We start from the raw sequence: 72,089 nt of genomic DNA, 5'->3' as shown, positions 1-72,089 counted from the left end.
TTCCAAAATGATTACCTCACAGAAACTCCACAACTAACAGCAACAGCAGATCTACAGACCAGTAAGAACACACCTTACCAGAAGCTAGTAAGTGTACTGCATTTTACTCATATATTTGTAAACTTTCTGTATTAGATGCAAAAAAAGTGATATTATGTTTTTTTTTTTTCTCGCAGAAATGTCTAGTACTCTGGAGTGGCTAGAGGAGCATTTCCCACGTGAGGAAATGTCTGAAGATAGTGAACCTAATGGTAGACACTTTACTATATAAATCAATTAATAAATATTATTTTATATACATTTTCTTTTTGTACAGACCATACAAAAATTGAAAATACTAAAGAAAAAGAAGTATTGGATTAGACTCTTCAGCACATAGAAGAAAAAATGGACCTAGTCATGGCAAACTTTAACAATTTAAAAAACTTTGTGGAGGATCACTTGAAACAAATAACTACATACCATTGTCCCACATGTACCTGTCCCCCCTCACCATATCCCAGTCAATTATCCCCAAACCCTCTCCAGGAACCAAAAGGTTTTGATGAGACTTCCATCCCTTCTTCACCTCATATAAATCCTATTAAAACCCCCAATTCTCCTGTTTTTGTTTCAGTTTCGCCTCACCTTCTCTGCCATAAATGTAACATCCATATAAAATAAAGTAAAATGATTATATTGTGTCCTAATTCATTTCTTGTCTTTTTTTAAAAAGCAGTTCAGGTGTCCACGGACAGCGCTGGTGTCCGGAATGTCCGTAAAGAAATGAAAATGGGAGCGTCCTAAGGACACTATATCTGTCCGTAATGTTCGCATGCAAGTTGAAACTGTTCTAAGAACAGAGCTGGTGTTCAGAATGTCCGCAGATCAAACTACCACATGCGATGTCCTGAAATGTTCGTCAATAAACAAAATGGAGGTGTCCTGAGGACACTAGACCTGTCCGTATTGATCACAGGCATGTTGAAACTGTTCTAAGAACACAGGCAATATCCTGAAATGTTCGTAAATAAACTAAATAGGGGTGTCCTAAGGACAGTATACTTGTCCGTATTGTTCGGAGGCAAGCTGAAACTGTCCTAAGAACACACACAGTGTCCTGAAATGTTCGTCAATAAACAAAATGGGGGTGTCCTAAGGACGCTAGACCTGTCTGTATTGTTCGCAGGCGAGTTGAAAGTGTTCTAGGAACACAAGCGGTGTCCTGAAATGTTCGTAAATAACCAAAATGGGTGTGTCCTGAGGACGCTATGCCTGTCCGTATTGTTCAGAGGCAAACTGAAACTGTCCTAAGAACAAACGCTGTGACCTGAAATGTTAGTAAATAAACAAAATGGGGGTTTCCTGAGGACGCTAGATCTATCCGTATTCTTTGCAGGCAAGTTGAACCTGTTCTAAGAACACAGGCAGTATCCTGAAATGTTTGTAAATAAACAAAATGGGGGTGTCCTAAGGACGCTATACCTATCCGTATTTTTCGGAGGCAAGCTGAAACTGTCCTAATAACACACAAGGTGTCCTAAAATATTCGTAAATAAACAAAATCGGGGTGTCCTGAGGACGCTAGACCTGTTTGTGCTGTTCGTAAGCATGTTCAAACTGTTCTCAGAACACATCAAGTCTCCCGGGATGTTCACAAATAAACAAAATGGGGTGTACTGAGGATTCTATGCCTGTCCGTATTGTTCACAAGCAAGTTAAAACTATTCTAAGAACAAACGCCTGTCCGTAATTGTTCGTTTCACTTGTGACGCACTTTTAATTAGTTTCAGGGCCCGAACAGTGCCCGTAGAACACCAACGCGCATGCGCAAAACAGTTTCAGTGCATTTGATGACCTGCGGACACCCGCTCCCATTCGCGGACATGTTCGCGAAGCTATCATATGACCGCACCCACGCTGAGCGTGTGTTCTGACTGCAAACACTGTTTGTGTCCCCGAACAATTTAAAACTACCTTTTCAAGCAATCCACAATATTTGTCAATAATAACTCACCATAGCACAAGTACCACATAGTAACCCTGAGTTTCTACATACTTTTTGGGACTTTTTAAACTTTTTTTTGGTGTTCGATCTGTCCGCAGACAGCGCGCATGTCCGCAAACCGCGCACAAGCACCCCTAGAAAAGGCCACACCCTAGAGCTCATTCTCATTGTGTTTCTGGCTATCTTACAGAACACAGTGCATTTTCCAGCCAACTTTCCAGATTGTAATCGGAAACCTGATGTCATCCATGGCTGCAGTACTGCCACCTGGTGCTACATCTGCCTCAGCGACACCCCCACCCCCTCCACCACCACCACCTCCCCAAGGGCCTGAAGCAGGGAACAGGAGTGAGGATGCAGAGCAGGATGAAGAGGATGACGAGAATGAGGTAGAGGAACTCCCTACTACCAGCACTCGGCGTGAGTCTTGGGTGTGGCAGTTATATACCAGTTATATATCATTCATGGTAATGTTCCTAAGGCGCGTGCGAACCGAGTCACCTGCAAAGAGTGCAAAATGGTACTCAGTCGCGGGAGGCCTGGTTCATACAGCTTTGGGACAACTACCATGAAGCAACACCTAAAGTCATTCTACACTGGGGCCATTCGCAAGGTTGTACCTTGCGAGGAGCTTAGTAGGTTGACTTCCTCTACTTCATCCTCCGTTTCCGATCCTGTCACCACAAGGAACACCCCTGGGGGACAGCGTATTCCTCAAACTGCCTCACAGGCCATACGCAATACTGATGACCCTTACCTTTCGAGGGTCACAGTTGTGTGTATGTACTGCGACGCAGTACTCTGCAGGGGGGAGAGACTTCGAAGTGCTTTTGAGGCTCTGGTCTCAGAGCACGAGAAGATCTGCTCACTACCCAAGTAAAACCCACTCTACATCTTCCTCTCTCCACCCGCCCTTTCTTATCCCTGTTGTTGGTGCCCCCCTTTACCCTCCTTTTCCCCCCTGTGTCGTGTATAAAAAACAAAAAAATATATAAAACAACAAAATTTTAAAAAAGGCTCTTTTCAGAGCCGCCTTTCACAGTTTAAAAATAGAAGTGAAAATAAATGAAGCAGGGCCCTGTGTATTTTTTAGAAGTCCACGGACAGTCCACGAACATCTACAATTTTGGGGTGCTGCCCTATCATAACCATTGTAGTTTTGTCTGAGAGGAAGTGGTGGCTCTGAAAAGAGCCTTTTGGTGGTGTTTGTTACTGTTTGAAAAATTTGAAATGCTCAACACCTACTACAAAATGGATGCTGTAATTCCAAAAAAGGTTGCAATGCATTTTGTACATTTCTCAGAAAAATCTGATTGCCAGCATAAGTAAGATGGACTCCATCTCTGCGAAAAAGGTATGTGCTACAAAACATCATATTTTCATTGTGAAAAGAGGAAATGCCAAAATCTCTTAGAAAGGTACAAACAGCCTTATTGACATTGCGCCTTGCTTTCTCCATTTGTGGACCAAAAGAAGAAGAGCGAAGCCACATTTGTCTCTGCGCAATCCGTGAAAAAATTCCTTGAGAATTTGGAAACATGTCCATGACCTTCCCAAGACCTTCTTTCATTGCAAATTGCAAAGAAATTCCAGACACATGTCCTAAACTGTTCCCTCCACAATGAATTACAATTATGTCTGGATTTTGCTCTGTCTTGAAAGTAGCACAGAGAGGTAGCAAGTCCAACTACTTCATTCCACGTACTCCATGCCAGTGCACTTCCACATGTGGGAATCCAAGATCTACAGCTACTCCACAGCTTTTGGCATGCACCTTCAACCAATGTATCCACGAGTCTCCCAAAATCCAAACAATCTGTTTTCTGAAACACGCAGCCATAGCTATCTGTTCTTCTCTCAGCAAAAAGAGCATCTGAGAAACTCTCTCCTGGCACAACACACCCACTAAACTTTACTGACCAATACCTTGGTCTGCTCATTCTCATTTGCATGCCTCCCCACCCCAAAATCCCCAGATGTAACACGCGATGTCCACGGACTACCGCCATGTCCGCGGACATAATGTAACATGGACAGTCCTTCTACCATTTTCATTTCACTTTCTGTGCTATTCCCTCATTGGATATAGCTAAGAAGTCACACGACCATCCACCAATCACATCCAAGACCTCTAAATCTAACTGCATCATCATAGATCAGCACTTCAAATGTACTGTTAATCTCTCTGAGTACATAAGTGTCATATCATTGGAAAGCACCTTCTACAGGAAATACTGTACAAGTCTCCAAGATTTCTACTTGCAGCTGCATGCATATCCATATGCATGAACACAAACTACAGGTATGCATATATTCTGTATAATACATGTACAATTCTTATAGATTCATATAAACAGATTAACTGACTTTTAGCTTGTATAATCTATAAAATGAACTTACTGTCATTTTTCCATCTCCTATAATCAACTGTCACTTCCAAACCTATCTGCTATTTAATTTCTTTTTACACACACATTTGCAAAACATGTTGAACTAACATATTTAAAGTACAATATAAAGAGTTAACAGGTTGGCGGGGCGGTAATTCCCCCTTTCTCCATGGCCCTTCCTCATTCCCATTTTTGCCCCATAGGGCATAATGGGTATGGGGAAGGAGCTAATTACGGTAGCGCAAATTGCGGTACCGTAATTAGCACCAAGGTCCCTTTGCGGGTCCCAACTTTAACGGCTAGTCTACACCAGCCGTTAAGGTCGGGACCTGCAATGGGACCTCGTAGTAAGGCGGTAAGGGTTAACGGTCACCGGTACCCTTAACGGTGACCGTTAACCCTTACCGCCTTCCGTGTAATGAGGTCCAGTATGTTCAAATATCAAACAACGATACTTGTACAAAAACATGAAAATGTCTTTATTTATTTATTTATTTATTTATTTATATTTATATAGCGCGGAAGCAGCCCATGGCCATTGAGGCGCTGTTACTTGCAAGAGCTTAGTTACAGGAATAGCGGCATTCAGTGGTACATTATGAATTCCACAAGGCATACACATGATATTTTGGTTGGTACAGTTAGTCATTACAATACAGCTTATGCATTAAGAACATATGATATGTATTCAACAGGTGCGACTCATCTTATGTGAATAAGATAGTTTTCATGGTTTTGCTGAAGGCGCTGATGGTCAATGTCAATTAGAAAAATCAATGTCTAAATTAAAAACAGTGCTATATACAAACAAAATTACTAATTTGTTTCCTTTACAATTGCAGTGAAGACCATTCTCCTGAAAAGAAGCAGCCGAATTTGAAGTACAAAGAACAACTAAGAAGAAACCTGCTCATTCCAGAAAAAAAGTAAGTTGAATACCACCATAATATTTGCACTATTACTCAAACACACTGTAAGGTTAATTCATGCTATTTCTGCCCCTAAAAATAGAGATTGTGCACCATTCTGTCCACAAATCCCCATTTCTTAAACAGAGATTTACAAGCAGAATGGCACACAAATTCCTATTTTTCGGCACACAAATAACCCAACTCAGCCCCTAGAATTTTGATATTATAGAACAAACAACTGTTTTAATTGTATATCATTAGATTTACTATTTGTACTTCTCCACACCACTGGCTTACTTTCTACTGTCATCTAAACCCCAGTTTAGTAGCACATAAATTCAATAATACACATCCCAATGAGTTGTAGTTGCCCAATGCATAATCACACACCATCACATGCATCTTCATCATCTTACTCAGACACTCATGCACACAGCACACATACATTGCAGAACACCCCAACCCATACCTTCTTTATTTTTTCAACAGACCCTAAAGAATGTCTGCCAAAAATCAAGTCCGTAGAAAGCAACGCAGAAGCAGAGCAAATGAAAATAGAAGTGTCCAAAATAAGCATCTCTAGCAGAATTTGTAAAAAAAGTTCAAACAAAACAGCTAATACAGTCATTTAGCGAAACAAAACAAGCTTCAAGTACAGAAACTTTGCCTCCTCTATCAAAATGTAAAACGAACCAGAAAACAATTAACAAAAATTCAGATACCATTACAGATAAAACTGCTCCTATAAATCTTGATATAGTGCAAAGTAAGCATACCAAAAAAAGTATTTTAGCAAAAATGTTCCATCACAGAGTCCTTCAAAATCTTATAAAAACAGGAGAGAAATCAGGCACAACCCTTAAAACCTATCGTAGGAAATTAATCTTAGAAGCGTTGATAGACAGTGCAATCCTTCTCAAAAGAAAATTATTTATTTTAGTGTTAAACAAAATGAAACGACTAACAAAATTAAGGACTAAACTACAAAAAAGACTTCTCAATAAACGAAATGTCAACAGAAATAACTTCTTAAGTATCTGTGGAGGTGAGTGGAGTCACACTACAAGCACAGAACCATATTTTAATGAATAAGCATACAAACAAAAGCAAACAAATACAATTGCCAGACATAGCAGTGGGCGAGGTTATGAAAAAGTTAATAATACCATAATGGATCAAGAAATACTGCTTCCAAAAATATCCCCAGAAAACTTAGAATTACCTCTCCATTCAACTGAATCAGAACGTCTAGTATACAAATGGCCATGCACGTCAATGTGTAACATTCCCAAAAACTCTTTCAAGTCTTTACTCCAATTCCTCAATCAATATGTGAAAGGCAAAGACAAAATCAAAATTAAACTTCTGCAAAATATGGATACCTGTCCAGTGCGCAAGTACACAGGACTACAAGGACATTCATTGGCCTGCATTTCAGGACCTACTTGCAAAACCACCTTCCATTATATCAAAATGTTATCAACACATCATTCAACTATAAGAAATCTAGTCTATAAACTGTATTATGCTAAAAGTCCTGCTTTAGCACTAGCCAATTTAAATAACATTCTTCTACATGGTACAGCAAAAGACCTACTTGAAGAAATCGACTATATCCAGAAAAAATATTTTGGAAGTGAAAGCCACTTACAGAATGAAATAGCTTTGAAGCAAATTAGCAACAATTCTATGCATGGCAACCTTCTACTACACACATATAAAAAAGAAATACTGAAATTTAAATGTACATCTGCTGAAGTTTAGTTTAGTTTAGTTTAGTTTATTATTTGTAAGGCGCGCCAAGCCCTGGAGCATCAGGGCGCACAAGACAAGAAAATGCTCAGCTTTGTTACAGGTACATCTACATAATCATAGTACATTCTAAAATAAATAAAATATGTATAGGTACATGTGCAAGGTCATAATACAGTATACAATAAACAGGAATGAGCAGGGCTGGAGCTAGGTCCAGACAAGAAGTGATAAGGGTACAGGAATACTTAACAATCTGGAGGTAATATACAGTAATAAACAATGGTATAAAATAGTTGAATACGTAAATTAATATACAATAGTGTAAAATACAGACTGAGGTATCAGAGCTGAGGCATGCAGGTGGATCGCCAGTAGGGACAGTCAGGTCAAGCAGGTCAGATTGGTTAGATGTCCTTGGCTCTCAGCCACTTGGTCAAATTCTGCCTGAATTTCGCGAAGGGCTGGGGTTCTCTTAAATCATGTGGTAGGGAGTTCCAAAGCTGTGCTGCTTTGACTGCAAAGCGATGTCCTCCAATAGTGGCACGTTTAAAGCGAGGGACATAGAGGCAATTCGCATTGACCGTTCTTGTAGGTCTAGGTGAGGTTCTTAAGTGTAGCCTGTCCATGAGGTAGGGTGGTGCCATGTTGTTAAGGCACTTGTGAGTAGGGGAGGCAATTTTAAGTTGGATTTTGTCCTGAGTGGATAGCCATTTATATTCTCTTCTTATAGAGGAGATATGCTCTTTCCTGTTGATATTGAGCGCGGCTCTCAGGGCATTGTTCTGTAGGACCTGGATTTTTTGGATAGTCTGTTTGTTAGCCCCAATGTAGAGACCGTTACAGTAGTCCAGTTTGGACAGTATAAGGGCTCTGGCAAGCATGATGCAGCTATCTGTAGAGAGGAATGGCTTGCTGGCTCTAATGAGTTTGCAAGTATATGCTGTGGAAGAGGCTAGGGAATTGACTTGTTTGCCGAAATTTAAGGTGGCGTCAAGGTAGAAGCCTAGGGTCTTGACTTCCTTTGCTACTTTGATATTATTCCCATCAATAATGAAGCTGGCATAATCAGTGTTAAGTTTAGTTATGTATGTCGGAGTGCCTAGGATTATGAGCTCAGTTTTGTCATCGTTCAGGCATAAGCCATGTGTGGCCATCCAGGCCTGAACGATGCTGTAGATTTTATTCACTAAAGCCAGATCCACGACGTAATCTCCAGAAAGCGGAAGGAGGATCTGGGTATCGTCTGCATAGTTAGTGTAGGCGATACCCAGATGATCCATTTCGTCAAAGAGCGGCTTTGTGAAAATGTTATAGAGGGTTGGTGATACACAAGATCCCTGGGGTACACCGCACGTTATAGGGATCGGGTCAGCTGCGGCTGATGGAGAGAAGACTCTCATGGTGCGGTTATTCAGGAAGGATTTGATCCATAATATGGCCTCTTTGGAGAAGTGAGCAGCAGAGTCTAGGTGGCTACATAGGACTGTATGGTCGACTAAATCGAACGCTGCTGAGAGGTCTAGCAAGAGGAGTAAGGCTGCTTGGCCATTGTCCCTACATTGATCTATTTGGGCCTTGAGATCGATAAGGGCGGTCTCTGTTCATGCTGGGGACAGAATCCAGATTGGCGGGTTCCGAGCAGGTGGTTGGATTCAAGGAAATTTTGTATTTGCATGTATGCCACTTTGACTAAAATTTTTAAAAGAAAGGGCACAGTCGTAATAGATTGGTGGGAATGGCAGGATCGAGGGTTTGTTTCTTTAGGAGTGGCAGGACCCATGACTCTTTAAGATTTTTCGGTATAATGCCAGAAGTGAAGGATGAGTTGATGAGTTTAGTTATGAATGGCGATAGTTCTCTCGCAGCATCCTTAATTAATTGGGCAGGGCATTGGTCGCCTTTACAGTTGGATGGTTTAAGTCCCAGGATCACTTTTTCAACTTCAATGGTAGATACCTTGGAGAAGCAGAAGCGTGTTATTTGTTTAGATTTAAGTAGGGGTGCTGGGGTTAGAGCATCCTGAGGTGTGAGAGATGCTTTTTATAGTTTGTAGGTTGACTACTTTGTTGGTAAGGGCAAACTGAATGTCTGAACACCATTTATTGTCCTTGGTGCAGTTCGCTTGGGGAATGATGGGTGTTTCCAGCTCTTTCAAGATACTGAACAGTTCTCTGACACTTGATTTAGATTGGGATATTCTGGTATTGTATATTGTATGTAATAGCCTGTTTGGCTAGTAGGATATCTTTTTTGTATTGGGATGATATCTTTGCAAGGTTTAGTTTGTTTTCTACTGTAGGAGTAAGTCTCCATTTGGATGCTAGTTTTCTTTTGGTTAACCTGAGATTTTTTAGGTGGGGGGGGTGAACCATGAGTTAAGATGTTTTTTCGGTTTACTAGTCCGTAGTTTGAGCGGTGCAATGTGATCAAGGGCTGAGTTCATAGTTTCATTGAATTGATCAACTAGCATATCAGGCTCCGTGTTAGCTGGGAGCGAGTTTAGTTGGGGTAGTATGATTGGCAACAATTTTTCCGTGGTTATTAGCTTTTTGTTCCTCGTGGATATAGGAGGGGCAGGTGTGGACTTGGCTGTGGCTAAGTTTGTATCTACTGTAAATAGTAGTAGAAAGTGGTCCGACCAAATCTGGGGAACAGTGTCTGTAATGGTTACTCCACAGTGGTGATCAGCTATCCAGTCAAGGATGCGACCTTTATTATGAGTGGGACAGGTGACTCTTTGGGCAAAGCCTAGCTCTTTTAGGATCAGAGCAATAGCTGTGGACTGGGTGTCTTTAATATCATGGTAGCCTAGGTTGAAGTCTCCTAGCACTATAGTTTGGGAGGTGTTTTTCAAATTGTGGACAGGGTGGTGGAGAGGTCCTCAACAAGGGTTCCAATAGGACCAGGAGGTCTATAGAGCAGGACGATGTTTAATGTTTGGGAACTGGCGGTGGCTAATTTGACCGAGAGGCATTCACAAGATTTCGTGATGGGGGATGAGGAGACTCTTATGTCAAGACTGATCTTGGCTATAATGGCTAGACCCCCGCCTCGGGAGGTGTGTCTGTCAGCTCGTATGATAGTATAATTGTCGGGAACTGCTAAGGAGAGGGCGGGACCCGCTGCATCGTGAAGCCATGATTCTGAAATGGCCATGAAGTCTAGGTGGTGTCCGAGAATAATATCTGAGATTTCTGTAGCATGAACGACTAGTGACCTAGCATTTATGAGTGCACCTTTGATGTGATGTTTAGTGAGCATGGTGCTAGCTATAATGGTGGGTTTGGAGCATTTTTGTGTGGATCTTTTAGGGATATGAACTTTCCTGGTATGTTCTGCAGTGGTTTTTGGCTGTATGTTCATTTTTAGGAAGTTGATTTGTTCAATTTGCTTTGCTGGTGGTTCGTACAACTTTGGTAGGCGAGCACGAAGTTTGAGGTTTCTGTCTGTGGTACTACAGGGCCTGTATGTGGTGGTATCATCTTGATATTGGTTTGCTAAAGGTCAATGGTTTGTTGAGAAATAGGCATGGTAAGGTAGGGGAGTGATAATATCACTAATATGATGGGGGAGGCATCGTAGAGGGGTAACTTAGCTGTCCTATCTAATGCAATGATACTTGGTTTGTTTGGTTTTGGAGAGTACATGCTAGCTGACTAAGTCAGCTAGTTAGCCGCACAGTCAGATTTAGCTTTCGCTATTAACCTGACGAAAGGGAGTTGCGGAATGCGAATCAAGGCACAGCTAGTACCAAACCATGTGTGTGTATGTTGCCGTAGAACTTTTTATAAAAGTAACACAAAAACTGTAGACCTAACATACAAAATAGAAGACAATGAAGATTCTAAATGGTTTGAATAAGCTCTCTAGCTTATAGCAGAAAACAAATACGAAATAACTGACCCCTTAATACTTTGCAGTTACTGCACTACAAAACTTGACAACAACCACACTCCTTCACGTGCTATCACAAATAATGTGAAATTATGTCCACTACCAAAACCCCTACAACAACTCAATTTATATGAGAGCATCATAATTCAAACAGTGCACCCCTTTCAAGCAATAATACGCCTTCAACCAAAAACAGCAAAATTACCTCTCTCTGAATTAGTGAAAGGTATTTGTGGAAAAGTAGTGTATTTACCATTAGATCTAAAACAAAATGTGCACACTCTAGGAGTGCAATGTCCCATGGAGCAATCTTTAATTTTCTTAGTAAATGGTGTACCTACAAAAGACAAAAATAAATTGACAACAACTGGTAGATTTACATAAAGTTAGACAAGCCTTGCAATATCTAAAAGACAATAATGAATACTACAAAGAAATTAATATTGGAGAAAACTTGAAGGATACCACTGAAATAATTCAAGAAACACAAGAAGCTGGTCAATTTGAGCTCCTAGATCCTGCTACAATATCCAATACTTTAGACCATTATACAATTCATCCATTGCACTCTAATGACACCGTAGAAGATGCACTAGAAAAGTACCAAATGCGTCAAACTAAAGGATCACCAATTAGCATATGGGAAAAAAGTATAGAAGCACGTGCTTTTCCTCTACTCTTTCCTACTGGCAAAGGAGGAAGGTACGATGATAGACCTATTCAAATAACAGCATCAGAATACTGCTCGTTATGGATGTATTCTGAAGATCCCAGATTTGGACAAAATGTGGAAAACATATTCCACCTACTCTTTGAAAGTGAACTAGCAACTTTATGTTATGGAGTTGCAGACACATTAAAATCAGGATCCCACTTTCAAAATATGTCAGCTACACAATTATTACAAAAAGTGCAACAAAAGGATGAGGTTTTACAATCAAATATTACAAATCTATTAGCAAACATGCGTGGTACAAAAGAGTACTGGTTTCGACATCATGGAGATGTACGTTGTATGATAGGAAATCTTGGCCCACCCACTTGGTTTGTTACATTAAGTTGTGCAGAATATGCATGGGAAGATTTACATGATTTCCTACGCATATCAAACAAAAACAAAACAAACATAGATATACTAACACCTGGAGAACTTTGTTCTCTAGATCCTGTTAATGTTTTAAGATATTTTCACCATCGCTTCATTGCTATGCTACACTTTATTTGTAATAAAACTGCTCCTCCTCTCGGAGAAGTGCAACACTTCTTTTGGAGAAAAGAATACCAAGCCAGAGGAGCACCACATATTCACATGCTTTCATGGATTAAAAATGCTCCTAAATTTGGTCAAGACAATGACGCCACTGTGTTAGAGTTTATTGAAAAATATATCACTTCAGAAGCAACAAATAGTGATCTTCATGCACAAATTTTACAATTTCAAAGACACAAATGCGGCAAATATTGTCGTCGCAAATACAAAAACAAAGGGAAGTACTACATCAAATGCTGCTTTGGTTTCCCTAGACCGGTTACAAAAACAGGTCAAGTGAACAACTTCATGTCTTTAGTTAGACATAGTGTTAAAGGTAAATCACCTAAAAATACATATTACATAAAAAGAACAGAAGAAGAAAAATATATCAATGATTACAATGCAATCATTGCCCACTTATGGAATGCAAACATAGATTTGCAGTACATTGCAGACAATTCCACTGCAGTTGCATGTTATGTTACTGTCATCCGCAATCGCCACCGCGTTTGGCGGCTCCTTCCACGTTGGTGACTGCGAACCGGCAGGTAGGGTTTGCAGTCCCTTCTTTGTTTCTGGTATAGGCCCATTGGCCGGCCGCAGGACTGCCGGGAGTTAAATTCTCCTTCCTCCTGGCAATCGCTGCATTTCAACCTCGCTGGTTCTCGCTCCAGCTCCCCTGGTTCCTTCGCTCTGTTGCTTTGTGGCTCCTGTTTTCCGCTGCCCGCTGTTGCTCGACTGCGGATCTTGGTGCCGGCTGGTTTATTCGCTCTCCTAGCGAATCGCTTTACCTACCTGTCTTCTCCCTCTCTGCCTTCCCCTCTGGCAGTGGCTTCCTGTTTTCCTCCAGCCGTTCTCTCGGCTTTCCCGGGGATCTTCCTCGCACCTCTCAGTTGCTGCTTCGGCGGCGGGTCCTGTTTTTTCTCTTCTACCGCTACCCTCTCAGTTAGCGGTTCTCCAGTTTTCCCTTTTCTCTTCTTCTTTCTCTCTGGGCTGTGTTCTAGGGGCCTGGTGGATCGGCTGTCCCATTTTCTCCACGGCTGCCGGTACCCTACCTCGTAGGGTTTCCTCTATTCGACTGCAGTTAACTTCCCTGCTACCGGAGTGTGTTTTCCCACCATCTTTCCAGCGGATTTCAGCACTTCTTCAGCCCAGCAAGTTCTGCCTTGGACATTCACCTGCCGACGATCTCCCGGCTAAGTGTTTTTTCCCCTGTGGGGGTTTTTCCCTTATTTTCCGGCCTGCTCCCGGAAGAGGAGTCCCGGGACGGCTGTCCAGCCAGCTGTCACTGTGGCTTCACTCCGAGACAGGCAAGTGCTACCAAAAAAGGGAAGAGACTACCTAACTCGGCGGAATCTACTAAATACAGACAACTCAGGAAGTTCAGGTGAGGAGAGTGTGGAGGGAAGGGAGGACCAGTCGGTTCAGAAGTCTAAACAGTCACAGATTGAAATGCCAAGAGTTATCAAGATGTCAGCTGAAGAACAAGTCCAGGAGCTATGGAAGGCTTTCCAAGCAATGTCGCTGGAATTACAGGGTGTTAAGACCGAGAACGCCCTCCTTAAACAGATGGTGGCAGCCAGGGAACCCTCTCACCCTCCAGAACTACCCCCTATGGCCCTTTCTTCAGGAAAATTTGATGGTTCACCTAAAAGAGTGAAGGAATTCCTGGAGGCCTGTACCATCTACTTCACTTTCAGACCTCATACCTTTTCTACGGACCAGGCCAAAGTGGGGTTTCTTATCTCCAATATGACAGGGAACGCCTTGGCCTGGGACATGCCATTGGTGACAAGTAGCAATGCCATTCTGCAGGACTTCTCTGGGTTTCAGAACTTATTAAAGCAGACCTTTGAACGTCCTGAATTGTCTTTTACCGCAAGTGAAGATTTGCTTGATGTAAGGCAAGGTACTCTAGATGTTTTGACTTACATCTCATCCTTCAAGTCACTGGCGGCAGGGGCTGGGTGGCCCGAACAGGCACAATATGCTATTTTCAGGAGGGGTCTGAGAGAAGATATCAAGGATGAGTTAGCCAGATCTCCCCGCTCTCCTACTTTTTCAGATCTACTCGCTGCTGCTCTACACATCGAGTTTCGTCTCCAAGAGAGAAGGACAGAACGCCGGAAACAAAGAGGATCGGGAACTCCAGTGGACCCTCCTTCACACTCCTCCTCTGGATGCTTCACTTCAAACCCAGCTGACGAACCAATGCAAATCGGCGCCACAAGAGCACCTCTGTCCTCTGCTGAGAGACGACGAAGAAGAGAGAAAGGTCTGTGCACTTATTGCGGTTCCGACCAACATGTCCTCAAAGACTGCTCCGAATTGCCAGAGAAGAAGGCGGGAAACGATTACCCTCGGCGCCAATAGGGACCGGTGTCCGGGGGAATTGAAATCTTCTTCATCGTCCCTACGTGACTCTTTCTGTGTCGGCCTCAGATTCTCAAGAGGACTCCAGACTGATGGTCTTATCAGTCCACTTACTCCTCAAGGGTATACCAGTGGAAACCTTGGCCTTGCTGGATTGCGGAGCAGCAGGCAACTTTGTGGACACTCTGTGGGTAGATAAGATGGGCCTGACACGGATATCCCGGAAGGAAGGTCAGAAGGTGGAAGGAGTCGACGGAACACCTTTATCTTCTGGACTTATCACTCATACCACAGAGCAGCTTTCTTTAGTCATCATCCACCACACGGAGGTCTTGCAATTCGACATCATTAGGGCCGCTCATTTCCCCATTATTTTAGGTATTCCTTGGCTTCGCAGGCACAACCCTCGCATCAATTGGACCGAAAACCAACTGAGCTTTTGTTCCCCTTACTGTACTGCCAATTGTCTTGCGTCAGAAGCCAGAGAAGATCAACAGTCTGTTAGGGTTCTCTCCCATGATCATGTGGGGATTTACACTCTCCCCAACTTTTGTGCTGAATACTCTGAGGTATTCAAAGAGAACCCTCACGCCCGACTACCTCCAAATCGGCCAGAAGACTGCTCGATTGATCTCGAACCTAATGCTCTGGTTCCATTTGGGCGTATGTTCTCGCTTACCCTGTCTGAAAAGAAGGTACTAAGGAGCTATTTGGCCACAAATTTGGAGAATGGGCTCATCCGCCCTTCAAAATCTCCTGCGGGCGCATCTCTATTTTTCATCAAAAAGAAAGACACCACTGATCTCCGACCCTTTATTGACTACCGTGGTCTGAACAAGGTAACCTATCTTGATCGGTATCCCATGCCACTCATAACTGACATCATCGAAGCTGTGCAAGGGGCTCGGATTTTTACCAAGTTAGATCTCCGGAATGCATACCATCTGCTCCGCATAGCCGAAGGGGACGAATGGAAGACGGCCTTTCGCACCCCCTACGGTCTTTATGAGTATAGGGTGATGCCGTTTGGATTGGTGAACGCACCAGCGGCGTTCCAAAGGTTCATGGATAGGATGTTCTCGGATTTACTGTCGGTCTCAGTCATAATCTACCTTGACAATATCCTGGTTTTCTCCCCCAACATGAAGGAGCATGTCAAACACGTCACCCAGGTGTTGTCTCAGCTTCAGGAGAACCAGTTGCTAGTCAAGGCCGAAAAATGCTAATTTGCAGTATCCTCAGTACAGTATCTTGGATTCGTCCTTTCTGAAGAAGGAGTTGCCATGGATCAGACTAAGGTTGAGGCCATTCTCGACTGGCCGGCCCCTACTTCGGTTCGGGAGGTCCAAAGATTCTTGGGGCTAGCAAACTACTACCGACGATTCATTCCAAATTTTTCTGATGTGGTGTACCCCATTACATGACTGCTCAAGAAGGAGGCATTTCCGTTTTCCTGGTCGGAGGAGGCCGGAAAGAGTTTCTGTTTTCTCAAAAGCCTGTTTTGTTCTGCTCCTATTCTCCAGCATCCAGATCAAACTCGACCATTTATACTGGAAACTGATGCTTCGGCGGTAGCGGTAGCAGCGGTTCTTCTCCAGACCATGCAGGGTGTAGAACATCCCATGGCGTATTTATCTAAAACTCTTTCTTCCAGTCAACTCAACTATTCGGTGCTAGAAAAGGAGCTATTGGCCATGAAACTTGCCTGTGAAGAGTGGCGACATCTGCTATTAGGAGCCAGACATCAATTTCTGATCAGAACCGATCACAAGAATCTCAAAGTTCTACAAGAATTGGAGTGTTCTAATTCCAGGCAGGCTAGGTGGGCACACCTTTTTGCTCAGTTCGATTTCCAAGTCACGTATATCCCTGGATCCCAGAACAGTTTGGCAGATGCCTTGTCCCGCAAGGATACCACTAAGGAGCACACTCCCATCAGGAAGGAGTCCATGTTTAACTGCAATCAAATTCTGGCTTTCATCGGTTCTTTCCTTCAAGAGGTTAAGACTGCCCTTGTTCAAGAAATGCCTTGACGATCCTTAAGCCGTACCTCTCCTTTTCAACAGAAAGGGGGCTGGCTTTTCTACAAAAGAAGATTGTACATTCCGGCGGGTCCTCTACGCTCTAAGATCCTGAAGTGGAGTCATGACTCTCGCCCTGCTGGATATAGAGGAGCCGATAACACTCTTGAGCTCCTCTCTCGAAACTTTTCTTTGGCCTAACGCGAAAAAGGAGACCTATGATTATGTCAAAGCCTGTCCGATTTGTGCTCGAGCCAAGTACCGCCCAGGGAAACCTTTGGGTCTGTTGACTCAGGTCGAACTCCCTGTTCGTCCTTGGGGATTGATCTCCACTGATTTCATTGTTGACCTACCAGTCTCTGAAGCTTGTACCTGCATCAAGGTTACGGTGGATGCCTTTTCTAAGCTGGCGCATTTCTCCCCTCTTCCAGGTCTGCCCACCGCTGCCAAAATGGCAGAGGTTTTTTCTCGGGACATTTTCAAGTTGCATGGTCTTCCCGATAAAATAATTTCCGATTGGGGTAGCCAGTACATCTCAGAATTTTGGACTGCCTTGTGCAACCGGTTGGGCATCGAGAGGGCTCTGTCTTCGGGTTTTCACCCGGAATCTAATGGTCAGACGGAACGCCTCAATGCTACTCTGGAGCAATACTTACGATGCTACGTCACCCAACATCAAGACAACTGGGTCTCGTTACTTCCCACTGCTGAATTCTCTTATAACAACACCAGACATTCTGCCACCGGACTCTCTCCTTTCTTCTGTACTTATGGGGTTCACCCCCATTCGGTGTTTCCAGATGTTCCCGAGTACACCAACTCTCCGGCAGCGGAAGAAGTCTTAGGAAACATCAAAGAAGCTCAGTCTTCGGCTATCCGGAGTCTTGAGGCCAGCCGTAAATGTACAAAGTCCTGTGCAGATCGACACCGCAAAGATTATCTGGCCTGGGAGCCCGGTGATCAGGTGTGGCTATCCACCCGGGTTTTGCCCAGATGGACACGGCCTTCTAAATGATCTCCTCAATTTCTGGGGCCTTTTCCCATTCTCTCTAAGGTGAATCCAGTGGCTTATCGACTCCGGCTTCCGTTCACTCTTCGCCGCATTCACCCTGTTTTTCATTCTTCTCTTCTCAAGCCATACTATCCTGATCTTCATCACAGACCCATTCCTAAGTCTGCTCCGACAAGTTCTCCGGAGTCGGATGAGTATGGGGTATCTCGTGTCCGCGATTCCAGGTTTTATCGTGGGCGTCTGGAATACCTTTTGTCCTGGAAGGGCTACCCTGAGTCGGAGGACTCTTGGGAAAGGGCTTCTCAGGTTCACGCACCAAGACTGTTAGCCCAATTTCACCGCCGTTACCCGGGGAAGCCTGGGGCGGCCAGGTGGGGAGGAGGGCATACTGTCATCCACAATCGCCACCGCGGTTGGCGGCTCCTTCCACATTGGTGACTGCGAACCGGCAGATAGGGTTTGCAGTCCCTTCTTTGTTTCTGGTATAGGCCCATTGGCCGGCCGCAGGACTGCCGGGAGTTAAATTCTCCTTCCTCCCGGCAATCTCTGCATTTCAACCTCGCTGGTTCTCGCTCCAGCTCCCCTGGTTCCTTCGCTCTGTTGCTTTGTGGCTCCTGTTTTCCGCTGCCTGCTGTTGCTCGACTGCGGATCTTGGTGCGGGCTGGTTTATTCGCTCTCCTAGCGAATCGCTTTACCTACCTGTCTTCTCCCTCTCTGCCTTCCCCTCTGGCAGTGGCTTCCTGTTTTCCTCCAGCCGTTCTCTCGGCTTTCCCGGGGATCTTCCTCGCCCCTCTCAGTTGCTGCTTCGGCGGTGGGTCCTGTTTTTTCTCTTCTACCGCTACCCTCTCAGTTAGCGGTTCTCCAGTTTTCCCTTTTCTCTTCTTCTTTCTCTCTGGGCTGTGTTCTCGGGGCCTGGTGGGTCGGCTGTCCCATTTTCTCCACGGCTGCCGGTACCCTACCTCGTAGGGTTTCCTCTATTCGACTGCAGTTAACTTCCCTGCTACCGGAGTGTGTTTTCCCACCATCTTTCCAGCGGATTTCAGCACTTCTTTAGCCCAGCAAGTTCTGCCTTGGACATTCACCTGCCGACGATCTCCCGGCTAAGGGTTTTTTCCCCTGTGGGGGTTTTTCCCTTATTTTCCGGCCTGCTCCCGGAAGAAGAGTCCCGGGACGGCTGTCCAGCCAGCTGTCACTGTGGTTTCACTCCGAGACAGGCAAGTGCTACCAAAAAAGGGAAGAGACTACCTAACTTGGCAGAATCTACTAAATACAGACAACTCAGGAAGTTCAGGTGAGGAGAGTGTGGAGGGACGGGAGGACCAGTCGGTTCAGAAGTCTAAACAGTCACAGTTACAGCATACTTAACCAAAGCAGAAAAAACAGAGCTCCAAGACCTCTGGAATGACCTGTCATCAGACAAAACACTGTCTCAGAAATTATACAGCTTGGGCATAAAAATGCTCTCCCATAGAGAATGTGGCTCCTATGAAGCAGCAGATCGTTTAACTGCTACTGCTTTGTATGGAAAATCTGAAAATATAGTATGGCTAAGTCTTGGTCCTGCTAAATCTAGAAAAAGAGTTCTAAAATCATATGAAGAAATAGAAACAATAGCCAAACATGATCCCAACAGCCAAGACATTTTAAAAAACAATTAACTAGACACATACTACCCAAACAGAAGTACCACTTTGGAAACCATGTGTCTATACCACATAGCCCAAAACTTCACTTACAAAAATAATATAAAACCTGATGAAAAAAAAGGTAAATACAGAGTGACAAATTGTGAAGGCAGCTTAGTAAAACTCACCAAACCAAATTTAATTAATCATATCAAATTGTCATTAAAGACTCCTCAACATAAAGAACTATATTATATGTCCCTGCTACAACTCTTTAAACCATGGAGAAAAGAAGAAGAAATACTAGATAACTATGACTCCTATGAAGACGCTTTCAAAGCAAATGAAAGCACTATACCTGATGTAAACTTTACACAGTACAAAACAATGTTGCACAATGAACAGCAACACAAAGAAGAACTCCAGGCCCGACTAGATAAGGACACTCCTGACAGTAGTCAACCTTCTGTAACAGGAAGCCAAGTACCACTGGGAGAGCCACTAATAACAAATGAGGCAGAATTAGCTATGACAGAAGTAGAAAACACCATGTGTCAGTATGAAGATAAAGAAGACTTAACTATACTACAATCAAAACTAAACAATGAGCAACGTAGCATTTCAGAAGTTACAAAAGAAATTGCACATGGTGTACAACATGAAAACAAAGAATGCACCTGCCAAAATTACAAACCTATACTACTGTACGTCAGTGGTGAAGCTGGTTCTGGCAAAACATTCTTAATCAGATCATCAGTAAATTCCTTCAACAATTCACAAACAACAAACTGTCAGCTGTTGTCACTGCCCCCACAGGTTTAGCTGCCTACAACATAGGCGGTGCCACTATACACCGATTACTACTCCTGCCAGTAGAACACCAAAACAAATTAGACTATTGCAAACTTTCTACAGAAGCTGCAATGGAACTACGCAGAGTATTAAAACAAATGAAAATGCTACTAATAGATGAAGTGAGAATGGTCTCCAACCTAATGTTGGCCTTGATTCACCTCAGATTACAAGAAGTACTCAAAACAAACTACGAAGAGCTCTTTGGAGGAAAACACATTAATGTTTTCGGAGATTTTCTTCAATTGACACCAGTGAAAGGTGAGCCTATTTTTAAAACCTTAGGACACAAACTCTGCCGTAAAACTGTTGGCAGCATTGGAAATGTCAACCTTTGGCAACATTTCCAATACTGAGAATTAACAGAAAACATGCAGCAATCTGCAGATCTCACTTATGCCAACATCTTAAAAAGTATTAGAGTCGGTATATTATCTCAAGAAGCACAAGCAATATTGAAAACCCGGCACATTCATGCACGTTATGGCGATAATGCATGTGCTACGGATGTTATGGTACAATAGGCCCACAAAAATGTCAATTTTATGGCCTTAATGCCAACTCTTGCAAGCTGTCTCAAATTCAATGAAACAATGTTAAAAAAAGAAATGCAACCAATAATTGAAATAAGCGCCACAGACAAACTAGAAATACATGGTATGACACTACCCATGTGTGAACAAGCCACAACGAGACTAAATAGTTTAGAAAATTCAATCTCCAACACAGCTCGATTGGAATAAATATTAAAATGATCCTTAAATTGCAGAGTAATGCTTAACCGTGACCTTGACGTGGATTAAGTACTAGTTAATGGAGCACTGGATACAGTTGTTGGCTTTCAAACATACCCACGTGACAACAACATTCAGTTTGTCAATATTCTCTTTGACAAACTTTCAGAAGTGAAAAGGATAGGACGCTCAACAGCTCGATTCCTTCTCTTCAAAGACATGTATGTACGCAGAGAACAATCTTCTCTACAAAGCATTGATAGACATTGGTAACACAGGGCCTCATCACGACCCAGGCGGTAAGGGGTTTACGGCGCCGTAAACAGCGCCGACCCTTACCGCCTGAGTACGAGGTCCCTTAGCGCCATGGCGAATTTAACACCTGCTTTTAGCAGGTGTTAAAATCCATGGCGCTAAGGGACCATGGAGTTAATTACGCCACCGTAATTTACGGTGGCGTAATTAACGCCTTCCCCACTCCCATTATGCCCTATGGGGCAAAAATGGGAATGGGGAAGGGTAAATGGGGATTGGGGACTTACCGCCCCGCCAAGGTCCGAATGGGGCGGTAAGTCCGCCAACCACCATGGCGTAAACATAGTTTACGCCATGGTGGTAAAGTCACGGCCCAGGCGGTAACTTACCGCCTGGGTCGTGATGAGGCCCACAGTCTTTAAAGAAGGCATGAGCTACGTAGCACTATCATGCTTACGAAAACTTGACGGTCTATTTCTAATCAACTTTGATGCAAGTAAAGTAAACACTGATATTCCTTGCATTTCAGAATACAATAAACTTCGTTCACTATACACCCCCCATCTAAAAACATATCCTATTCCACAAAAAGTAAAATGTTCTAAAAGAAAACTAAATCAAACAGACATGCAACAGGATGTCACTACAAATCCTCCAAAGAAATTAAAAGAAACTAATACTTCATCAAGTACCACAATCAAAAAAGAACCTATTAGGGAAAGTAAACCAGGTACTTCTTCAAAGAAGGAAGACAAACCCCAAAAAAAACACTCAGATACAGAACTACCTGGTCCATTTAAACTTTCAAATATAATTGGTGTAAGTTGCTACGCAAATGTAGCAATGAATATTCTATTTCAATTACCACCAATAGTTGACAACATTTACTTACACAGTACAGACCAATTGTGTACTTCATAGAAACGCAACAAACAATCCTGACAACACGTATAGTGTTTATGGAATAAGACAACAATTGGACTACTGTGCTGGAATGGTGAAATTCACTATAAACTCACAGGAAGATCCACAAGAATTTCTAATGTACTTACTACAAGTACTGGAAAACAAAAACATACCTATAAATGAAATCTTCCAGATTTCATACATGTGGAAACATACATGCACTCTGTGCAACAATGTGACACAAGAACACATCCCCAATGAGCGCTTTGTGTATGTATCAATACCTAATTGTGAATCCGTTCCATTTCAGCAACTTGTACAAAATGCAAACCATGGTAGATTATGTACTACCTGCAATTCGGATAATCGCTCCACCTTACTAATACAAACACATAGTAAATACGTAATACTGATGCTTCTATGTTACAATGCAGATGGTACCAAAAACAACTGCAAGCTGACTGGATTCACACATGGTCAAGTATCACTTAGTAAGAAAACCTTCACAACAATAGGTATAATCTACCACACAGGAGCCACAACCAATGCAGGTCACTATACTGCATATATAAAAAGAAATGTGGATGGTTCGAATGTAATGATAGTACCATTACTCTAAAGCAGAGATTACCTGCAAATCTTACAAACGCTTATTTAATGTTCTTAAAACCAAAATTTATTAACTAAACTGTACTTAAACATTAACTAAACTTCTATTAAAAAAACTATAAACTTTTACAATATGCCAACAGCTATATAACTGCCCCAAGATTCTACAACAACTAAACAGATAAATGAATACCACTAAATTATATCAAACAATAAACAGTTAGAATACGCCAACTGGTATCTAACTACCCCAAGATTTTCAATAACCAAACAGATAAATCAATCTACTTCATTATAACAAAAAATAGACTGTTAGAATATGTCAACAGGTATCTAACTGCTCCATAAATCTGCAACAAACCAATATTTAGAGCATTAGCCAGAAGCAACAAGTGAACACTGAAAACAAACAAACAAATAGACTGTAGCATAACAAAAAAAAGGTTTTTTTTAATCCAACATGGATTTTTTTCTCCCACAGACCCAATGATTTAAGCAACAAACACAGAAACTGAGCAAATTGCACAGTACACTGGTTTGTAATCTACTAAATATGAGGATAAAAAAATGTTGTTTATTCAATGTTATAAGTCGTTACAAAATACCAATACTAACATGATCTTTTCTTTTATCACAGAAATAAACAAGAAATGCATGTACTCCAGTTACTAAACCAAACAGTAAGTATATTATATTAAGTACAGCCATCACAGCAAATCACACCTATAGTGACTTATAACTTTGGTGCTTATAAATTTGGTCTTGTCCATGCACCCAAGACTATAGGCCCTGCCCACAACCACCACAGCATATCACACCCATAGTGGCTTATAACTTTGTTGCTTATAAATTTGTTCTTGGATCCCAAAGTTATAAGCCACTATGGGTGTGATATGCTGCAGTGGTTGTGGCCAGGGTATATGGCCATATGGCCATGCTCCCAAGACTCTATGTCCTGGCCACAACCACCGCAGCATATCACACCCATAGAGTCAAACATTTTAACTATGCCATATTGGCACTTTTAATGTCCGCGGACATGATGAGTGTTCTTAGAACAGTTTCAACTTGCCTACAAACAGTACGGACAGGCATAGCGTCCTCAGGACACCCCCATTTTGTTTATTTACGAACATCCCAGGACACATAATGTGTTCTAAGAACACTTTCATCTTGCCAGCAAACAATACGGACAGCATCCTCAGGACACCCCCATTCCGACCATTGACAAACATTTCAGGACACTGCATGTGTTATTAGAACAGTTTCAACTTGCCTGCAAACAAAACGGAAAGGCATACCGTCCTCAGGACACACCCATTTCGTTTATTTTCAAACATTTCAGAACACCGCAAGTGTTCTTAGAACAGTTTCAACTTGCTTGCGAACAATACATACAGGGGTAGTGTCCTCAGAACACCCCCATTTTGTTTATTTACAAACATCCCAGGACACTTCATGTGTTCATAGAACAATTTGAACTTGCTTGTGAACAGTACGGACAGGCATACCGTCCTCAGGACACCCCCATGTTGTTTATTGACGAACATCCCAGGACACATGATGTGTTCTTAGAACAGATTCAACTTGCCTGCCACAAAACGGACAGGCTTACCGTCCTCAGAGCACACCCATTTAATTTATTTTCGAACATTTCAGGACACCGCGAATGTTCTTAGAACACTTTCAGCTTGCTTGTGAACAATACGTACAGGCGTAGTGTCCTCAGAACACACTACCGTGGCTGTGTAATATATATATATATATATGACATATCTGTGACAAAAGCTTATTTTAAAAAATGTCCATTCACAGAGAACAAATGGGAAAAGCATTTTAGTGACAACTTGAGAACCGTTTGTCTGATTTTAAAAACAAAAGATAGATCTAAATTCAACAGAACAACAAGAATAACATATAAATAAAAAGGATATATTGATATATACGAACTATGCATACATTTGCTTGTTTTAGTAACTCTGTTATGTGTATAGTGACAAATACATGATGGATGTCTCTTGCAAATCTAAATATAGAATTATTATGTATCTTTGTCGTTGGTGGCAAACAAAAGGCCAAACTTAAAGATTTTTGGCCAAAAAGTCAGTTCCTGCAAGTTCAGCCGTTTGTTCACAGCCCAACCTGGTTCTCTTTCGGGGGGTCCCCTGCACCTCCCTGCTATGTGCAGTCCCTACACCGTGCATGCCCTCCACCCTCTCACCCCACTTACTGAAGTCCTCCAGCAGCTACTGGCTACATTCTTCTGGCTCCCATTTAGGCCAAGTGCCCAACAGACCGATGTACGGGAGGCAGCCTTATGTTTCCAGCCTTTTGTATATTGGCCTGTAGGAGGCACAACCTATGGACTGCAAGCAGATTCTTATTAATATCACATGTCCATACAGGGAACTATAAGCAAAAATTGTATTTCAGTCCAATTTGGGACATGGGCCAGTGAAAGCAAGGAGGAGTATCCAAGTGGATGTTACTAAGTGAATGGAAACTATTCCAGGCTCTGTCCAATCAAAATAATGCTATGCCAAATGATGCTACATGGGTTAAGTTTGCTTGGAATTTAAACTCAAACACATGGGAAAGATGGAGAGTCTTGGGAAATCAGAAAATCAAAAGAGCCCGTCCGAAGGAAAAAAGCTTATAGGGATTCCAACTGGGAATAGCTGATGACATATCTTCTAAAGAAGGCATTTTCCAGGTGGGACTGAATGCACAGGTCTTTCTCAATAAAAAAACAGATTACCTGAGAGGGATTCGGGGAGCAGGTGGCCAGACTGAGAGGAAGGGCTTATCTGGCAGTGCTGCCTAAAGCTGGTTGATGTCCCACCTGTCCTAGGCTTTCAAAAGACAAATGAAAAGTGGGCACAATGAGCCTAGACTATTTAGACAAAGGTCCCAAGAGTTAATTTAATCTCATATAGCAATTAAAATCATTTTGTGGAACCCTGTTTCCAAGCTATGTGACATAAATGGGGCATATAATAAAAAGCGTGTGTGCTTTGTGATGAAAAACTAAAATTGTAACCTTTCACCACAGCATTTTCCCCAGCACTTTGGGATCTCTGGAGGCCTTAGACATCCTAAATTGAAATGTGGATTGACAAGCCTTCATGAATGGTGCGTGCCATAGCTAATAATATAATTGAAATCTGTTCCTTAATGAGCACATAGAATGTGGTTGCTGTGAGGGTGAACTTGAGAATAGTGGAAGAGTTTGGCACTGATGTCACCAAAGTCAAAAAAGAAACACAATTCTGCAACCAAAGCCTTTAAAATAAATGCAACCAATTCAAGACATATTGAAATGTTATTATGCCCATGGAAGCAGCCAGTAGTTTTTCCCAGAAAGTGTCCAACATTTTAGAATAAAATTAACCCAAAAGAATCATATGTTAGGGCAAATATTTTTCTCTAAGTGGTTTCAGAAAACGTGAGTATATTTATTTTGTTTATGACATTATTCTGAGAACTGCTTCACCATTTGATGTTATGATGGAGACCAATTTAATAGAATAATATAGATTGGGCCTCATTACGACTCGGGCGGTAAGGGATTACCGGTGCCGGTAAGGGCACTGGTGCCGGTAAACCCTTACCGCCCAATTACGAGGTCCCTTTGCGGGTCCCTACCATAACGGCTGATTTTACCAGCCGTTATGGAAGGGACCCACAAAGGGACCTTGGATGGACCTTGGAGGTAATTACGGTACCGCAATTTGTGGTGCCGTAATTACCGCCATCCCCATTCCCATTGAGCTCTATGGGGGCAAGAATGGGAATGGGGAAGGGCCAATGGTGAATGGGGAATTACCGCCCCGCCAACCTTGGAAGGGGCAGTAATTCCGCCATTCACCATGGCGGAATCCGGCGTCAACCATGGCGCTAATAGCGCCATGGTTAACGCCTGGGTCGTAATGAGTTTTGTGAATTAATATTTATGAATATTTATATATATGAAAATCAATGTCAATTTGTATGTATACATTGCAGAGCATATCATCTTATTAACAAAGAGGTCTGGGAGCCTTTTCTATGGGAAGGTGCCCACTCGGGAGGGTCTACAGCTAGGTTTTAGCTCACTGTACTTTCCACGGAGGGGAAATATCCATTTGCATATCAGTGTGGTCCCAGCCACTTAGGTAGTTCAGCACTGAAATGCTGGGCAATTCACCTCTGACCAAGAGTACCAACAGCAAACCCAGACACATTTTTCAGCCTTGTTGGGCCTTGTTGGGCCTCATCAGTGAAGTGAAGCTGTACCTATCTAAGCACAGTGAGCAAGGGATCCACGTCTGGATTACCCTCAGTAACCTAGGGTGAAACCCCTAGTTCCTAAAATACACACACAGATCTGGGATCCTTTACTGCACTAAAATGTGGTTTTAGACGCTTCAGAGTGGAAGAAATTCCATAGAACAGGGTATTTGTCCCATGTTTGTCCACAGTAGAGTATCATTATAAATGTTAATTTATAGCGTACTTAATACCAACGAGTGGTTCCTAAGCACGGGATCAGGATTCAAACCTGAGTTGCGCTGCATTGTATTGCTTCCAAGTGAAAAGCGTTACCCCTGAGCTATCCTTCCTCCCCTAAATGATATTTTATCCTATGGTCTAGAATAGTCGTTCATATTTGTTTTTCTATCTATGGATATTTGGATGAATTGGAATTAAATCATTAGCGAGACCATAGCAGGCAGTCTGCATTTTTCTGTCAGTAGACAGTCTGCCTGTATTCAATTAAAGACTCTGGGTGACTTCCCCAGCATTGAAAGTTTATTATTTTAAATACATTGAAATATTCAGAGAAAAAACAACCTGTTTCATGTCCTAGATTGTGGGGTGGGATTGCTGCATTGAGGGAAGAATTAAATTTGTGTCATTTGTCTGAAAAAATAATCCTTAGAAAATGAATATCTATAATAGATAGATGTCAATAAACTGCGTACCTGTGTCATGACGGAGATGATTCTATTGTATACAATGTCGCAAATGTTCTCAGAGAAACATATATCTATGGTGCCTCAGTTATGATAGAGAATTAATGCTGTATTTGATGTCAGGTGGACTCTGTCTTCTTGCACGGTCCTACCTTAACAGTCAACAATAGGAATGGGTGAAAGGCTCAAATCAGGTTTGAGCCTTTCTAAAGAATGGGGGTTTGAATTGGCTTGAATGATTTGAACAACATGGCGCTGAAGCTCAATATGGTTTGGAACTTTCTAACCAGAATTCAAGATGCTCATATTTGAAGTTTGCACTCAGCTCGAATATAACTGAATTGAAATAGTGAATTCTGGGATACTGGTAGCTTAGAAAATGATGCAATATGGCCATCATTTCTTTCTTGGAATCATTATTTTGCAGAGAGAGAGAGCAGCGGGCCCTCTAGGACTTGTGTGCTTAATCTAAAGCCATCTTGCTCAAACTCACTATATAGTTCTAAGGAATTCAACTATCTGCATTGTGGGAATGTGCTCGCCTGGGCTTTTTGAAATGCTTAATTAAATGGAATGATGGGGCTAATCCACACACATTTTCCTATGCTCACAGCACGACAAACGCATAGGCCTGTGTACTCTGGGTGGACACAGCCTACAGGCACAGTCTGCGCTGTCATATTTAGTTGGAATGTGACAGTCATGAGTACACTATGCCATCTCCAGGAAAGGGCGGACCAACATTGGCCCTGCCATGGCACGCCTGATTAACTAACACAGGCTCCATGGATCCGTCATTCTCTTTTGTTAGGCCCTGTAGCTGGTAATAGTGATTAACATATCAATAGAGGGTACTTCAAACAGGCCCACATGGGGCCTGGCTGCAGAGGTTAACAAAAGAGACAGGAAGATCAACAACCTTTCATATGTAACTGTGTCAACCTGAAGCCAGCTCCTGCCCTCAGTATCAATGACAGTGAGCTGTCATGTCTGGGACTCTTGTTTACAGTAGGCCTCCCCGCTAGGGAATCCCATTCATAAGGTAGGAGAATGTGGTTTGCAGGAGCCACAGAGTCTGGTATCGCCACAGCTTCATGGGAGACCTGTGGCTTTAATAGGGATCACATAGACTTTGCACTTTATATTTGCGGTTAAATACTTTTCTTTTAGAATAACTGTTCATTTTGGTTTACTTTTGTTTTACTTTATTTTAATTTTTAAAAAAAGAAACTGGGGCTCGTTTCATTGGGCTCATTATGAGTTTGGTGGTGTTTCCTCTAGCAACAACTCAAACTCATTTACCATTACTACCACTCAGTGTGGTGAAATTACCCCCAGATTATTAGTACATTGAGATTGGTGTTTGCACCAATTTTCAATGTCCATAGGAATGCACTGGGATTTTGGAGGAAGTACAATTGTGGTAAATCCACTGCAGTAATTTCTCCACGTTTTGGCATTAAGGGGAAGGATATAACTCCAGCATTTGAGCACTCCACTTCAATGGCAAACCTGAAATGTTCCAGTGCAGTAAAAGTGGCAAAAATGACATTACAGATGAAAATTGTGGTGGTAATGGATTTGCCATTTTTGACCTTAACACCAAACTCCTAATGAGCCACATTGAGCCAGTACTCCATCTGTAAGATTCCTTTTCTTCTGCTATATCACACTTAGTTTCAGAACATTGTTCAAAATAGTAATTTTTCTGCCTTCACTTTATCTTAGTAGTTCGAGCTAATTGACACGGTCCGAATCAATAATTTCCTATGATTTAAAAAATACTACGCTGATTTGAATCAATATTTATCTTTTAATCAAAGAGCTTTCAACCCAATTCGAACCTTAGTAACCTATTGGCTTGAATTGAATTGTGCCGATTGGAGTTGCATACAAGCTGAATCCAGGGACATCATTTGGGGGTCACCAGGGTTCGCACCTGCGACCCCTGAGGTCTCACTTGCTGCCCATGTGGTCTCCCATTCTACCCCTAAAAAAATGTATAAGATGTATCCTCAGGAACTAATTGGCTTACAGGGGGACAAAAAGGCTTCTTTAAGTGTTGTAAATGCAAAGCATGCAAATATGCGTTCAATTGTAGAAGCTATATTCATCCAATCCTCCAGACTGAAATACAAATAGCCAGTAGAATTACCTGTGAGTCGTAACTGGTAGTATATGTTCTGAAGTGTCCATGCTCTAAATGGTATGTTGGCAGCACTAAGTGCAAATTAAAAATACGTATTTTGCAACATATCCGAGCTATTGTCAACAACGATCAAGCATATCCCATGGCCAAACATTTTACAGAGTGCCATAATGGAGATCCAAGCACTCTGAGGTTTTTTGGCGTCCATAAAGTTATCTGCGGCCCAAGAGGGGGTGATAATGAGAAATTGTTACGACAAGAGGAGACCAGACACATTATAGACTTTGAGAGCAAAACCCCGATGGGTCACAATGTGGATGAAGAACTGTACACTTTTTTGGGAACTTAAAATGTGCTAGTTAGCCATTAAACTACTTCCCTTCTGGACGTATATAATATTGCTCTAATAGTCTGACTCCAACAGGCCATACATTTGTTGGCCGCTTTATTTTGTGTATCTCTCTTGGCCAAGGCTAAATTGTTGTCCCTCTCTTGAACATTGTGTTCATGATTTAGTTTCCTGACGATGTTCCTGTTTTTTTTGCCTTTCTTCCCCTTAGGTTTTTTGTGGGTAGATTTTTTAATTCTAATTTTATTAATGTTTTTCTACATGTCGGCCATGAACATAGTTTATAATGAAATATCAAATAGAGGTGCATCTTTTTGTGATACACAGTATCTGCTCACACATGACTGCTAAGTAGATTAGACTCTAGTCATATAAGGTCTTTCGAGCATTTATGAATCAAGAGTAATGTTGTGCTATGTAGGAGTATTGATTTTAAGCAAAGCACTTGCACTTTAATTGATGGTTACAAGACAATGGCCCTCATTACGACCCTTGCGGAAATTGACTGACCGGACCGCAACAGCGTAAATAGCGTTTCCGCCATTGCACGAAGGAGCAAAGTGCGGCTAATTACGACCCATCGGGCACGAGCATTACGCCATGGCGGAATCCGAAAGGCTGCGATGGCGGAAATGACCCCAAAACGGCCCTTACCGCCGCCGTACGCTGCACCAGGTGCAATACCGCCACCCATCTTAGCGGTCACCGTAATGAGCGGGCACCGTAATGAGCGGGCACCGCAAATTACGGGCACCGTAAATATACGGAAACGGAAGTAAAAGCATGTGGCCGGAACGGGAAACAGCACGCCGCACAACTATAAAATCCGAATCCCAACACAACCATTAAAAATCCGACCCTGACACACATCCCAACCCGTTAGCAACCCCAGTTAAAAAAATAAATATGGGAAAGGTAGCCAAGAAAGCGTGTGATCGCAAGCGGCAGGTCCACTTCTCCCGAGAGGAACTGACCGTGCTGACCGAGACCCTGCAGGAAAATGCCGCCGTCGTCTTCTCCAGTCAAATGACCAGGACGGCCCTTGCCAACAAGAAGGCCATATGGGCCCTTGTGGCACAGCGCGTAAGTGCGGTGGGGACAACACCCCGCACGCCACAGCAATGTCGCAAGCGGTGGGACGACCTGCGGATCCGCGTACGCAGCATACTTTCTGCGAACAGGAACATCGCCACAGCTACCGGGGGGGGATCAGAGTCGCCCATCAAGTTGACCCCCTGGGAGGAGATCTGCGCCTCCACCATAGGAATGGAGAGCATAGAGGGAGTCGGAGGGATGGAGAAAGGAGTGCCGACATCCGGAGAATCAGGTAGGTTTGCCAAGAGAAACAATGCGAAATCCACAAACCACGAACATGTGCAGTACCATGTGACCCCATAGTGCAATACATACTTTGCCCTGACAGCGCCCTCTAAAAGTCAGAATGAATAAACAAATGAATCAAGATGCCATAAACAACCCCTACATGTGCAGCATGCACCCCCTAACTGCAGGCAGCCAAATGAATGCATCCTCAATCCACACGAAAATGAGACCACCTCCAAGGCCCAGTCCCATATCAGCCTCATGTACCACCCCAATGCATTTGATACGTTGCCATTCCAAATCCGACAGACCCATAACTAACGCTCGCCCCTCTTTACTCCACCACAGGGTCCGATACCAACGACGAGCTGCAGGACACCCCTACCAGCACGCCTGCAAAGAGGGCCAGGACCAACGTCCCAAGAGCCTCCACCTCAGGTGCAAGGATCAAGACACGGCAGCAGCAGGAATCAAGTGCCAGCACACTGGAGGGGACTGCAACAGGCACCCCAGCAGCCAGCAAGTCCACAACCCCAGCACCACAGGTCCCCCCAAAGAACGTATCTGATGGCACTGCCTCTGGTGGTAGCAGCACCATAGGTGACACAGCTGTCATGCCAGCATGCTCCGACACGGAAAACAGTGCTGGCGACGTAGGTACCATCCATGACCTTTCCCAATCCCCCTGCATGTTCCATCCCCTACACCATGACGAAACCACGCAGGGGCACCCTGAAGACGACGACTGGCCAACCCCCACAAGTCCTGTGCCAAGGCAACATGTGTTGAGCAGCCCCCCTGTCACACCACCGCAAATGTCCATGGCCCAGCAGAGGCAACAGTCCCTCGACCTGCTGATCGAGCAACAGCAGGAAGCGTCCACGCTACTCAAGGACCATGCAAATGAATGCGGGGGTTCAAGGGCAGCCATGGAAACATCCACCGAGACACTCAGGGCACAAATAGAGAAAAGTAGTGAGAGCCTCAGGGGAGAAATGGAGAGAAGCACCGAGAGCCTGAGAGCACAAATGGAGAAAAGCACCGAGAGCCTGAGGGGGGAACTGCATGCGACGTCCAAAGACGTTTGTGCTGAACTTGCTGCTGTGCGCCGTGTGCTCTCGGAGCTCTCACAAACCCTCAGAGACATGCATGGACGCGAGCAGGCAGAGACGTCATCCGTGGCAAGTTCCGTCCAGGGCAGCCCCCAACGCAGATCTGGCAGGAACCTGCGCTCCACGGGCAGGGGTGCCCCTGATACCCGTAGAGGGGGCTTGCAATAGCGTCTACCCACGGGCAGCATGCATATCTGGACACTGGTGTTGGGGGGGGAGGAAGTAGGGTGGAGGGGGTGTGTTGGGCTTCACTGGGTGGCGGGTCCATAGGGTGTATGAATCAAATCACATTAACAATACAGCACTTCATTATCATCCAATGACATGTGTGGACATTGATATTTGCGTACGAGGCCTTCATAGGCGTACAGTCCACTATGTGCCTGTACTACACACACACAGTGCCACAGGTCCCCTTTCCGTGTAATAGGCACCATGCGTGGTTGCTAGAAGCATGCATCTATGATGCTCTGTCGGATTGCACGTGCATCCTGTGCCTCATGGACTCCCTGGGGTGCCTCCACATCCCCACCCTCATCATCATCATCTTCAGGTGCATGCAGTACAGCGTCAGGGGGCATGGGCACATTCCTACGTATGCACATGTTGTGCAGCATGACACATGCCATGACCATCTTAGAAACCCTCTCATGGCTGTACATGAGTGCCCCGCCAGACCTGCTGAGGCTGCGGAAACGAGCCTTCAGTAGGCCGAATGCCTGTTCAATGACCACACGGCTACGTGAGTGGGCATGGTTGTAGTCCTCCTCATGCTGGTTCTGTGGGTTCCGGATTGGTGTAAGGAGCCATCTCTTCAGTGGATACCCGGCATCACCTGTATGGGACGAATAAAGGGTGTCAGTGGAATGATAGTGCTAAGTAGCCCCCCCCCCCCTCCTGCAAGGTCATTGACGCATCAAATGGGCCACGATGTCATGCATGGAATGAGACTCACCGAGTAGCCAGGATCTGTGCCCTGCGTGTCGCTCCATGTAGCGTGGTATTCTTGTGTTCCTCAGGACCATAGAATCATGGGTAGATCCTGGAAATCTGGCACAACAATGCGTAAAGATCTTGTTGGAGTCACACACCATTTGCACATTGATTGAATGAAATTGTTTCCGGTTGCGGTACTGGACCTCCATGGCATGTGGGACAACCAATTCAACATGGGTGCAGTCGATGGCACCAATGCAACCCGGGATGCCGCCAAGTGCATGGAATCCCACCTTTGCGTTGGTAATCTCCTGGTACGTGCGTGGTAGTGTGATGTGGTCGTCGGCGTGCTTCAGGAGGGCATCGTGCACTTGGGAGAGTGTCCGTGAGAACAGTGGCTGTGAAATGCCATGCAACTGTCCCACTGTGTGCTGGTAGGTGCCTGTGGCCAGGAAGTGGAGTACAGACACCACCTTCAGTAGGGGTGGGATGGCGGTTGGGCTATCTATCATGCTCACGAGGTCAGCATGTGTCATGTCCACAATGGCGATTATGGTGTCCCGGTCCAAACGGTAGAGGGTGTGGATCTGCTCAGCAGTGAGGTTGAACGGATCAGCTCGGAGGCGTGGGATTGCGGGCCGCCTGCGTGGTGGTAGTGGCAGTGCTTGTGGGCCTTGCTGACCCTGCCTTGCCCTCCTCCTCCTCCTTCTCCTCCGTCTCCCCTGTGCGCCCGGTTGTTGTACCTGTTGTTGTTCGTCGTCTTCTTGTAGTTGTAGCACTTGCAGTGCTATCTGGTGCCCCAGGCCCAACATCGCTAGTCCTGCCGGTAGCATTTTGGAGTGGGAGTGGTTGTGGGAGGGGTTTGGGTCTGCTATATATGTGCTGTCGGCCTGTATGGCCTCCACCTGTGCTGATTGAATGAATCTGTGGCAGATGCAATCCCTTCTGGCCGAGCACGTCCCGCACGTAAGGCTGCATTTGGCCGCATGGCATCTTGGGATTGGAATCATGTATCAAATCCCGATGGCAGTGTGATGTACTTTGACTGATTTTCATGCTATGCTCCCATTGTTACACATGCTATGATTGCAGCCGCTTACATACCTGTGAAGAGTCAGTGGTATGTAGGGCTCGATCGATGGCCGACCCTCATGCAGCACAGTATCGTACTTCACCGACGGGCGTGGCGTCCCATTTGTGATTGCAGCCAGTTAGCATTATGACACACAGCCGCACTACATTGATGTAATTGTGAATGCAAGCGTTCACAGAAGCCTTTTCGACGTAATGTTGCAAGTGAGGAATTCGAAGGCCAGGATTTTTGGTTGCGAAGTAGCGGTGAGGAGACGCCCACAGGTCTGCCTGGAAATGTAACGTTCTATTGTTGAATGTCCTTGGGACAGGGCCCATAACGAGCAAGCAATGAATGACATGAATTGAATGGGATGCGCAATAGCGTAGTGGACGATAAGGCAGGACGTTCCCAAGTCCATCTAGCTTCACGACACTACAGATCCGGCCAGGAGCACAGTGGTTTTTGCAGACTGCATTACGCACAGACGCGATGGAAGTTTCACATATTATGTGAGTGAATGTTCATGCGTTTTCATTGCGGGATGAGGGAATGATGAATGGATGCATGGACAGATGATTCCATTTAGGGTCTGCCATGTACATGTGTTTTTTGATTCAATCCCCTTCCCCTGCGCTATGTGATGCAAGGCTGCCATAGTGGGACTTACGTCTATCTGCCCTTGTCGGATCCTCCCTGTCTCGACGCGCCTTCATACACTTGTGTCTAGGCACGTTACTAATCCCATGTCATGGGTTCTATCTTGACGGACGCATGCACAGTAACCGACGTTGCCAATGGTGTATTAACCTCGATTGGTTTCGTTATGTATCGATACTGATTTAGGGGTGTGTATATTCATTTGGAGTGGGCTAGCATGCATATGGGTGTGGATTTGGTGTGTTGAATGAAGATAGTGATGCATCATGTGTCATGTAGTGCAATCGGTTAATTTGTGTTTCATTTTGGTGACAGGTATCTCCTGCCCTATTGCAGATGCCATCTGTACGCCACTCCTCCAGATGGTTTTTACTCTCGACACCTGCTGCTTCGGGTGAATCAGTGGAGCAGCATTACGATCTTATGGGACGATCGCCAATGGGCCACATGCCCTTACGCTGTTCTGGTGGCTAGGTGCAACATTTCGGCCTTTCAGCTGGACTAGTGCCTGCCTCATGGGACGGACCTGCGGTTCTTGCCGCTTCCATGTTGCCTTTTGGAACGTTGATGTTGGCCCTGTGTGCCATGATGGTACAGGGCGTCACACAAGTGGAAGCTGGTCAATTATTGCAGATGCAGCCCTCGGTGATGATGGATGTTTTGGTGTTATTTTACAAATTGCTGTGAGGCCTTTGTCATTTGGATGTGCATTTAAATTGTATTCCGATATTTGGCGTGTTGCGTTATTCTTTGCAGGTGATGTGGCGATTTTCGATTTGTGGCGGTATGTATTGCGAGATGATCTGCATTGTGTTCCGCCTTCTGAGTTGAGTTGTGTGGTACAGTACTGGCCGCTTTTGCCTACGTAGCACAGTGTGGTCACGGATAGGGGCTGCCATTGTGACTGTTTACATGATGTGCTGTTCAGGGGCGGGGGATTGGCTTTTGGCCGACTGGTGCCTGTCAGCCAGGTCGATTGATGGTATGATGGGATGTTCAGAATGTGGCTGGTCACAGGTGCCTGTGTTTGCGTGCGTTTGTTGGAGGGGGACTGGGGTCATGTCCATTGGAATAGCTTCTGTATTCATGCCATCTGTGCCCTGCAGCTCCCATCGGCCCCTCTTGGGATGTGCCTGGCTGCTCAGTCACTCTGCCAACTTGTGTGGTACATGCTTCTGCTGATGGTTGGTTTGTTTACTGGCAAGAGTACAGGTCTGGTGCAATCCCCCTCAGGATGCTGTTTTGGATGTTGCCTTGCGCTGGTGGCAAGCGATGGGGGACTACTGTTGTTTTGTGTCATGTGTTCTTGATTTCCATTTTGATGTCTTGTACCTTCACATGCCTGTGCTGCATCAGTACGGCTATGGTGAAATGCCGTACATGGATGCCCACTCACGGGGCGCTTCGAACACCTGCATGCATTTCTACGTTGGCATGCATGGGTGAATTGTAGATTTCACTGGTTGCATGGTGTGAGTACATTGCGCCTGCCAGGAGTTGTGCAATGTGGCCAGGGAGTGGAGTACAGGCACTCAGTGGGCCATTTACGGTTGGTTCACGATGCCGTATTTCTCGCCATGGCGGAATGGTCCATTCCGCCATGCCTGATGGCGTTAGGTACATGTCCGCTAGGGTCGGAATTGGCGTACCGTTGCACCATGGTGGTGTTTGCGGTTTGGCATGGTGCGCGCGCGCGTGCTTAGTGCAGTTAGCGTTGGCGTTCACTACGGTGTCGCTAATGGCTTCGTACTTTGCGGTGACGGGTCATAGTCGCACCGAGCGCTTTTCGATGGCGGTATTGCATTTCCGCCATCGTTTTCCCCTTTCCGCCAGGGTCGTAATGAGGGCCAATGTCTGGTCATCGAAGTATGCTGCTAAAAGATTGCACTATGCACTAGCACTTTACTACTAAAAAGCTGCCATGCACTTGCACTTTAACTACAAATTGTTTTTTATGTATATGAAACTACATAATGCCACACTATCATCTTGTATAACAAATATTTTAGTTATGCGGCTTTTGTAAAAGAGCGTGAAACACTATATTACACCTATATGTGTTTTACTAACAGCGTCACTAGGATGCTTATTTAATGTCGATTGCTCGAATTTGACTAGGTGCACAAAACCTTGAAAAGATTTTCCGAATTATTTTAAAATTAAGATGGAATGTATATTCATATATGTACTATCTGGTAAAATCTAAAATTTATTAGGTTTTGAACAATATTGTCTACATGCAGACATGGTGCTAGAATTGCATTTTGCACTGTATAAGATGGGCGAATGTAAAAACGTCATCTCTGTTAGTCACCTTTTCTCTGTTCATGTGGTATGCCATGGGTTAAAAGAGCTCCCACAACAGGGTGGAGCTACTGTTAACAAGCCACAGGAGTGTGGCGAAACGCGTCAGGTAGCCTCCCCTTGCTACTGGGAAGCCGTTTTTCTACTGCAAATAATTTTTTTAATTAAAACTTGGAACTTTTTAAAAGCACATTTTTTTTCTGTGCAGTGGTTTCTTTTTCGGCGAGCACTTGTTGCTGAACACTGATGGATTTCGTTAATTAAAGGGAGTGCAGCTTTCAAAGGAACTCGACCTCGCGGTCTGTGTTTACCTTTCAATTTCATTTATCTCACGCTGGGGACATCACAGCGTTTAGCTGCACCGGTGATGAATTGGAACTTTTCGCGCTCGGCAACCTTTCTGATGTCAATGACACCTCGGTGTGCTAATAAAGACTCCCTGGAAGCGGCGGAGAAATGTGCTTTGGAGGATTTCCTTGGACCTCACCCACCACTCGTGCCTTGCCAGCGAAAGCCTGCCGCTCGACACGGTGGAAACTGAAAGCGTCGGAGGGCGCGGCCGGTGAACACCGCGGGGGTAAGTGCTTTCACTTGGCTAACTGAGTGTTTCAGACTTATACAAGTCTGGGAGTGGGGTGTGCATTGTTTTCATCGTTCCCTACACCTCACAGCACGAACATGGTTCTAAGTGCTAATTGACCTTTACATGCACGTGTATGAGACTTTTATATTCTACGAAATCCAGTTGAATTTCTTGCACTGAGACTGCTTAGGATTTACAACAGTGATACGACCATAGACACTTATGGCTTCCCAGGCCAGCATTGAGGCTACAAGAAAAGAACAGGCAGCCAGCCTGTTTAATGAAACTCTTCCCACAGCCATGGGGAAGGATATGGCAAGAACGGAAAAAGTAAAGGATAACATGGAAATTACATTGTTGAAAGATTTAGAAAAGCTAAAGAAAAAGGAAATAAGCAAATGGTGGGAAGAACACTCCCTCCAAAATTATTTGGATGTGGGTCGAATTCCCCGAGGACTTAGAATTTTGACCATACCTTCCTTTGAGGAACAGGACCTTGTGATGCTTAGAGAATGGGGCGATGCTTCCGACCACTGCTCCAAGACCTTTCTGCGCATCTTAGTTAAATACGCTGGGAGTGACCGAATAAAAACATTGGTACAAATAAAAGAGCTTGAAGAAAAACTTAAAAGCACAAAAGAAAGTGAGGAAGGGAAGAAACTCAAAATTAATGTTGAGAATGGACTAAAAATATATGAAGAGGATATAAAAATGAGAAAACAGCGCAAGTTCCTACGTGACAATGGAGACTACGAACAGGGCACAGTGTACACTTTTGCACATCGCTTCGATCAAATGAGGCAAAAGGTGAAAGCAGTGGCGGCCCTTGCAGGATCAACAAATGAATTCAATCTAGAATCTGCAGCATCTAATTCCGAGTCTGATGTGACTGAGAATGAAGATGAAGAACCTATAGTACGCCTCCATTTTTTAGAAGAAATGAGGCTACTATGCCAAGATGGCCGCGCACACCAGCAACAACAAAAAAACACGTGGAAGCGGGACTGGCCAAAAAGGAAGAGGCAGAGGAGGCAGAAAGCCACGAGGAGGGGGCAGAGGGGCAACAAACACAAACAGCAATCTTCCTCCAAGATCACTGCGCTCTGGAAACTAAATCAAGATGATGAGCTAAGCCCACCCCAACAACAGATTATCAACTTGTCTAATCATGTTTTGACAATAGAGGAAAATAAACTATTTAAACTGGGACTTAATTTCTGCCCTCTGGCAGGTTTTGACTATGTGCAAACAAGGTTAGATCTGGATAGCTTTGTTCGCAAGCTGCAACTAAAAAAGTTTTTTGCTTCCAGCACATATATAAAGAAACCTAAACCGCCATTGGAAGGACAAACAGATATAACTATTTTAGATATGGATACTCTCACTACATTGGCTACTCTTCAAAGTGAAAGCGAACAGATATCAACCACAAACTCTGTTAATCTGGATAGATCGGTCATGGAACAACAAGGTATCAGCACTGACCGGCCATCAAAGAGTAAACTGAAATGTAAATCCAGGTTTAATCCTTTGAGTGCACAAAATGAACACATTGAAGCTTTTTCCAATGTAGTGATAGATGATCTCAAACTAGAAAGGAGAAAAAATAACAAACATATCAAAAGCAATCTGTCCAGGAAACAACAGAATGCCCTGTCAAACATATGCAAAATGGACGGATGTATAGTTAAACCTGTGGATAAAGGGTGCAACATCGTCCTGATGAATAAGGTGGACTACATTAAAGAGGCTTACAGACAGCTCAACAATTCCAGATGTTATGAAAAACTTGAAAAAAAACCCATCAATCAGATGGAAACAATAGTCTGGGAATTCCTAGCAAAATGGGAGAATGCTGGTATTTTGGATGAGGACATGGTGAAATTTTTGTTCACCCAACACTCCACTACCCCCACGATATACTTTTTGCCTAAAATTCATAAAAATCCATCTAAACCACCCGGCAGGCCAATAGTTACATTATGCGGCTCGCTACTTGAAAACATGTCCAAATTTGTGGATGAGACGTTGTGTCCATTTGTTTCAACTCTGCCCTCGTATATAAAGGACACTACTGATTTCCTTTGCAAAATTGATGACTTGCCGTGGGAACCAACATATCTGCTAGCCACTATGGATGTGGTATCTTTATACACATCCATACAACACGAAGATGGCATTAAAGCATGTGAAACTTTTTTGAAAACTCGCTCTTTCAACTACCTCGACCATTCTACAATGATCCTAGAAATGATAAGACTTTGCTTAGAGAACAATATCTTTCTCTTCAATGATGAATTATTCCGTCAAATTCAAGGAACCACAATGGGCACCACATTTGCACCATCCTATGCAAGTCTTCTGATGGGGAAATGGGAGAAAACTGTGGTATGGGCTGAAGGAAATGAGCCCTTCACCAATAAAATCATTTTGTGGCTACGCTACATAGACGACTTATTCATTGTATGGAATGGTACAGCTCAAACTTGGAAAGCGTTTGTTGAATTCCTCAATGTTAATGAACTGAATTTACAATTCACTGAACAACATAGTGAACAATCTATTGTCTTTTTGGATGTGCAGGTAAAAATTAATGATCAGAAAATTGGGTGTGAATTGCATCGGAAGGCAACTGGAGCTAACATCCCATTGCATGCCAATAGCTGTAACGCTCACCTGATTTCCACGGAGGCGCCGACCCGTTCTGGACTGCTACAACTTCTTCCATGGTAAAGCATAGTGCTTGGAAGATGGACTGGACTGGACCCGCAAACCTCGTCTGTCTGGCCCGTAGAATAATCCTTCTGTAGATGGGAAAAGGGAGTTACCTGTCTGCTAGATTGTGTGTGAGATTCCCCCCTTTTTCCCCTTCTCACCCTCCTCGAACCCTAGCTGTGTCTTCCGCAGATTCTCACCTTAATTTCTGTATGGACGAGATCTCCATCCTGCTTCTGACACAGGGGTGCGTAGATTTCCAGTTACTTCACTGGATCTCGGATTTGGCGAGGGTTCGATGTCTGCTTGCCTTTACCAAAATGCTGCCGTAAGTATATAGTTCAAAAGATCAAGTCTTATTTGTCCCTTAGCCTTTGTTTAATTTTCAGGGACTAGGTGAGGAATCCTTGTGGATGAATGGATTCGCCGAGGTAAGCTCAGGTGAGTACTATTAATGAAGGCGTGCCGTAGTGGTTTGCTCCGACACCTTAATGAGTGTGTCTTATTTCCCCATAGGTGCCGGGGTATGGAAAATCCAGAAAAGCCGCTCCGACCCGAAAAGGGAACTGAGGTCCCAATACAATTCAGGTAAGACTTAAGGTGAGTAATCTGTCCTTTTGCAATTAGTTCGTTGCTCACCTTGTTTTGTCCTTTTTCTCCGTAGGTCTTGAATGCGACCGATGTCGCCTATGACCGCTGAAGAGCTAGACAGCGCCATGTGAAGGTAAGTGGAAGCGGCGCTGCAGCGAGCGATGAGATGCGTTTTTAACCCTTGACTTTCTTTTGCAGGATCGACGGAGTGAAGAATCCGGATGCTGGATGAAGGTAGGTAATGTCCTAATGCTTGCCTTTCTCTCCTTGCAAGTGTTCCAGGTGCTGGCGGGCGTGGCAGGAGCCAGGATGCAGGACCCGACTCGGTGAGCGTCCTGCTGCAGATGCAGAATAACGCGAAGCACGTGTGGCCATCCGGGTGTAGTTTAAATAGCCTTGGAAGAGCTTCAGGTGAGTGTTCTTCCACTGGCCCCACCCGAGTAAGAAAAGAGTTCCTGAAAGAAAATAGTTCCTCCCCAGCCTTACTTGGCTTGGAGCTTCAGACAGCATGGTCTGCCTCGGGTGAGTATGCAGCATAGTCTGCCTCAGGTGAGTTCACCCATGATGAGCCTGGCACCTATGGCCCCAGGACAGATGCCTTTTATGAGCCTGGCGCCAAAGGACAAGGTCCAAAGAGCCCCTATAGGGGTTTGCTGGGTCCTGCTTGGTGAGAATGAAGTCTGCTTCCGGGGACGCTGGGCCTGACCTGGCTCCTCGGGAGCAGGCATCATGACAGCACTCCCCCCCAAGGCCCCTCCCAAGGTTGTTTTCCCCGGGGGTTTTGGTTTGTCTGGGAAGGTCCGGTGAAATTTTTTAATTAACCGAGGAGCATGTACTTGGTCATGGGGTTCCCATGACCTCTCTTGAGGCCCGTAACCCTTCCAATCGATTAGATAGAAAAGCCTTGATCTTATCATTTTAGAATCTAAAATGTTCTTCACCTCGAACTCAGGTTCTCCCTCCACTTGAATGGGTTCTGGAGGCTTGATTAGTCTGGTTCCAGGTTGTACAGGTTTCAAAAGTGACACATGAAAAACAGGATGTATTCGCATATGAGCTGGTAAATCCAGTTTAGCGGCCACAGGATTGATTATGGCCGTAATGGAATATGGTCCCAGGTATTTGGGATTAAAAGTTCGAGGTCCTTTGAGTGATAAGTGTCTGGTAGCCAGCCAGACTTGGTCCCCAATCGGGTACTGAGGTGCCTCACTTTGATGCCGATCAGCACTTTTCTTGTATCTTTTCTTGGCTTGTTGTAAATGTTCAGTTGCTTCTTTGAAGGCTTTGGTAATTGCGGTATGCAGCTGGACCACAGCGGGTGTTCCGAGATCATGAGGTGGATCCAGGTCAGAGGTTCGAGGGTGAAGTCCATATAAAGTGTAAAAAGGACATTGCCCAGTTCCAGAGTGCACAGAATTATTATATGCATATTCAGCTATCCAAAGAATGCCTTTCCAGTTACTTTCAGATTGTTGCAGCATACAACGTAAATATTGTTCGAGAGTCTGGTTCGTTCTTTCTGTTTGACCATCGGTCTGGGGGTGATGACTGGTTGATAGTCTTACATCGATTTGTGCCAATTGACAACATCTACGCCAAAAGTGGGAAATAAATTGGCTTCCTCGATCTGAAATCAGCACAGATGGAAATCTGTGTAACCGGACAACATTTTCAAGGAATTCTTTAGCTAGAACCGAAGCTGAAGGTAAACCTTTTAATGGAATGAAGTGTGCCATCTTGGAGAATAAATCCACAATAACAAGAATAGTGTTATATCCTGAACAGGGGGGTAAGTCCGTAATAAAATCCAATGACAGGGTGTGCCAGGGCGACGGTGGAATGTTTAACGGTAGAAGAAGACCGGCTGGTCTTTTCTTTTGGCCTTTATTTTGGGCGCACACACCACAGGACATCACAAATGATTTTACATCTTTTCGCCAAGAAGGCCACCAGAATTGTCTTTTCACCTTTTCCTCAGTTTTGGCAATGCCGGGGTGTCCCTCTATTAGTGTATCGTGATAACAAGAAACAACTAACTTTTGTAAATCCGTGTGTGGAAGAAATAATCGTCCTCGGAAATAAGGTAAATCGTTATCTATAGTAAAATCAGATCCCTTTTGAACCCAGTCCTGCAAGTCTGTTGGGTCCAGGAGTTGTTTAACTCTAGTTTGGATATTTTCTAGCGATTGTGAAGAAGTCATACCTAAGATCCTCTGTTTGGGAATTATCGGCACAGGCTCTGAGTTAGTGACTGTGTCCCCCATTCCAATTCGGGATAGAGCATCCGCTTTGCCATTCTTACAGCCAGGACGGTAGGTGATTATGAAATCAAATTCAGCAAAAAACAGAGCCCAACGCAGCTGTCGAGATGACTGAGCCTTGGCGGTTTTCAAGTACTGTAAATTCCGATGGTCGGTGATCACCGTGATGGTATGTCTTGCGCCAAGGAGATAATGTCGCCAGGCCTTCAAAGCAGATTTAATCGCTAACAGTTCTTTGTCCGTGATGGCGTAGTTAATCTCGGGAGCCGAGAATTTTCTGGACCAGAATGCAACGGGATGCAGTTGGTTAGTCTCTGGGTCCCTTTGAGAAAGGACAGCTCCCATAGCTAGACTGGATGCGTCGGTTTCGACGATATAAGGGAGATCCGGGCGCGGGTGTTTCAATACGGGTGCAGAAGTAAATTTAGCTTTTAGTTCTTGAAAGGCTTGCTCAGCTTCTTTAGACCATTCAAAACATTTATTTTTTCTTAAGAGTGCAGTGATGGGTTGAACCACCCGTGAAAACTCCGGAATGAACCTGCGATAAAAATTGGCAAAGCCAAGCATGCTTTGCACACCTTTTACAGAGCTGTGTGATGGCCATTTGAGGATAGCATCCACTTTTCGTGAGTCCATGTGTACTCCTTTAGGTGTCAGGATAAAACCTAGAAATTCGACTTCCGTGACATGGAAAACATATTTTTCAAGTTTAGCAAATAGTTTGTGTTGGCGCAATTTCTCGAGCAGTGCCCTGACATGGTTTCGATGATCAGATTCTGAAGAGGAGCATACAAAAATGTCATCGATGTATACGATAACACAAACATCGATGAGTTCCCTGAGGACATCGTTCATGAAATATTGGAAGGCAGCCGGTGCATTACACAGTCCAAAAGGCATAACTTGGTACTCGAACAACCCATATTTAGTGCGGAAGGCAGTTTTCCATTCATCGCCTTCTTTGATTCGCACTAGATGGTAAGCCCCCCGGAGATCTAGCTTGGTGTATATGCAGGCATCTTTCACTTGGTCAAGGAGTTCAGGGATCAAAGGCAAAGGGTATCTGTTTTTGACAGTTATCTGGTTCAGTGCGCGGTAGTCTATACAAGTTCTGAGATCGCCTTCTTTTTTTGGTACGAAGAATAAAGCCGAGGATGCAGGAGACTTAGACGGGCGAATAAAACCATTGGCTAAGTACTGGTCCAGATATTGTCGTAAATGAAGATTCTCGGGCTCGGTAAGGGCATAGATCCTGCTGCAACGGGGTGTTGCACCGGGTAGTAGATCTATCTGGCAATCGTATGACCTGTGGGGCGGTAGAGTATTGGCCTGTTCCTTTTGGAAGACGTCTTGAAACTCTTGGTACTCTGGCGGTATTTGCAAACTGACAGGAGTTACGGTAGCTAGGCCAATGCTTGTATTTCGTGGATAGCAGGTTTGTACACACTCTGGAAAGGTTATCCTCTTTGCTCGCCAATCAATTTGACGATTGTGTGTTTCCAACCAAGGGATTCCTAGAATTACTTGAAATTGCAGAGCCTTGATTACGTCAAACACCATTGCCTCCCGATGCCCGTCTTGACCCAGCAATGTCACTTCCGTGGTGGAGTGAGTTACCGGCCCAGAGGCGATTTCGGTTCCATCCACAGTGGTGATGACATCTTTATTGGTTTTAGGGCAAAGAGGGAGGTTCATCCTAGAAGCCAATTCACGATCCACGTAGTTTCCTATAGCCCCACTATCGATGTATGCCTTAATTGCATGCAACCGTCAGGCTGCTTTGGATTTACGAGGAACATTGGCATGGTGAAGTGCGAGGTCAAAGAGTTGGTTTTTAAGCTCGGCAAGCGGACCTCTACGCTTGTCGGGCGTGGTCGTTTCCCGGCTCAGATTCTACAAGATCTTTATCCGTGGCTCCTACCGCCTTTTTGGGCGGTTTTACAGGGCAGTCTCGTAAGAAGTGTCCTGAAGTTCCACAGTAGAGGCACAATTGCATTTGCCGTCTTCTTTCACGCTCCCTTTGGGTCAAAGGTCCCTTGACTACTCCAATCTGCATAGGTTCAGTAGCATCGACACCCTTGGGGTGAACCTGGGCTTTGGCAAAAACCCGGGTTTCAAACCTGGACTGATCTGCTTTTCTGTTTTGAAGCCTGTGATCCAGTTGGACCACTAAGTCAATATAGTCCGAGCAGTCATGGGGTGGATTTACGACCTGGGCCAAGACATCTTTAAGTTCTCCACGTAGACCTCGATGGAATATCGTAATTCTCTTATCCTCGGGCCATCTTGTTTCCACAACTAACCTATTGAAGGTCGCAATGTAAGCTAAGAGGTCCAGATTACCCTGTCGTAGAGATAGGTGTTTGTTGTCCAGGGCCTGTCCCTGAGAATGCCTTGCAAAAAGTCTTTCCATACTTGTCTGGAAGGCTTGAAAGTTCTGAAGGATCGGGTCGTCTTGAGTAACCAATGGGATTGACCAATCAGCTGCGCTGCCGCTGAGATAAGAAAGTACAAAGGCTACCTTGGTTTGGTCATTCGGGAAGGCCCCAGGTCTGCAGAGCAAATGCAATCGGCATTGATTCATAAATACTGCGGATCTTTTGGGATCTCCGGCAAAACGTTCAGGCGAGGCCAGTGGCACGTTTCCAGGTAGATTGATTTGCACTGGATTAGTTGATGCCACGGGGGTGAAACTACCCCCTGAACTTGGTAGAGGAGTTTGACCAGCTTGGCTCTGCAACAGCTGGCGGGCAAGATCATCAGTTTGTTCCTTTGACACAATTAACTCCCTCCTGAGGGCATTCGTCTCCTGGTGAGCGGAATGAACTTCGGCCCGTAATTCCCCTAATAGCTGGGCCAGCTGGTCTGTCTCGGAAGTTTCCATGGCGCCTGGGTAGGAAGTTATTGGTAGGCTTTGCGTTCTGTAACGCTCACCTGATTCCCACGGAGGCGCCGACCCGTTCTGGACTGCTACAACTTCTTCCATGGTAAAGCGTAGTGCTTGGAAGATGGACTGGACTGGACCCTCAAACCTCGTCTGTCTGGCCCGTAGAATAATCCTTCTGTAGATGGGAAAAGGGAGTTAACTGTCTGCTAGATTGTGTGTGAGATTCCCCCCTTTTTCCCCTTCTCACCCTCCTCGAACCCGAGCTGTGTCTTCCGCAGACTCTCACCTTAATTTCTGTATGGACGAGCTCTCCATCCTGTTTCTGACGCAGGGGCGCGTAGATTTCCAGTTACTTCACTGGATCTCGGATTTGGCGAGGGTTCGATGTCTGCTTGCCTTTACCAAAATGCTGCCGTAAGTATATAGTTCAAAAGATCAAGTCTTATTTGTCCCTTGGCCTTTGTTTAATTTTCAGGGACTAGGTGAGGAATCCGTGTGGAGGAATGGATTCGCTGAGGTAAGCTCAGGTGAGTACTATTAATGAAGGCATGCCGTAGTGGTTTGCTCCGACACCTTAATGAATGTGTCTTATTTCCCCATAGGGGCCGGGGTACGGAAAAGCCAGAAAAGCCGCTCCGACCCGAAAAGGGAACTGAGGTCCCAATACAATTCAAGTAAGACTTAAGGTGAGTAATCTGTCCTTTTGCAATTAGTTTGTTGCTCACCTTGTTTTGTCCTTTTTCTCCATAGGTCTTGAATGTGACCGATGTCGCCTATGGGCGCTGAAAAGGTTGCCGGCGCCACGTGAAGGTAAGTGGAAGCGGCGCGGCAGCGTGAGAAGCGGAGCGCTTCTGACTATTTTCTTTCTTTTCCATAGGTGCTGGAATGCGGCCGATGTCGCCTATGACCGCTGAAGAGCTAGACAGCGCCACGTGAAGGTAAGTGGAAGCGGCGCTGCAGCGAGCGATGAGATGCGTTTCTAACCCTTGACTTTCTTTTGCAGGATCGACGGAGTGAAGAATCCGGATGCTGGATGAAGGTAGGTAATGTCCTAATGCTTGCCTTTCTCTCCTTGCAGGTGTTCCAGGTGTTGGTGGGCGTGGCAGGAGCCAGGATGCAGGAGCCGACTCGGTGAGCGCCCTGCTGCAGATGCAGAATAACGCGAAGCATGTGTGGCCATCCGGGCGTGGTTTAAATAGCCTTGGAAGAGCTTCAGGTGAGTGTTCTTCCACTGGCCCCACCAGAGTAAGAAAAGAGTTCCTGAAAGAAAATAGTTCCTCCCCAGCCTTGGTTGGCTTTGAGCTTCAGACAGCATGGTCTGCCTCGGGTGAGTATGCAGCATGGTCTGCCTCAGGTGAGTTCACCCAAGCATTACCATATGTTCTGCCATGATGAGCCTGGCGCCTATGGCGCCAGGACAGATGCCTTTTATGAGCCTGGCGCCAAAGGCGCCAGGACAAGGTCCAAAGAGCCCCTATAGGGGTTTGCTGGGTCCTGCTTGGTGAGAATGAAGTCTGCTTCCGGGGACGCTGGGCCTGACCTTGCTCCTCGGGAGCAGGCATCATGACAATAGCGCACACCCTAAAAGTCTTTTATGGATCATCCCATATGGAGAGTTCATTCGAATCAGATGGAACTGCAGTGATGTGAAAGACTATGATTCAGCAAGTAAAATCACAGCTCATAATTTCCTTAAACAGCGATATCCCAAACAGGTAATTGAAAGATCCTACCTAAAGGTCAGAGATATGAATCGACAAACTCTCTTGACAACATCACAAACTGATCTTCGGAACTCTACAGACAAAGACACTACCAGGTTAATACTGACCTTCGGGAGCCACTCTACTATCATAAGAAACATAATCACCAAGTATTGGAAAGTCCTCAAGGTGGATAAAGATCTAGGAAGTATGCTAAATGCACGGCCAGATATTACTTTCCGGAAAAGTCTGGCCATCAAAGATTTGGTGGTTCAAAGTTATATGGCCTACGAAGTGTATCCTCAGGAACTAATTGGCTTACAGGGGGACAAAAAGGATTCTTTAAGTGTTGCAAATGCAAAGCATGCAAATATGCGTTCAATTGTAGAAGCTATATTCATCCAATCCTCCAGACTGAAATACAAATAGCCAGTAGAATTACCTGTGAGTCGGAACTGGTAGTATATGTTCTGAAGTGTCCATGCTCTAAATGGTATGTTGGCAGCACTAAGTGCAAATTAAAAATACGTATTTTGCAACATATCCAAGCTATTGTCAACAAAGATCACGCATATCCCATGGCCAAACATTTTACAGAGTGCCATAATGGAGATCCAAGCACTCTAAGGTTTTTTGGTGTCCATAAAGTTATCTGCGGCCCAAGAGGGGGTGATAATGAGAAATTGTTACGACAAGAGGAGACCAGACACATTATAGACTTTGAGAGCAAAACCCTGATGGGTCACAATGTGGATGAAGAACTGTACACTTTTTTGGGAACTTAAAATGTGCTAGTTAGCCATTAAACTACTTCCCTTCTGCACGTATATAATATTGCTCAAATAGTCTGACTCCAACAGGCCATCCATTTGTTGGCCGCTCTATTTTGTGTATCTCTCTTGGCCAAGGCTAAATTGTTGTCCCTCTCTTGAACATTGTGTTCATGATTTAGTTTCCTGACGATGTTCCTGTTTTTTTGCCTTTCTTCCCCTTAGGTTTTTGTGGGTAGATTTTTTAATTCTAATTTTATTCATGTTTTTTCTACATGTCGCCCATGAACATAGTTTATAATGAAATATCAAATAGAGGTGCATCTTTTTGTGATACACAGTATCTGCTCACACATAACTGCTAAGTAGATTAGACTCTAGTCATATAAGGTCTTTCGAGAATTTATGAATCAAGAGTAATGTTGTGCTATGTAGGAGTATTGATTTTAAGCAAAGCACTTGCACTTTAATTGATGGTTACAAGACAATGTCTGGTCATCGAAGTATGCTGCTAAAAGATTGCACTATGCACTAGCACTTTACTTCTAAAAAGCTGCCATGCACTTGCACTTTAACTACAAATTGTTTTTTATGTATATGAAACTACATAATGCCACACCATCATCTTGTATAACAAATATTTTTGTTATGCGGCTTTTGTAAAAGAGCTTGAAACACTATATTACCCCTATATGTGTTTTACTAACAGCGTCACTATGATGCTTATTTAATGTCGATTGCTCGATTTTGACTAGGTGCACAAAACCTTGAAAAGATTTTCGGAATTATTTTAAAATTAAGATGGAATGTATATTCATATATGTACTATCTGGTAAAATCTATAATTTATTAGGTTTTGAACAATATTGTCTACATGCAGACATGGTGCTAGAATTGCATTTTGCACTGTATAAAATGGCCGGATGTAAAAACGTCCTCTCTGTTAGTCACCTATTCTCTGTTCATGTGGTATGCCATGGGTTAAAAGAGCTCCCACAACAGGGTGGAGCTACTGTGAACAAGCCACAGGAGTGTGGCGAAACGCGTCAGGTAGCCTCCCCTTGCTACTGGGAAGCCGTTTTTCTACTGCAAATAGTTTTTTGAATTAAAACTTGGAACTTTTTAAAAGCGAATATTTGGCTGTGCAGTGGTTTATTTTTCAGCGAGCACTTGTTGCTGAACACTGATGGATTTCGTTAATTTAAAGGGAGTGCAGCTTTCAAAGGAACTCGACCTCGCGGTCTGTGTTTACCTTTCAATTTCATATATATATATATATATATATTCTATTTTTTTTTTTAGTTTTTTTTATTGAAGCTCAATGCAGACACAAAGTTCCAAAAAGCATTGAGAGTAGAATAAGCATCCATTTCGGACTATGCATTTTGCTTTTCGCAAGCTGCAGTTATAGAATGTTTTTTTTCTGCTGTTGTCTCTGTTACGATCATCACAAGACATTCCAGCTCGGTGTCCTCAATCACTTGACAAAATCCTTGTGCCTAAAAGTTGATATACAGTGTACAAATGTTTGACCATAGCACATAAAGTGGCCCTTGATTTCATTGTGCCACAATTAATGCTTTATTGTAATGTGTCCATCTTTCCTGTCTCTATGGCATGCTGTTCAGGATATTTTGTTTGCACGTTTTTTTTGTTTTTCTTTTTACCATTTGTTTAATACCCAGACCCATGGGTATTACAGCTTTTGTACAGAGAAGGTGAGGAGCAAAGTCAGTCCAGGCAGTTGAGAAGAGGTGGAGGATCCTCACATGGCACATGGTTATAGCAGAAACATTAGTCGTATTTATTGAACAGCCATGTTTTTAGCAGTCTCTTGAAGGCTGGGTAAGATTGTTTGTTCCTGATATGCACGGGCAGAGTGTTCCAAGAAGTTGGGGCTGTGGTGCTGAAACTAACGCCGCCCACTCTGGCAAGTTTGAAGTGTGGGATTGCCAGGGAGAGGTGATCAGAGGAGCGGGGGGAGTGACCATAATGTTTTTTGCTTATGCGATTGTTCAGGTAATGTGGAGCTTCATTGTAAATTCAGCAGTGTGCAATGGTATGTGTTGTTTTGAACTCAATACAGGCTTTTTTTGATAGACAGTGAACCTCACAACGTGTAGCAGAGATATGGTCCGATTTGCAGAGGCCGAGGGCCGGACCCAGGGCTTTATTTTGCAGACGTTGTAACTTGTCTAGGTTAGCGGCAGAGGTGCCTTTGAACAGGCCATTGTAGTAGTCCCGTTTGCTCAGGATAATGGCTCTTGAGAGAGTGAGGCAGTTGTAAGGACTTAGGAACTGTCTGCTAATCAATATTAGTTTGGCAGTGTGGGCTGTTGCGGAGGCAAGTGCATTGATATGTCTGGGAAAAGATAACTCAGCATCAAGATGGACTCCTAGGGTTTTGGAAAGTTTGAGGATGGGTATGGTAATGCCGTCAATGAGGAAGGCGGCATATGATGGGTCGAGAGATTTTAGACAATCAGGGTATCCTACTATGAGTAGCTCTATCTTCCGATCATTGAGACAGAGGTTGTGAGTGGCCATCCAGTTTTGGATAGTGCAGTAGAGATTGTTGATGGTATTCGTGTCAGTGGTGTGGTAGCCTGAGATGGGGATGAGGATTTGTGTGTTGTCTGCAAAGTTAGTGTAGGGGACACCAAGGGTGTCAAGGATGTCGAAGAGGGGCTCAGTGTAGGTGTTATAGAGAGTGGGGGAGAGACAGGAGACTCTGGTACGCCAAGAGGGGCAGGGGTGGGATCAGCGGAGTAGGACTTGATGAAGATTCTAGAGGTGTGATCACTAAGGAAGGATTTGGTCGATCGGACAGCCTCGGTCAAGAAGTGAAAGAGAGAGGAAAGGTTATGGCACAGGAGATCATGGTCAACAAAGTCAAAGGTCGCTGACAGGTCTAGGAAAATCAAGATGGCAAGGTTGCCCGTGTCTTGGATACTGTCCAGCTGTATTTTCAGGTCTAGGAGGGACGTTTTGGTGGTGTGTTTAGGTTGGAAGCCTGCTGTCTGTAGCCTAGGAGGGATTGTTGTTCCAGAAATTGTTGGCATTGAAGGTAGGCAATGCAGTCAGGAATTTTTAGCAAAAAGGGTACTGTAGTGATGGGTCTGTAGAAAGTGGGTACAGCAGGATCCAGTGAAGGTTGTTTTAGGAGAGGGGTGACCCATGCTGCCTTAATACCGGTGGGTACTTTGCAGGTTTCAAATGAAGCGTTGACAAGGTCAGTAATTATAGGGGTCAGGCTGGGCACGCAAAGCTTGATGATGTGTGCTGGGCATGTGTCTCCCTTACAATTGGAGGGTTAAAGGACCTGGATGGTGTCAAGGACCATGACTATGGTGACTGGGAGGAAAGGGATACAGGGGTGCAACTCAGTCTGGATGATAGGGCTGTGTAGGCCTGATGGGATGGTTAGGAGGGTTTGGATGTGGGTTTTGGGAGCTAGTGGTGCTTTCTCGGAGGTGATTTTACTACATAACAGGTTAATTTTGGTAGAGAGGGCAGTTTGGATAGTGGTTCACCAATCCTTGTCAGCTTTGATTTGGCCGATGGGGACACCCGGATTTTCAAGTTCTCTCAAGATGGCGAAGAGCTCCTCGGAATTGGAGCTGGCGTTAGTGATTCTCTTATCATAGAAGGTGGCTTTGGTGGCAAAGATAGCTGGTTTGTATTCTTTGCAGGCCGTGGCGAGGAGGGTAGCTGAGGATGGGGAGGGTTGTTTCTTGTGCAGGTGTTCAATGGCTCGTTTCTTTCTGCGAAGGTTAACAAGGTCATCTGTGGATCAGGAGTTCAAGGGCTTGAAAGGTTTCACCGTTTTGTTTTCGAGCGGGGCATCTTGATCAAGCATGGAGAGTAAGCACTGGTGGTTGTGGGTTGTGAGTGCGGAGGGGTTCTCACAGTCAGAGGGAAGAATGTAAAGGAGGGCATGTAAGGTGGATTTGAGGGCATCATAGGAGAGTTTCCTGGTACTTCTGGCCAGGATCTGTTTTGGCCTTGGGGTAGAGTTTTGGGTGAGGTTAGTGTGGCGTAACTTAAAATCTATCAGGTAGTGGTCAGACCAGGGTACTGGGCTGATGTCTGAGATGTCGAAGATGACGTTGGTAAATAGGACCCCATCGAGTGTGTGCCCTTTGGTGTGTGTGTGGGCGTCGTAATAAGTTGGGTATGGTTCATGTCGAGGAATGCTTGGACCAATGAGGTGGCTTTGTGGTCCGTAGTATTATGCATTTAGTGCTGAGTTTGAGAGGGTGTGATAAGGAGTGGGATATCTTTATCCATGGTATTGGAGGTGTTGGGTTGACGGTAGAGGAGGAGGATGGTGAAGGAGGTCTGGGGTTGCTCTTGAGTTTGAGGACTAGAATTTTATATCCTGAGATAGGAGGTATGGGGAGAGTGGAATGTGGAGGTCAGACTTAGCGATGAGGCCAACTCCACCCCCAAAGGCATTGGTACGGTCTGCAATGTATGACGTAAACAGTGCACAGAGTACAGGATGTTGTGTGAGTGTGCTTCTTTCCCTGCCAACCCCATAAGCCTGAAAAGCAGATCCATGCAGGCTTGACGTGTGGCTAACTTGGCACCAGACCTGCAGATGAACTGGCCTGTTGTTAAATCTCAGTTACCAGTTTTGTGGTATCCACTACAGAGTGTAATTTGCTTTCTGAATTTGAGAACCTTCAGGCATGTAATTGTTCATTTTACTATACCGGTAAGATAGCTATAGCCGATAAGATAGCTCAGTAGGTTGAGCATTTGCTGCTGTGATGTGTGTGTGATCTGCATGTTGCAGGTTCAAATCCCGGCAAAGCCAACTCAGCCTTTCATCCTTCTGAGTTTGGTAAATGAGTATCATCAACACAGGTTGAGTGATATTGTATGTATATTTGTTCCATGTAAAGCGCTTAAGTGTAAGTGCTATATAATAACACATCATCATTTGGCCTTTGGCTGCTGCTTGCATTCACAGCAAATTGGTAAAATGGTCCTATACACACTGATATTAACGACTCATATGGTGATCCATTCTTGTATGAAATGTATATCACATTACAGTGATTTCGTAACCATATTTTTCGTTGTGTACTTGATATGATATGATATGATACATGATATGATAGGTTATTTATAACGCACTTAATACCCAGAGGTTTCTAAGCGCGGACCCGGTTACCGAACCTGTTTTGCTCTGTGTCATCTTGCTTCCAAGGCGAGCACGTTGCCCTGGAGCTATCCTCCCTTAGGAACAATGCCATGTGATGCCACTTCCTGTTTTGTCAAGGGGTGAAATGTTGTGTTCCATCATTTCCTGTGATGTCACTTCGGGTGCGGTCAAATGACATCACTTCTTGTGATGTCATCGGATGTCAAGGGTTGTGTGCTGTCACTTCCACTGCCTCTGGCAATTTTTTCCAAATGACGACCCTGGCCAAATATGACATTTACCAACAACTCCACTCATGAGACATCTCCATGGTGGCTCGAATGGCTAGAGATTAATGACACTATTGTTTTGCATTGTTTGAACCAGTATTCGAGTAGAAAAAATAAGGCTTGGCGATCCATAGTCAAAAGATCTGAGCAATTGCAACATTCTCTAAAATCTAGTTGCTTGGAAAGTACAGCTTCTGTCATCCGTCTTTCATGTTTAACTTGTGCATCCAGAAGAAGGGATGCCACATGAGTCCATGTCGCCAGGATGCTTCTCCAGTACTGGGCTTTGATTTAACAAACCAATCCATTCTGGGTGCTGTAGTCTTGGTTCACTCCCATTACAACGATTGGACTAACACACCTGCTAGCAATGAGTTGGAAAAAGAAAGTCCAGAACTTAAAAGGTGGCATCCTAATGACCTTGAGTCACTTAGCAAATCTAAGTATAATAAAATACAGAAATCAAGTAAGTTAATCGTTTGTATTTCCCTATAGAAAGTGGGTATATAAGGTATTAAAAAGGAATTTAATTTAGTTGTATATAGTATGACCAATCAGCTTCCCAGGCACAAGTGGTCCAGGGATGAATATCGGTTTCTAAACCATCAGTCTGCCCCACACCTCTAGTACACCAGAAGACATCCGAACAGATTGGAGACACAAGCAAATTGTAAACCTCCTTGTCCAATTTTTGGTAACGTGGACGGAACGGCAAGCTTATCTCCGCAAGGTCGTAGATCGTTGGTTAGTTGCAACACAGCAAAAATACAATTATTGCCCAATGATAAAAGGGACTGTCCAGTCAAGGTTGTTTAAAAATATCTACTTTATTTTTACTACAACAGACAGTTCTAGCACACTACAAAATACAACCCATCCTGTAAAGGCACACAGAGGACAGAAAGTTTCACGAAGGAAAGGATTGCACTCTGGATTGTGATAGGAGGTAGTTGGTAAAGTAATCAGTTTTACTGTTTACAGCAGAAGTACCAGGGGGGGAGAACCACAATGTACCTGGTGCTTCAGAAGTTCTTGTTGCTCGACAGCGTTGAAGCAGTTCCAGGGCACTTGGCAACTCCTAAGACAGAGTTTGTGGTGGGAGACAGCCGCGGGTATCAGGCGACAGGCAGTTCGGCAAGCGAGGCTGGGCGGATGGCTGCAGGCTGGCCGGCACGGCGGCTCAGGGCCAAGAATCATTGTCTCTGTGCTGGTTGGCAGATCTGGAGCACTGGTCGAGGAAGCTCGGATGGCTTTGGTGACTGCGGCATGACAACAGTCAGCAGATGCGGCCGGATGTGGTTCAAGGGCGGTAACTACTGGACCCACACAGGCCATTCACTACCTTTCATACAGAGAGGTGGGAACTAGCTGCAAGCTGACACATTGCATACCAAAGGGGTGTTAGCCCCGCCTTCCTGTTGTCTGTTCGGCAACAAAGCCTCTCCTCTAGGTTTGCCTCAATTATTTCGTTTGTATGCACTGCCACCAGCTGAATTGACACAATAGGAAAGCAGATCCATGGAGCCTTTCATATTTAAATTAGGCTGCCCATGGCTGGAGGAAGGTGTGTCTTTCCCCTTCTTGAGATGCTTTGATGTACCCGTGGCTGTCACATTCCTGCTGAATATGACAAGGGAAGACAGCGCCTGCAGGCTGTGTCTTCCTGGAGTACATGTGACTATGTGTTTCATGCTGGAAGCAGATGAAATGGATGCAGAATGGCTGCACATATTTCTCTGAGGCTGATCTCCCATCATTCATTTTCATTATTAAAAAATCAAAAAGCCCAGTTGAGGGCAGTCCCCCCATGCGGATGGTCGAATTCCTCACATATAGAAACGTTAAAATGAAATGAGAAAGCTGAAATCAAGAATACCAATCAAGGTATAAAATAGAAATATCCAATGCCTATTTTACATACCAAAGAAGACGGCACATAGTGTCTTGGTAATCACGCTTGCTTCCAAGCACTATGTATCATTTTCTTTTCCAGTGCATCCCGTTTTGGAGGGAAATTTCACATACGTTGATGTTATCCACGTATCCATTTGGCTATGATTAAGTCAATGCTCTATGTGAACATGCCTTAAAAACAGAGGACTTCCGCCTAATGGCAGGTACTTGCTACTTCCCATTCAGGCTCTGATTTATTTTTGAAGAGATGGAGGTCACCCCCTCCCTTATCTCAGTGTCTGAAAAACATGAAAAGACTAGTCTAGGGGTGTGTAGGTAGCTGGGAGATATTTGGTCAGCGCTGGTGAAAGATTTGAAGCCAGCTACATACCAAAGCACTTCCCTACTAACGGGTGAGTGGGAGATGATTACAGCTGCAGCTGCTAAGAAAATCTGGTGGGATGGAGAGACAGTGTAAACATCAGCGCCTCTAACTGCTGTCAAAGGAGCAGAGACCTCAGAAAGTAAAGAGGGACACATGAAAGAGTGCAGAGAAATGATAGCATGAACTAGAATAGAGGAAACCGTTTCATGTAGATGGGAGTCAAAAGATCCCAGCAAGCCTCCAAAGAATGGGTGACAGTGCCACTGGGCGCAATGGGTAGTGGGCGGGGGTCCAGTGCCACGTGGCAAAATGAGGTGCTTCCTGCATGCTGTGCAGTTTTAAAGTGCTAGTAGTTTTGTGCTGGGTGTCAGGCATGCTGGAATCTTTGGGCAATAGAAGGCCCAGAGTCACTGAGTTCTATTTCTTCCTGGTGCGCCAGTACCCACTTGCACCCCACCTTCCTGTGCTTTCTTTGGAGGACCACATTGGCTCTGCTTGCCTGGACAAGGATCATCTTTTTGTGGATTATGCCTGGGGTCCACTTGTGCGTGATTGGCTCCAGGCCCTGGGCTGCTTAGTTCTTACAGGTATCACTCTAGATTCCGTGAGATGTCAGAATTGCTGCGTTCGCGCTGTGGATCAGGGTGACCCTGAGATCCGGCCTGCGGGTGGCTTGCCACAACCTATTCCTCCTTTAGGTGGAGCCACCTGGAGGTGAGCTTTTGCCCTGCCACTGTGTGTGGTGGGGTAGAGGTTGTGCACAGTGTGGAAAGCTGCAAAAGGGTTAGCATGCAAGGATGAAAGGTTCTCATGCACACTTTTTTGCTAGAGTAGAGTGAGATTGTATGAAGAATTGACAAAGTTCTGAAAAGCTCCCTGTCACTGATATGCATCACAATTGAATAACAGGTGTTTAAGTTCAATTGTGTTTACTATGTTGGGCGCCGAGCCAATTTTGCGTTTCATTGTCTGTGACAGCCCTCCAATAGATAAGGAGATGTTCAGTCATCGCTTGGGTTCTCTGGCCCTCTTGCAGCTATACTTGGATCCAAATCAATCTCGGGGACTTAGCAATGGCGTCATGTCTCACAGCTGGAAGACGCAGAGCAAGGAAAATGCAATTGAGTTATTGCATGCAATCTTTTGGGCTGTGAGAGAAATGGGTATGCAATAGGAATGGGAGCAATCAGCTGGGAGTGCACCAGCAGCATTGCTTGTCCCGGTACTGGGAGCCGTGCGCCAGAGGGCTCGAGGCAAGTGAAGCCACTCAGGCAAAGAGTGCAGAAAAGATTTGCTGTCACTACTGTGCCAAAGAAGGCCAGGACAAAGGCCCCAACTCCGGTAGAGTATCCCCATTTCTTTACCCGTTGTTATTGGCATATTTTGCCAATATTAACTAATGTCTCACTTCCGGCCTCTGTGCAGGAAGGTGGTTCCATGCAACTGATGCCTGCATCTGTACTATTGGTACAGTTCAGAAAGGGCAGCAGGCAAATGTTTACAACAGTAGAATGCCTCCTGGTGCTTCTGCAACCAGTTTAGGTGGGACCAGTCACGCATACCTCCTTCACCACCTTCCTACAAATCATACCACTGATTTAACCTGGTGGTTTCTCTGCCCAACGTTCTACAATACCAGCAATTTCACTGGCACACTCAGCAGTGGGCTTATTCACAGAAGCTTTAACCCCAGGTCTTTAAGTGTGCCTGGGCTAGCTGGAGCTGAGCCCTGTCAGTCTCTGAAAAGTGCTTTCGACCCGGTGCATTGCAGGCTACCCCACTAGCCCTAAAGGAACAGATCTCCGCAGGCAGCCTTTTCACGCAGCAGAGATGCTCTCTGCCGCATGGTGAAAGGGCTTCTTGTGGGGGTCAGAGCTTCTGTTTCAAAAAACACAAGGAGAGGGAGTGCACCACAAGGTATGGTAGCAGTGTATCTGTCTGCCTTTCCTTATGATTCTTAATAAGTGGTGTCAACCTCCTCAGGAAGCCCTTTAACCACGTGGCTCTCTTGGATGAAGGGGCTGCTTGCGGGGATTGGTGCCTTCAATTAAGAAAAGTAAGGATAAGTGGGCATACTGCTATAATACCTTTTGGGGCACCGGCCTCTCCATGTGTTTCTTAATCAAGCCTGCTTCTCCTGCCTGGGTCCAGTGGCCACCCAAGTTGGAAGCATGTTCCAGCTCTGCACTGGTGCCCAAACTTAAGCTGTGCCCTCTTGTAGGAAACACCTTAATTCCTCATTCCACTTAAAGCCCTGAATACTCGGCACCATGGACCACGTTGAGGCCTAATAACTGTGATGGTGTCACATGAGTGCAACGTGTAAAATGGGCATACCCGGGCTCGTCGGTGCGTGCCGGGAGCTCGATGAGTGCAGTTCTGTGCCCTGTGTCTCCTTTCAGGTACGGTGGGCAAGGCCTGAACACGGGGGTCCCGGGGAATATGAAAATTTCACAATAACTATCCAGCAACTTGTACATGACAACCATAACCCAGGATGACCCTAACAGAGCAATTAACTCTGACAACCCACACACATCACGCTAGTAGTGTAGACAAACACCATGCAACAGAGGGCACCCACAGCTATGCAACTCAAGCATAAGAGTGGAGAAGGAGGAGATTTCTAAGGAGTCAAAATAGAAGGATGCAGAGCCAGGTCTCGCAGTTGGCCAATGCTCAGTGGCCCCGGTCACATCAATAAAGAGCACGCCTGGGCCCCGTGTGTTTTCAATGAGCACTTTAACTGCTCAGATATAGTGCACCCCGGGACTCTTGGGCTTTGCAGATGTGTAATGCGGCAGGGCCCTGTTCCACTCTCCTGGCCAGACAGAAAGTTAACACCCTTTCTGTGCCCTTCTGTGCTGCTGATTACAGTGCTCAGTGGCTGAAGGCGAGATCTTAAACAGGCGTTAAATTATAAAAACCGCGGGAGACCATTATTAAGACACTGTTGGGGGAGGGGACGCCGGTAGTCCATAAACCATCGGCCTGTTTGTTTGCATTTCATTAAAAGTTCTTTAGATAGCAAGGTCGCTAAAACGTGAGATCATTGATGGAAGAGCAGACCCCTTTTGGGAGTGGGAAGGAAAGCAGAGCGATGGCATTTTGCTTTTTCATTTCCCACCGCTGTCTCGGGTTTCACGCTCAGGCTGAGTGATCTGTGCAAACACGAAACCGAACCCGTCTTACAAGGGGGTCCGCCGACTTTCCCCTGCCTCCCTCGCTCGATTTACTGCTCTGTTAACCACGTTTGATGGCGATCACTGCCCAGCGATGAACTGCGAAGTTACCGCTCTCAAAAAACCTCCTTCCGCCACCTACTGCGTGGATGGACTGCGGCAGTGCCCGTGGAACTCTGCCATGGCAATGTGGTAAGAAAAAGTGGGAAATCATCCCACTGATAAAGGAAACACCACTTTTCACCGCAGTTACTTGGCCTGTTTAGTTTCATAGATTCAGAATCGAAGAGTCCTCTGGCCATGCAGTTCACGGAGTTTGCCCGCTAGAGGCGCCATTAGACAGCTGCCAAGTTACAATACTTAAAGTGGGAGAAGAAATCAAGGGGTAGTGGCTACTAGCACACAGCGAACAAATATGGAGGGGTGAGGGAGGGGGAAAGAGGGGTGGGGGGCGGGCTAAGAAGGTGCTAATTTGGAGAAGTGCAAATAGCTAAAAAACATTAATTCAAAAGTGTATGTCCTATGTAACAAAATGACTGGTCTAACAGAAGACTCGAAGCTGGAGTGAAAGGGAGTAAAATTAACTTTACAAGATGTTGCAACTATAATGTAATGAGCAGTAAAAAAAAAAAAAACTAACATTATTCAAACATAAAAATACAACTCAAAGATTCCAATCCCTGGGTTATTTTGAAGGAAGTCCATGATTCTTGTGTACTAATTAATTTGATGACACTATTCCAATTACGACTTTAGCGTAATATAATGAAAAAATCAAATATGTTTTCTCTATATTATATTTTCAATTCAGAGCATAAGAAAACATTTCGAATTGAAATAATTTAAAGATTACATTTGTAAAGTCCCTGATTTGGAAGTTTCCGTTTGAGCCCTCTGCCCAGTGTCTCCTTCCGTGTTTTCCTCCCTCCTTGTATTGCAGTAATCTCCTTGCCCAACTGGTGGCAACACGGGGAACCCGTGAGGTGCCCCTAAGTAGAGTTGCACAAATCCCTACTATTTGCAAGCGCAGCTGTATTTGAATGTGTCCTAGGAATGTAACTGAAGCAACACAAAGGACGTGATGTCTGGAAGTTTAAGAATTCATCTTAACCTCTGGCATCACTCTGGGCCACCCTCCAGACCATCGTTCTTCACCTGCCAAACCATTACTGAAGCGGAAAGACCATATACAAAGCAGGCTTGGTCCCACCCCCGAAGGGGAGGTCCAGTGAGAACTGCTAGGTCAAAAGCATCCCCAGACATGTTTCAGCCTCATTGGCCGTCACCAGTGAGGAGTAGCTTAAGTCTCTAGGCCCAGCAGGCACAGGACCCACGTCTGGGCATACCCATCCTACTTGGGGTGTCTAAAGCAAAACAAAGGAGGTGATGGCTGGAAGGTTTAGAATTAATCTTAACCTCTGGCTTCGCTCTGGGCAACCCTCCAGACCATCGTTCTTCGCTTGCCAAGGCATTACAGAAAGGGGAAAGACATATGCAAATCAGGCTTGGCCCTACCCCCAAAGGGGCAGTCGAAAATCCAGGCTGAACTCCTAGGTCACATCTTTTCTACACTAGACCACAAGCATTCCCAGACATATGTCTGCCAGGTTGGGCCTCATGGAGTAGCTTGGGTCTCTAGGCCCAACAGGCTAAAGCAAAACAAAGGAGGTGATGGCTGGAAGGTTTAGAATTAATCTTAACCTCTGGCTTCGCTCTGGGCAACCCTCCAGACCATCGTTCTTCACCTGCCAAACCATTACTGAAGCGGAAAGACCATATACAAAGCAGGCTTGGTCCCACCCCCGAAGGGGAGGTCCAGCCCAAACTGCTAGGTCAAAAGCATCCCCAGACATGTTTCAGCCTCATTGGCCGTCACCAGTGAGGAGTAGCTTGGGTCTCTAGGCCCAGCAGGCACAGGACCCACGTCTGGGTATACCCGTCCCACTTGGGGTGACTAAAGCAAAACAAAGGAGGTGATGGCTGGAAGGTTTAGAATTAATCTTAACCTCTGGCTTCGCTCTGAGCAACCCTCCAGACCATCGTTCTTCGCTTGCCAAGCCTGCCAAGGCATTGCAGAAAGGGGAAAGAAGACTAAGGCAAATCAGGCATGGTCCCACCCCCAAAGGGGCAGTCGAGCATCCAGGCTGAACTCCTAGGTCGCATCTCTTCTACACTAGACCACAAGCATTCCCAGACATATGTCTGCCAGGTTGGGCCTCATCAGTGAGGAGTAGCTTGGGTCTCCAGGCCCAACAGGCTAAAGAAAAACAAAGGAGATGATGCCTGGAAGATTTAGGTTAAGAATGTAACTGCACACCTCTTTTATGTTTACCAGGGCACGCAGGCAATGCTATGATCGGTGGGAGAAGGGAACAAATGAAAATAAATACATTAATAAATAAATGAATACATGAATAGAATTCAAATGTAGGCCCATCCCCCATTATTGAAGCCTTAGGATATTTCTTTCCTTCTAGCGAACTTTGTGATGCTTGAATGTTTATAACGTTGACTTAGCTAATGCTTTTTTCCCTGACGGACTTGTTATGTTCAAGCCTTGGAGTCAAAGTATGCGAGTGAAGCCATCTGTGGGTTTTAAATGTCTTTACTGGGTTAAGTCTACAGGTAAGTACATGAGTATAATAAAGTAAGGTACATAGGCAGGGAGAGACATCCACCGGCCCCCTCTTCCATTCAGTGCCAGGTCCCAACTGTTTCTCTAGGAACACTCACAGCACAGTAGAACATTCATGCTGGTTCCAGTTCAAACATTCTAGATCAACACTCCAGTTATGACACAAGCACACATACCATGGACAGGGGCAGATCAAAACCTAGCACATCTTCCCCCTATATAAGCAGACAACAACAGGATAAAAACACAAGGAAAAGATGCACAATTGCTCCGAACAAAATTTGATAATGACCACAGGGGTCAAATCCTCCTCAATCCAACTCTACCAGCCAAGCGACTGCTCAGAGCAAACATTTGCTAACTTCACTATACCTATAAATAGCTAAGCACCAACCATGGACATTCATCAACTCTGCAGCGGGCCCCACCACAGACGTCTAATAATAGGGAACCAGCCCTCATTCTCAAAACCAAACCAAACAACTCAGATAGCATACTATCATCATCCATAAACCCTTAACAAGGTGTACAAGGACACCATAAGAAGTTAAACACTTCCAACTGTTTCCACCAACACAGGATACAAATTTCTACAAATAACAACATCAGCATGTTTCACGCTCCCAAAGTAGCGTGAGTAGGACACACATCCCAATACACTATCACACCAAATGCACCTAGTGCGAAGGATACCAGTTCTACCAGAACCAGAACCTATTACCAGGACCATACATCCCACTGACACACAAATAGTCAGAATGCACCTAGTGCGAAGGATACCAGTTCACCCAGAACAAGAACCTTTTACCGGGACAATGCATCCCACCAAAACACCAAATATCAGGATGCACCTAGTGCGAAGGACACCAGTTCAATCAGAACCAGAACCTTTCACCGGGACCATACATCCCACTGACACACAAATAGTCAGAATGCACCTAGTGCGAAGGATACCAGTTCACCCAGAACAAGAACCTTTTACCGGGACCACACATCCCACCAAAACACAAATATCAGGATGCACCTAGTGCGAAGGACACCAGTTCAACCAGAACCAGAACCTTTTACCGGGACCACACATCCCACCCAAATAACCAAAATATTGTTACCACCACAACACAAACACTTCACTCACCACAAGTCTCTTACTATACAAGCAAAGATAAATTTAGGGTACAAGAATGGTAAGCTAGAGTTCAACACTACTACCGAGTCCATATTCTTTACCCTACAAAGTCCTTTGTGTTTGATGAACCTGTGAATGAAAATGTGGTTAGCCAAAATAACATACATACTGCAATACATCATGTCACACACGAGAAACTGAAACAGAGGCCACGACAACCATCACATCCAACCTCTCACAGTCACACAACCCTGAAAGTCATAGCAACAATTTTGCAACAAAACGATCTAACAGGCCTCACATGACATTTTAATCCTTTAGCAATCTTAATACCACAATAACACCTTAGGATAACATCACAGCAATACAAATCCAGCTCTTTCCTTTTGACAGAACCACAAGACCCCAATAAGCAGAAAACAATCAGCAGAGCATTTTTTAAACTCACACCGACACGATGGCTGCACCAAATATTTGGTTAAACATACATTACATTTGTATGTACCTGTGGAAGAATAAATTAGTTGAACATATAGTGCATCAGATGTAACCACAATTGCATTTACTTTACTTTAAGTAATACTGCAGTTGTTTTGCTCAACACCCAACATTTTAACATTGTTATGTGCCACTAAACATTACACCTAACCACATAACCATAATGGCATCTAGTATGCCCAAATAGCTACTAACCAATGACAACTCACCTGCACCTCTAATGCACATCCTATGCCAGACTATCCTATCTACTATCCTAAGACAATGGCATCACCAAAGCAAACTGTGGCACAGCTATGCTGAACAAATAGCACTTGTTGTGCACTAATACACAACCTATGCCAACCAATAGCATCTAACATGCCAACCATGGCACAACCTATGCCAAACCAACGGCACCTACTATGCCAGACTGCTGACACCTGATGTGCCAAACCATGTCACATATCTCCCAAACCATACTCTCTCTCACAGATCATAATGCCACTTCAAATTGTCACATTACTCTGCCCTTCCCATAACGTATAAGTGGAACCAATCAGATTTAAAAGTGGGCAACAATGCAATGTATTAATAAACGTCTCCCAAACCCAACATTTAAAGTCCTCAGAGCCCCTTTGGTAAGGTTCCTAGGAAAAAATGCAAGGTTACATAACGATACATTGGAATGCATTACATTACTTTACCAAAATTGCCAGATTAAAACAAATGGTAATCCCACAGTGTCAAATGCTCAACCCATTATGGATTGACCAGAATAATTGCCAAAACTCAGCCACTCCCATAAATAACTCCCCAGTACTTGAGTTTAAAGTGCAATCCTTCCAGAAGTAGTGGCACATCACTTCATGTCCAAGTTCACCGCTGTATTTCCCGTGAACGTTGTTATCGCAGAAATTCCCATGACTCTGCAACATGTCATTGTATTAATTCCAGCATCGACATGAATATTTGATATTGTTGTACTTGTCGGCAAAATCCACAAAAGAAAAATTCAAGACAACATTCTGCATCTCAAACCGCACGGCCTGGAAACTCACATAGGCAAAGTTCTATATCTGAATGCAGTAATTCAAAGTTCCATATCTGAAGGCAGTACTTCAATGCATCGTCTATACAGCTCACTGGCTGTTGGAACTTCCCATTTCTAACGTTGTTTTTCCGTATGAAACACGGACCTGGGGCACGTTTTCCACGTTGGAAGGTCCTTTTTTTTTTTTCGTAATCTTCTCAGTGATGCTGTCACCGCGCTGCCGGGTCATGGAATGCCGGAGGGAACGTTCATTGTCAGCAAGAATCGTCAACTCCCCCAGCATCCAGCTGACGTCACCATTTGGCAAATGAGAGTGGCCACGGACGGAGTGCTCCGCTCCAACCGTCACCCCCATGCTGCAAGAGTGCACCAGCTCGCAAAGAGCATCCCAGCGCCGCCAAGACCATGCCCCCAGCATGACTGCCCGGACCGCACACTCCACGGCCCAAGGTAAGGGCAGCCAGCAAGGTGGAGGTATGTGTATTAACACTCCTGTTTTGGTGCCTGCAGAGATTGCATCGGCCTGGCCATATTACTTTAACTGCTGGCGATTGGGACCCACTACAGCTATGTCCCACTAGCTGTCGGGACACCCGCAGGCTCCTGGGAGGCCCTGCAGACAAACTTAGAGGCCATCCCTCAAGCCAGTTCACATGCACAAAAATTAGCGCTCCTCCAGGGGAAAACACCAGCGCCGTAACGGCGTCCAACAAGGTTATTACTACAGCCGTATGGGTCCGTTGCAGTTCACTGTCACCTAAAGTGCGAGCCAGCTCCCAGGGGTACACTTTGGCGCAGACTGCTGCCAGCTGTGGCAGAAAGGGGCACGCTCACCTGATGGCCAAGGGACAGCTTGGGGTGGCCGGTGGATGTCTCCTGCTCCCGTGGTGTCCTGCCTCTTCTCCTTGCTGCATGTGCCCTCTGTCACCGGGCTCCTCCTGAAGTGCAGCTTTCTAACCTTATACTGCTCACTTTTTCCAGTGGACGTTCCCAGAGACAAATCCTCGTCGCCAATGTTATGTTCAAGCCTTGGAGTCAAAGTATGCGAGTGAAGCCATCTGTGGGTTTTATATGTCTTTACTGGGTCAAGTCTACAGGTAAGTACATGAGTATAATAAAGTAAGGTACATAGGCAGGGAGAGACATCCACCGGCCCCCTCTTCCATTCAGTGCCAGGTCCCAACTGTTTCTCTAGGAACACTCACAGCACAGTAGAACATTCATGCTGGTTCCAGTTCAAACATTCTAGATCAACACTCCAGTTATGACACAAGCACACATACCATGGACAGGGGCAGATCAAAACCTAACAGGACTCCCAACATGTGTATGAAGTAGGGTTGAAAAATGGTTGTCTTGCAGAAACTCAAGCCGAGGGCATTTAAACCCATGTCACTGCATAAACTGGTTAGGTGCGGTACAGACAAAAGATCGCTCAGAGAGCGTGAATGACAACACAATGGGAGGGGTGTGAACGCCCGTGGATGACACATCCGAGGAGGGCTCATCATGTGACACAGTAACCATAAATCGCTATAGAGAAAGGACTAAATGGATGAAAGGATGTATATGTATTTGCAGGATGCTTCTGCTGAAAGGCCTAGTGATGATTTCTAGAATTTTCTTATGTTTCATATTGGTCACGTGTCTAGTGACCTATAAAGGCAAGGGGTCTGGAAGGTGGGTCAGGTTTGAATGGTCTGTTCCTGATATACATAGGATGCTGGTTTTCTTGTCTTGCCAGACAACAAAAGCTGTTGCTGTTTGTCATCACCCGAAATTGATGTGTGATCCAAGTTTCTCTGAAAACGGAAAGAAGGTTGCAGGACAGGGAAGGCGAAAGAGGAGGAGCTCTACAGAGGAGGATTTCCCCATGATGTATGAGGAGAGGGGGGAAATCATGCTGTTTTTCTCGGTACTGGTTCATGGGCCCAGGCCACGCACCATGGCCGATGCTCTGAGTCAGTGGGTGAGGCTGAGGCATGGGAGTCCTCAAGAGTGGAGGAGGAGGCAGTCTTATCAGAGGGGTTTGGGACTAGTATCAGAGGTAGAGGTGCCATTGCATCTTGTGGATGCCCCAGCTGACGTAGGGGATACAGGGCCTCTAGTAAATGCACCCACAGAGAGAAGGCATTTTGTGGATGACCTCACAGAGACAGGGGAGGCAGGGCCTTTAGTGCTTGTCCCCGTGGAGGAAGGGCCAGGGAATGAGCAGGAGGGAATGTCCCCCATGTGGTAAGAGAGGGCAGTCACAGCAAGCAACCTGAGTGGGTTGTGGGGCAGTTTCTGCCTGGGTGGGGCATAGAGAAGAAAGTGGTCTTAGGGTGCAGATGAGAGGAGATCCATGCTCCTGCCATGTTGGAGGGGGACACCTCAGGTACACTAGGATCCTTAGGGAGCAAAGACATCTACCCCCTTACACAGCCTACATGGTCCTTTGTGTGGGGCATTTTTTCCCTGCCACCAAGGAAGACCATGAGGGGAGAGAACCCTGAGGGAAGAGGTTCAAGTGAGGCAGAAGGGAAGTGGCAAGAGTCGCACCCAGGGATGATGGCCACGAGGAATCACATTGGCTGGTGGTTCAAGAAACTCCACCTACTGAACGAGTCCTCTGCAGAAGTGACCTGACTGCCTGGGACCTCCCACCATGGTGCAGTGGTAGAGGGTCCTAACACTTCTCAGGGCTACAGTGCAGGTTGGAGAAGGTGAAGGAGGTGGAGACACAGTACCTAGGGTCTCGCAGTGTGCAGGTAGGCTTTTTTTCAGCAGGCAATGGATCATATGTCCTTGCTGTTTTATGAATTGGCAAAATAATGCACGTGCCATGCTTTCAAACGTCCTTCACCTGTTGGTCACATGCTTTATCTGCAATTGTGAGGCTGTGAAAGAAATGATTGTCGTGGCCCAGAAGATAAGCTTCCATTTCAACTGGGCGTACCATGCCAAAAATTCACTGTGCCAACTATAGGTGTGCCACAAATTTCCACTGCACAACCTGAATACCTCAGTGGCCACCTGTTGGAATTGTACTTTGCACATTTTGAACAGAGTATGTGAGCAATTATTGTAACGCAATCAAAGATTAACGCAGAATTCCCACTAGAGCCCTAGTTCTGGCATTCTTTACGGTTGTATACGAATTGTTCGAGTCACAATTTCTTGAATGACAATTGACCTTTTCACAATTGACCGAATTGTGAAGGTCAATTGTTACATATGTGCGGGGGAATCCCCCCGCGACCCCCCACCCAACGCAAACCCCCCCACCAAAACCCCATATATATTACCAAACCCAGTGTGTGTGTGTGTGTGTATATATATGCATATATATATATATATATATATTTATTTATTTATTTTTCTCCGTATTTTCGGTCAATTGTGAAAAGGTCAATTCGGACCCTTGAAATTAGGTCAATTGTTCATTCGAACAATTGTGTTCGAACAATTTGGGTAATACCTTCTTTACACCATGCCAGTGCCAATTGCTATCAGCAGTCTGCTCCAGACTACAACCTTTGAAGGAGGCCAAGCAAGTTAATCAGCACACTTCATCTCAAGTGAGGTTCTTCCTTTTGTGTACTTGCTTAACCCGAGCAACATGGAGAAGGCCCGTTCCCCGGCAGGTGTGCTGTGGCAGCCAGCGCAGCTGGTGATGGAACTGCTTTTAACATTGCGTGCCGATGAATGGGTAGTTCAATTTAAAGGTAACATTATGTACCTGGTGGCTCCCTTTATGGACCCATGCTTCAAAGTAAAGGTGGACGGTTTTCTTTTGAATGTGTCGGGAGGAGGAGTGGCAGCAGGCATCAGAAGGAGGAGACACTGTGAAAATGTGCAAGGATGCTTTGCTGTGGTACTTTCAACTTCAGAAAGAACACAGGCAGCAAGAAAATCATAAACAGCCCACATTTTTGCCAAGTACATGGGGATTGTCGAGCTCAAGATTGATGTCATAAACTGGGAGTACATCACTAACACGTGCTGAATGCTTTTGGAGTAGTGCAGGCACAGCCTATGGAAAGCAGCATCTTGATCCCTATGTACTGTCCACTTCACCCTTGAGAAGGGTCGATGACCCATTACAGTATTTGTGCAGCAAGGAGTATGTTTGGCCAACAGAACTCGTGTGAGTTGCTGTTGAATCTCTAAGCTGCCCCCCATAGAGTGGAGTCGGGGAGTTTGTAGTGCAGCTTGGGCTATTATCTCTAAACACAGGAGAAGCCTTGCAGTGCCACAGGTTGAACAATTGGCATTTATAGAAATGAGCAGTCAGTTAATTGCCCAAGACCATGCAATTACATGCCAGCTTGATGATTATTTGTTACCTGGTTCAAGTAACACACTGAACATTGGAGTGGTGTAGTTTTGTTGTATGTGTGGTTGGGAAATGGGTAGATTCAGACGTGACTGAGAGGCCCTGACTAGCTGCTTTCTCACACACGTGATTGCCTATTGTGCAAGTAATGTTTTATAATTGTATTCTCTCATGAGGATTACTTTACATGTCAAACGTTCTCATGTTCTGCCACAGGCCGCAGCCACCCACTAAGGTTCTCAGGTTCTTTCACAGGGCACAGCCTCCCACTAATCGTCTCAGTTTCTACCACAGGACACAGCCAGCTGTTAAAATTCCCAGCTTCTCCCACAGGGCACAGTCACTTCATAAGGTTCTCAGGTTTTTTTCACAGGGCACTACCACCTGGTAAATTGTAAGGTTATTTACAGTGGGCAACCACCAAAGGTTCTTGTTTTGTTGATGCTTTTCACAGGGCACCGCTGCCCACTAAAGGGGGCAACACTTTTCACAGGGCACAGCCCCAAATAAGGTTCACGGGTTCTCCCACATGGTGCATCCAGATTTCTTCACATGTTGCAGCCAGCCACTACATTTCTTGGGTTTTATCACAGGGCACAGTCCCTCACTAAGGTTCCCAGGTTCTTCCACAGGATACAGCCACACCTTAATGTTCTCACGTTCTCCCACCAGGCACAACCGCTGTTTAAGGTTGTCACCCATTAGGTTTCTTGGATTGTTTCATAGGGCACAGCAACCCTCTAAAGTTTGCAGTTCCCCCCACAGTGTACAGCCACCCGCCGACCTGCTTGTTCTCTTACATTATTGTATTTATAAACTGCAATGTCCTCCGGTAAGCATCTTGGTGCTGGGATTGTGACAACGGGTATATATCTGCAAGGTGTCAGTCTACTGAAAGTGCTACCAGAATAACCAAATTGTCAGGCCCTTGTGAAATGCTGAGTGATTGTCTGAACACCTCTGATGGAAATGCAAAGAGTAAAATGAACAGCTGCCAACAGACAGCACTTTCAGTACCCCCTGCTTCAAAGACCAAAGATTGTGGAATGGACAGTATTTCATAGATTATTTTGAAGAAACGATGGCCAGATTGATAAAAAAGCGCGATGAATCTTAAAGAGTCTTACACCCTATTAGTCTAGCTACAGGTAGCCAATGCAATTGTCTGAGATAAGTAGAAATATGATCAGTCATTTTCAAAGAAAAAATTAGATAAGCAAATGCGTCTTGAATGTATCGAAAAAGTGAGATCTATTTTTTTGGTAGGCCTCCGAATAAGACATTACGCTATTAAGGTGCGATGAAATGAACACATTTAGCAGGATGAAGACCATTTTTTGGCCTTTTGCTGAATTGCATTCTGGTATTTGTAGTCTCACAGTGAATGATGCCATAATTGTACACTTTTTAACTAAAATAGTTCTATAATGATTTATATATCTGAGTGACACTATGGTATGTGCAATTTTCAAGTTAGCTTCATAAAGCATAGTATTGTTGAAAGCAAGATATGGGGGTGAGGAGGTGAAATGAGGAGCAGGCAAGCAAGTCATAAGTATTTGTCCACGATGTGGCAAGCGAGTTTGCAATCCTGGACACTGGTGCAGTCATTTCCCCCTGATTGTAGCTGCTTTTCAGGGCACTAGTAAAGGACACATGTGGGTGGACAGTGTAACCTATTTCAGAGGGCGGACGCAGCCCCTTGGATTTTTTTGAGGTTGGGAAGCTTGCTCATGCATTTGGATACCAGGATTTTACTCAGGTTGTCATGTTCCCAGTGCAGATGCTATTCATGGGCGCCAGCTTTTGATTTTCGCTATGGGTGGATTAAGTATCTGAGCATATGTTATTCTTGCAGCCAGTCATTTATTTTCCCATTTCTGTGCTGCTTAAATGTGGTTAGTTGGGGTTGTGCGATGTATCACAATAGTCACCAAGAGACCGCCATAAAACAAGGGGCTTGGAGCACTCTGCTTAACCAAAGCGTGTGGTCCATGGCAAATAATTGAATCTTACTCTGCATTGCCTAAAAACATTGTGAGCTCTCAAAGCCTGCAATCTTTTATACATAACAATATCAGTGTTAAAACAGGACAAAATCAGTTTGTGATTGATGAACGTCTTTGAGCGATGGGTTGCAAGTGTTTTAAAATATAGAGTGGCCGTGCCACCGGTCATGGCCAAAGGCCACGCTGGTTGTCTGGAAGTGTTCTAAAAATCTATGGAATAACAAAACCCTTGAAATTCAAGAACAAAACCCTAGTTGCCAGTACGTTAAGATGAGCAATACATGGTAACAAAACCTTTGAAATTCATGGAAAAAACTGTAGTTGCAGGGACGTTAAGGTGAGAACTGAACGCAACAAAACCCGTGAAATTCAGCTAAAGCCACCTTAACTTCACGCCCCCTGTTGCATAGCCTATGACCACAATCCCATGAGGCCAGGGAGGTAGGCCACTACCCGATAGGCCTCCTGGGGTGGTATAATGCGGGAGGATCTCATGGGGAGGGACTCCCCCTCTAGGGATGAGTATGACCATCTAGGGTGCAGCCGTTCTAACATCAACATATGCCCACACACAGAGAGTAAACCTATGTACTGTTATCAGGTAGAGAACTATAGAGAACCT

The sequence above is a fragment of the Ambystoma mexicanum genome, chromosome 1p, assembly GCF_040938575.1.
Source record: "Ambystoma mexicanum isolate Mex_15411 chromosome 1p, UKY_AmexF1_1, whole genome shotgun sequence".
NCBI lineage: Eukaryota > Metazoa > Chordata > Amphibia > Caudata > Ambystomatidae > Ambystoma > Ambystoma mexicanum.
This window is presented reverse-complemented; position numbering follows the sequence as displayed.